Source organism: Salmo trutta, chromosome 33 (assembly GCF_901001165.1).
Source record: "Salmo trutta chromosome 33, fSalTru1.1, whole genome shotgun sequence".
NCBI classification, from domain to species: Eukaryota; Metazoa; Chordata; class Actinopteri; order Salmoniformes; family Salmonidae; genus Salmo; species Salmo trutta.
The window spans coordinates 23,487,527-23,559,306 of record NC_042989.1 but is presented as its reverse complement, the minus strand read 5'-3'; the positions used below and the strand labels follow the sequence as shown (position 1 = coordinate 23,559,306).

At 45.0% G+C, this 71,780-nt stretch overlaps 1 protein-coding gene and 1 long non-coding RNA gene across 5 annotated transcripts; both read left to right on the top strand.

Moving 5' to 3' along the window:
- The first annotated feature begins 54,655 nt into the window (after positions 1-54,655).
- On the top strand, positions 54,656-70,729 carry LOC115172701 (uncharacterized). 4 transcript variants are annotated; one of them, XR_003871471.1, is made up of 3 exons: positions 54,656-54,665; positions 64,022-64,025; positions 70,622-70,729. It is a non-coding gene; the product is annotated as an uncharacterized LOC115172701 (long non-coding RNA). The 4 variants fall into 4 exon arrangements; XR_003871474.1 differs by lacking the exons at positions 54,656-54,665; positions 64,022-64,025 and adding exons at positions 58,229-58,238; positions 59,410-59,411; XR_003871473.1 differs by lacking the exon at positions 54,656-54,665 and adding an exon at positions 65,526-65,528 and having other exon boundaries at positions 64,018-64,028.
- Positions 60,549-63,488, top strand: LOC115172699 (MARCKS-related protein 1-A). Its single transcript, XM_029730394.1, has 2 exons — positions 60,549-60,838; positions 62,169-63,488. The coding sequence occupies exons 1-2, from the start codon at positions 60,755-60,757 to the stop codon at positions 62,664-62,666; spliced, it is 582 nt and encodes a 193-aa protein (XP_029586254.1). The 5' UTR covers positions 60,549-60,754; the 3' UTR covers positions 62,667-63,488.
- Positions 70,730-71,780: the final 1,051 nt, after the last annotated feature.

Here is a 71,780-nt window from a genome sequence, read left to right as displayed (position 1 = left end):
AACATTAGCCGAGCTATTTAGCAGGGATATCACACCTGGCACAAATGATTGTCTAGTTCGTTTTTTTCTGCCGAGGGGTGCCCTATACCTGCGCCCAGAGGGGAGTAGTCCAAAGTGAAGATACTACCCTTCTGAACTGCCTATCATCTAAAGCTGTGGAAGACTGTTGCCCAAGAACTGTCCTATTCCAACATTTGTTTTATTAAATATTTTTTTGTCTATTTTGTTTTTATAGCGACTTTGAGATTCTACTTGTAATGAAAAGCGCTATATAAAATAAATGTATTATTATTATTATTACAGTAGAAAGAATAACTTTGGTCCAGCGACGACTGACTCTTTACAATCGTTCATACTGATACCAAACCTTTCTCATCGTGATGATCCAAGGCTTCAACAAACACTAAACGACACAGATCCATTACCCAGGAATTTCTCTCAGGTCCAGGAGCAAACATGCTGTTAATTAGATTCATGACAGATAAGGCAAATCTTATCAAAACAACTGTGTTTACAGGACACAGACAGTAATCCTCTGAAACGTTCATCCTTCACAAACACTCACACAATATGAGAAGGTGCCCTTAAAATACCATTACTGAGGGAGTATATACACACATACAAACACACAGACACACATTCTTTTGAGAGAGAGAGAGCAGAGGGAGCAAAGTGCAGAGAACAAAGATCAGAGAGACAGAGAGAGAGAGTACATCTCTATTTTTCCATCTGGAGAATGTGTGTCAGTGCTGCTGCCGCTGCTGTGTATCCTGGCCTACATAGTATCTGTACTGTCTCACTGGGGTTGGATCACAGCAGTACAGTAGTCCATGCCAACGGAGCAAATTCATATTCACTAAGCATACACAATCATTCACACACGCACAGCACACCAAATGCTCCCACTGACTGCAGAAAATCATCCAGACACATGAGGAACAATGTCATCTGAGTTTCCTATAAACTTACTGTAGGATTCAAATCAGTTAATTCAATCACATTTCATATTTACATTGGCATTTTTTCATATTTACAGAAGGTGTGTTCACAGTAACATGTTACATACAATAGAGGTATGTGATACAGAGGGAGAAAGACACTGGCCTAACTGTTATGTATGTTAGATATTTGATGTAAGGGTTAGCATTAGTAGATATTCTGCCTCTCCCCCTCTCAGACGGTGGCTTAGTAATGCAGAGGCATGCAGAGTATTCAGCACAGCAGAGGTGAAGCACATTTCCTTATTAAACTGAATTATCCTCCTATCGAACCAATCAATAAGACCTTAGAACGTGTTTCCTCGAGTAATAATATCATTTAAATATTAATGGTTCTCCAGTGTTGGGAATCTCCCCGGGAAAAAAAGCCTAGAATCAAACTAAAGAGTAAATGAATGAACTATTTACAGAGTCCTCTGTGTGTGAGGGGGTAGCCTGGCGGGTAGGAGCTTTGGGCCAGTAACCGAAAGGCTGCTGGATCTAATCCCTGAGCTGACAAGATAAAATTCTGTCATTCTGCCCCTGAGCAAGGCAGTTAAGCCACTGTGCCATGGATGTCGATTAAGGCAGCCCTGCTCACCTGTCTCATTCAGAAGGGTTGGGTTAAATGCGGAAGATACATTTCAGTTGAATGCATTCAGTTGTACAACTGGTAGAAATTGCTGGTAGAAATGAGGTAAACGGATTTAAGTTTCCCTGCATTAAAGTTCCCGGCCACTAGGAGCACTGCTTCTGGATGAGCATTTTCTTGTGTGCTTATGGCCTTATGCAGCTCGTTGAGTGCGGCCTTAGTGCCAGCGTCGGTTTGTGGTGGTAAATAGACAGCTATGAAAAATATAGACAAAAACTCTCTTCGCAGATAGTGTGGTCAATTCAAATCAAATGTTATTGGTCACATGTGCCGAATAAAACAGGTGTAGACCTTACCGTGAAGTCCTGAACCAACAATGCAGTTCAAGAAATAGAGTTAAGAAAATATTTACTAAATAAACTAAAGTAAAAAAAATATGAAATCAATCAAAAAGTAACACAAGAAATGTACACAACAATAACGAGGCTATATGCAGGGGGTACCGGTACAGAGTCAAAGTGTGGGGCTACAGTTTAATTGAGCTAAATGTAAAGTGACTATGCACAAATAATAAACAGCGAGTAGCAGCAGTGTATAAAGAAAGGGGGGGGATTCAATGTAAACACCAAGGAACTTGAAACTCTCGACTCGCTCCACTTTTTTCCCTTTTTTTTCACCTTTATTTAACCAGGTAGGTCAGTTGAGAACAAGTTCTCATTTACAACTGCGACCTGGACAAGATAAAGCAAAGCAGTGCAACAAAAACAACAACACAGAGTTACGCATGGGATAAACAAACATACAGTGAATAACACAATAGAAAGATCTGTATACAGTGTGAGCAAATTAAGTAAGGAGGTAAGGCGATAAATAGGCCAATAGTGGCGAATTTATCAATTTACACTGGAGTGATATATGTGCAGAGGAGGATGTGCAAGTAGAAACACTGGTGTGCAAACGAGCAGAAAAACAAAAACAAATATGGGGATGAGGTAGGTAGTTGGTTGGATGGGCTATTTATAGATGGGCTGTGTACAGCTGCAGCGATTGGTAAGCTGCTCTGACAGCTGACGCTTAAAGTTAGTGAGGGAGATATAAGTCTCCAACTTCAGTGATTTTTGCAATTCGTTCCAGTCATTGGCAGCAGAGAAGTGGAAGGAAAGGCGGCCAAATGTGGTGTTGGCTTTGGGGATGACCAGTGAAATATACCTGCTGGAGCGTGTGCTACGGGTGGGTGTTGGTATGGTGACCAGTTAGCTGAGATAAGGTGGAGCTTAACCTAGCAAAGACTTACAGATGACCTGGAGCCAGTGAGTTTGTCGACAAATGTGTAGCGAGGGCCAGCCAATGAGAGCATACAGGTCGCAGTGGTGGGTTGTATATGGGGCTTTGGTGACAAAACGGACAGCACTGTGATAGACTGCATCCAATTTTCTGAGTGTTGGAGGCTAATTTGTAAATGACATCGCCGAAGTCAAGGATCGTTAGCATAGTCAGTTTTACGAGGGTAAGTTTGGCAGCATGAGTGAAGGAGGCTTTTTTGCGAAATAGGAAGCCGATTCTATATTTAATTTTGGATTGGAGATGCTTAATGTGAGTCTGGAAGGAGAGTTTACAGTCGAACCAGACTCCTAGGTATTTACAGTTGTCCACATATTCTAAGTCAGAATCGTCCAGAGCAGTGATGCTAGTCGGGCGGGCGGGTGCGGGCACCGATCAGTTGAAGAGCATGCATTTCGTTTTACTAGCATTTAAGAGCAGTTGGAGGCCACGGAAGGTGTGTTGTATGGCACTGAAGCTCGTTTAGAGGTTTGTTAACACAGTGTCCAAAGAAGAGCCAGATGTATACAGAATGGTGTCATCTGCGTAGAGGTGGATCAAAGAATCACCCGCAGCAAGAGCGACATCATTGATATATACAGAGAAAAGAGTCGGCCCGAGAATTGAACCCTGTGGCACCCCCATAGAGACTGCTAGAGGTCCGAACAACAGGCCCTCCGATTTGACACACTGAACTACATCTGAGAAGTAGTTGGTGAACCAGACGAGGCAGTCATTTGAGAAGCCAAGGGTATTGAGTCTGCCGATAAGAATACGGTGATTGATGGAGTCGAAAGCCTTGGCCAGGTCGTTGAATACAGCTGCACAATACTGTCTTTTTTCAATGGCAGTTATGATATCGTTCAGGACCTTGAGCGTGGCTGAGGTACACCCATGACCAGCTCGGAAACCAGATTGCATAGCGGAGAAGGTACGGTGGGATTCGAAATGGTCGGTGATCTGTTTGTTCACTTGTCTTTCGAAGACTTTAGAAAGGCAGGGCAGGATGGATATAGGTCTGTAACAGTTTGGGTCTAGAGTGTCTCCCCCTTTGAAGAGGGGGATGACCGTGGCCGCATTCCAATCTTTAGGAATCTCAGACGATACGAAAGAGAGGTTGATCAGACTAGTAATAGGGGTTGCAACAATGGCGGGGGTTAATTTTAGGAAGAGAAGGTGCAGATTGTCTAGCCCAGCTGATTTGTAGGGATCCAGATTTTCCAGCTCTTTCAGGATCTGGGTGAAGGAGAAGCGGGGGGGGGGCTTGGGCCAGTTGCTGCGGGGGGTGCAGAGCTGTTGGCCGGGGTTGGGGTAGCCAGGTGGAAAGCATGGCCAGCCATAGAGAAATGCTTATTGAAATTCTCGATAATCGTGTATTTATCAGTGGTGACAGTGAGTGTTTCCTAGTCTCAGTGCAGTGGACAGCTGAACTTGAACTTTACAGTGTCCCAAAACTTTTTGGAATTAGTGCTGCAGGATGCAAATTTCTGTTTAAAAAAGCTAGCCTTTTCTTTCCTAACTGATTGTGTGTGTTGGTTCCTGACTTCCCTGAAAAGTTGCATATCTCGTGGACTATTCGATGCTAGTGCTATACGCCACAGGGTGTTTTTGTGCTGGTCAAAGGCAGTCAAATCTGGAGTGAACCAAGCGCTATATCTGTTCTTATTTCTACATTTTTTGAAAGGGGCATGCTTATTTAAGATGGTGAGGAAAGCACTTTTAAAGAACAACCAGGCATCCTCTACTGACGGGATGAGGTCAATATCCTTCCAGGATACCCGGGTCAGGTCGATGAGAAAGGCTTGCTCGCAGAAGTGTTTTAGGGAGCGTTTGACAGTGATGAGGGGTGGTTGTTTGACCGGGAAACGGACGCAGGCAATGAGGCAGTGATCGCTGAGATCCTGGTTGAAAACAGCAAAGGTGTATTTAGAGGGCAAGTTGGTCAGGATGATATCCTTAACTTCTATGGGCTAGGTGGGACGCTTGCTTGGAAAATGGCTGTGTGGTTATTTTTGTCTGTGTACTCTCCTAACATAATCTAATGTTTTGCTTTCGCTGTAAAGCCTTTTTGAAATTGGACAATGTGGTTACATTAACTTCTATGGGGTAGGTGGGACGCTACCTGCGGGACACAGCCAGTGAAATATCAGGGCGGCAAATTCAAAAACAACAAAATGTCATAATTCAACTTTCTCAAACATACAACTATTTTACACCATTTTAAAGATACACTTCTCCTTGATGTAACCACATTGTCCGATTTCAAAAAGGCTTTACAGCGAAAGCAAAACATTAGATTATGTTAGGAGAGTACATAGACACAAATAATCACACAGCCATTTTCCAAGCAAAGACATGTGTCAATAAAACCAAAACACAGCTAAATGAAGCACTAACCTTTGGCAATCTTCATCAGATGACACTCCTAGGACATTATGTTACACAATACATGTATGTTTTGTTCGATAAAGTTCATATTTATATCCAAAACAGCATTTTACATTGGCGCATGATGTTCAGAAATGTATTCCCACCAAAACGTCTGGTGAATCAATTTACAAAAATACTCATCATAAATGTTGACAAAATATATAACAATTATTTTAACTTCTTTGGGATAGGGGGCAGTATTTTCACGGCCGGATAAAAAAAACGTTCCCGATTTAATCTGGTTTCTACTCCTGCCCAGAAACTAGAATATGCATATAATTAGTAGATTTGGATAGAAAACACTCTAAAGTTTCTAAAACTGTTTGAATGGTGTCTGTGAGTATAACAGAACTCATATGGCAGGCCAAAACCTGAGAAGATTCCACACAGGAAGTGCCCTGTCTGACAATTTGTTGTCCTTCTGTTGCATCTCTATCGACATCACAGCATCTGTGCTGTAACGTGACACTTTCTAACTCTTCCATTGGCTCTCAGAAGGCGCCAGAAAGTGGAATGGGGTGTCTCTGGGCAAAGAACAGCAGCAGAATTTGTGAGTGGTCAGCCTGGGGACAGTGACACTGAGATGCGCGTCCACGAGACTACTCCATTTTTTCTTTCAGCCTTTGAATGAATACAACGTTGCCCGGTTGGAATATTATCGCTATTTTATGAGAAAAATAGCATAAAAATTGATTTTAAACAGCGTTTGACATGCTTCTAAGTACGGTAATGGAATATTTTGACATTTTTTGTCACGAAATGCGCTCGCGCGTCACCCTTCGGATAGTGACCTGAACGCACGAACAAAACGGAGCTATTTGAATATAACTATGGATTATTTGGAACCAAAACAACATTTGTTGTTGTAGTAGAAGTCCTGGGAGTGCATTCTGATGAAGAACAGCAAAGGTAATCCAATTTTTCTAATAGTAATTCTGAGTTTAGGTTGTCCCAAACTTGGTGGGTGTCAAATTAGCTAGCCTGTGATGGCCGAGCTATGTACTCAGAATATTGCAAAATGTGCTTTCGTCGAAAAGCTATTTTAAAATCTGACACCGCGATTGCATAAAGGAATTCTGTATCTATAACTCTTAAAATAATTGTTATGTATTTTGTGAACGTTTATCATGAGTAATTTAGTAAATTCACCGGAAGTTTTCGATGGGTATGCTAGTTCTGAACATCACATGCTAATGTAAAAAGCTGTTTTTTGATATAAACATGAACTTGATTGAACAAAACATGCATGTATTGTATAACATAATGTCCTAGGAGTATCATCTGATGAAGATCATCAAAGGTTAGTGCTGCATTTAGCTGTGGTTTGGGTTTATGTGACATATATGCTTGCTTGGAAAATGGCTGTGTGATTATTTGTGTCTATGTACTCTCCTAACATAATCTAATGTTTTGCTTTCGCTGTAAAGCCTTTTTGAAATCGGACAATGTGGTTAGATTAATTAACGAGAGTCTTATCTTTAAAATGGTGTAAAATAGTTGATTGCTTGAGAAAATTGAATTGTGGTATTTTAGTTGGTTTTGTATTTCGCGCCATGCGATGCCATTGGCTGTTGGCTAGGGGTTCCGCAGTCGGAACGGCGTTCCGCTAGCGGAACGTCTGTCCTTATTAAGAATTATAGATAGACTACCCCTGGATGCAACCGCTGTGTCAGATTTTAAAATAGCTTTACGGAGAAAGCACATTTTTCTATATTCTGAGTACATCCATCACGGTGAGCTATTCAGACACCCGCCAAGTTCGGGGCAACCTAAACTCAGAATTAGTATTAGAAATATTCACTTACCTTTGCTGATCTTCGTCAGAATGCACTCCCAGGACTGCTACTTCCACAAGAAATTTTGTTTTTGTTCGAAATAATCCATATTTATGTACAAATACCTCCGTTTTGTTCGTGCGTACAGATCACTTATCCAAAAGCATAACGCGCGAGCGCGGAACGAGAGACGAAAGTCAAAATGTTCCATTACCGCACATAGAAGCATGTCAAACGCTGTTTAACATCAATCTTTATGGTATTTGTAAAATTGCGATAATATTCCAACCGGACAATAGCATATTCATTCAAGAAGAAAAAGAAGGAACGGCGTGCTCGCGTGACCACGCATATCCAATCCCTTTGTTGCCAGGCAGACCACTCAGTAACTGAGCTCCTATTATCTGCCCAGTGACAGGAAAATGCTCAAACCACTTTCTGAAGGGTTTAGACAGCCAATGGAAGCCTTAGGAAGTGCAACGTCACCCCACAGACACTGTAGCTTCGAAAGAAAATCAAAAGAAGAACTACAATTCTCAGACTTTTCACTTCCTGCTTGGATTTTTCTCAGGTTTTTGCCTGCCATATGAGTTCTATTATACTCACAGACACCATTCAAACAGTTTTAGAAACTTCAGAGTGTTTTCTATACAAATCTACTAATACTATGCATATTCTCATTTCTGGGCCAGAGTAGTAACCTGTTTAAATTGGGTACGTTTTTCATCCGGCCGTGAAAATACTGCCCCCTAGCCCAGACAGGTTAAGGGTGCCCATGTTTACTGATTTGGGGTTGTACCTGGTAGGTTCTTTGATAATTTGTGTAAGATTGAGGGCATCTAGCTTAGATTGTAGGACAGCCGGGGTGTTAAGCGCATCCCAATTTAGGTCACCTAGCCGTACGAACTCTGACGATAGATGGGGGAAATCAAATCACATATGGTGTCCAGGGCACAGCTAGGAGCTGAGGGGGGTCTATAACAAGCGGCAACAGTGAGGGACTTATTTCTGGAGAGATGGATCTTTAAAAGTAGATGCTCGAACTGTTTGGGCATAGACCTGGATAGTATGACAGAACTCTGCAGGCTATCTCTACAGTAGATTGCAATTCCACCCCCTTTAGCAGTTTTGTCTTGACGGAAAATGTTGTAATTGGGGATGGAAATGTCAGAATTTTTGGTGGCCTTCCTAAGCCAGGATTCAGACACCGCTAGGACGTCTGGGTTTGGGGAAGTGTGCTAAAGCAGTGAATAAAGCAAACCTAGGGAGGAGGCTTCTGATGTTAACTTGCATGAACCCAAGGCTTGTACGGTTACAGAAGTCAGCAAATGAGAGCGCCTGGGAACACACAGGGCCTGGGTTAACCTCTACATCACTAGAGGAACAGAGGAGGAGTAGGATGAGGGTACGGCTAAAGGCTTTAAGAACTGGTCATCTAGTGCTTTGGGAACAGAGAATAAAAGGAGCAGATTTCTGGGGGTGGTAGGATAGATTCAGGGCATAGTGTACAGACAAGGATATGGTAGGGTGCGAGTACAGTGGGGGTAAACCTAGGCATTGAGTGACGATGAGAGAAGTTGCATCTCTGGAGGCGCCTGTTAAGCTATGTTCGGTCTCCGCATGTGTGGGGGGTGGGACAAGGGGGCTATCTGAGGCATGTTGAGCAGGACTAGGGGCTCCGCAGTAAAATAAAACAATGAGAGCTGCCCTAAACAACAGTATACAAGGCATATTGATATTAGAGAGAGGCATAAAGCAATCACAGGTGTTGATTGGGAGAGCTAAGACAACAACGTGTGAGACAACAACGGGTAAACAGCTAAGACAACAACAACGGGTAAATGGCAATAAATGGGCAGAGAGGGTCAGTTAGCTACACACAGTCCCGTCGATGTTAATGGGGGCCTGTTTAGCCCGACTTTTCCTCTCCAATAACACAGAATCAGAGGGTAGAGAGAGAGAGAGCACTCAAACCTGTATCACATATAAACCTGTATCACATATCCAGGTCTGCTTGGTATCAGACGCCAGTTCAAGGATGTTTTTGTATTGAAATAAGGTGGAAAAAGTGTTGATTTGTCAACCAGTTTGTCGCCGGTGGATATGGGCTTGTTACAACCTATTCAATCCCAGTACAGTATAGATGAAACAGTAGGCCGGATAAAGAGAGAATGAAGTGTGATATCTGTGAGGAGAGCTGGTGTGTAGGAGCTCGTCTCTCCAGTTTCCTGTGTTTTAGGCCCAGTGCCCACAGCTGGGGGGGAAGTCAGAGTAGACATGGGGGTTTCAGAGTGGTGGAGGGGGAGCAACAAGAGGGCTAGGGGGGTTTCAGGGCCCTGTTTCTGTCTGTCTCTACTGGCTCCAGCTTCCTGGTTGCAGGTGCAGTAAGATCACGTCCTGCTCCCTGGATGTATCCGTCCTTCCGTACGTGGTCTCCAGCTCCAGTGGTTTCCTGTCCATGGGGAGAGAGAGGAAACAGGATGAGCATCCCGGGCAGGCAAGGTCACAGGCAGGGTCAGGATGGGGTGGAACAGTAGAGGTAGGAGGGCGTGACCCTGGACATGGAGAGAGCGAGAGAGAGAGGGGCAAGCAGTATGATGAACTACCAGGAGTTGTATTATTGAGGGCCAAACTAGTGTCTACTATGGGGCAATGTTCAAGCTCTTTATCATGGTAACTTCAGAAGTGTTGTCATAGACTATAGATTCAATGATCCCCTCAACATTCCCTATTCATCCCTTCCTCTCGTCAATCATCAAAGTCAAACCATCCTCCCATCGTCTGCTCAGCTTCCTTGCCCACTCTCTCCCCAGGTGACAAGCCCTGCCCACCAGGCTCATAGGAGTGGAGGTGGATTGGTGTGGTGTGGTGTGTGTCACCCTTCCAGTCTGAGCACATGTCATAGGTCATGAACGATGATGTAGCAGCCATTTCCTGTCCCCTACTCTGTCATTTTTCCTCTTAACTGATGAGAAACTTCCCCTTCACATCAACACGTCATGTCAGGACAGCCTCCGTGCTGTTCATAGTGAAAAGACAACACACACCCTCACACAAACTCTCTAACACAGACTCATACATTGCCCAAGACCCTGGGCCAGGTGACGGGCGTGTACAGACAGGTACTTGTCCGGATACTTCCGCCTGGTCTGTCTCCTTCTGCTCCTGTAGAAAACATGTCATCTAAACAATGATGCCATTCACTAGTTTACTTCAGTGAGGTTCGATGTGAGCATGTTGCTTACAGTTTACTGAAAAAATGACATTCAACATACGGTATATGAGCCTTTCCTTTATATCTGTCTTAAGTGGTCTGCACAAAATACAATTGGAAATAGAAAGGACACACTTGTTCATTATATTCCTTCTCCTTCCTACAGGCCAAATTTAGACTTATACAAGAACAATGTCCATATCAGATTTTTCATATTGTTCAGGAGTTAGCCCCACATATCTATGAACGGCTGAGCCGTTTCCTATGTGGTCAGCTAGCTCATGAATTGATATATTGTATTCAAGTGAGCAGACACCTAAGGCAATTGATTCATGAAATGCCCTTCGTGTACGCTCCCATACCGTACAATTCTGGATTTCTTTGTGACTTAACTTCTATACAGGTAGACCAGAAAAGCCACATCCCTGATTGTGTAACAAGCGTCGTTGTAGGTAGACCAAAATGCAGCGGGTATATTTATCATCTTCTTTTATTGAAGGAAAAATAAAACACTTACACAAAAAAAAACGACGAAAACAGTCCCGTAAGGTGCACAGACTAAACAGGAAACAACCACCCACAAAAAACAAGAGAAAACTAACCCACTTAAATATGGCCTCCAATTAGAGAAAACGACAACCAGCTGCCTCTAATTGGAGGTCGTTCCAAAACCCCAACATAGAAATAGAAAAACTAGATAAACACATAGAAATAAAAAATATAGAACATAAACCAAAAACCCCGAAACACACAAAACAAACACCCCCTGCCACGCCCTGACCAAACTACAATAACAAACAACCCCTTTTACTGGTCAGGACGTGACAGTACCCCCCCCCCCCCCCAAAGGTGCTACACCCCACCCTCCCTAATCCTCCAACTACGGAGGTGGCTCAGGCTCCGGCCTTAGTCCCCATTTTAATCTGCCCACCCCCGCTGAAGGCTCAGGGCTGTAGACCATTGCTGAAGGCTCTGAGCTGAGGTGCGTCGCTGGAGACCTCGGGCTGAGCTGCGTTGCTGGAGACCTCGGGCTGAGCTGCGTCGCTGGAGACTCAGGGCTGAGGTGCGTCGCTGGAGACTCAGGGCTGAGGTGCGTCTCTGCAGGCGCCGGACTGTGGGCCGTCTCTGCAGGCGCCGGACTGTGGGTCGTCTCTGCAGGCGCCGGACTGTGGGTCGTCTCTGCAGGCGCCGGACTGTGGGTCGTCTCTGCAGGCGCCGGACTGTGGGCCGTCTCTGCAGGCGCCGGACTGTGGGCTGTCTCTGCAGGCGCCGGACTGTGGGCCGTCTCTGCAGGCGCCGGACTGTGGGCCGTCTCTGCAGGCGCCGGACTGTGGGCCGTCTCTGCAGGCACCGGACTGTGGGCTGTCTCTGCAGGAGCCGGACTGTGGGCCATCTCTGCAGGCGCCGGACTGTGGGCCGCCTCTGTCGGTTCCGGACTGTAGGCCGTCTCTGTCAGGTGCGGACTGTGTGCCGTCGCCGGAAGCACTGGACGGGGAACTGTCGCCGAAAGCTCTGGACGGGGCACTGTCGCCGGAAGCTCTGGACGGGGAACTGTCGCCGGAAGCTCTGGACAGGGACTACGCACTGTAGGCCTGATGCTTGGGGCTGGCTTTGCAAGCGCCAGACTAGTGACATGCACCACAGGGCTAGTGCGAGGAGCAGGAACAGGACGTACTGGACTGGGCAGGTGCACTATAGGCCTGATGCGTGGGGCTGGCTTTGGAGGCGCCAGACTATTGACACGCACCACAGGGCTAGTGCAAGGAGCAGGAAAAGGATACACTGGGCCATGAACCCTCACCGGCGGTCTGATGCTTGCAACTTGCATCACCGGTCCTGGCTCGATGCTGGCTCTAACATGACACCTGTGAGGAGCTTTCACCAAGCGCACCGGACTGTAGCTGCGCACTGGCGATACCGTGCGTATCTCTGCATAACATGGTGCTTGCTTGATCCGTCGCTCCCCATAATAAACACAGGTGCCCCTTCGTGCCCTTTCCGCCAGTACCTCTCTCCGGAATCTCGCGTCAAGCTCCTCGCTTGATTCCTGGACTGGTTCCCCATAATAAGCACTGGGAGTTGGCTTAGGGCTCACCCCTGGCCCAGCCAAACTACCCGTGTACCCCCCCCAAAAAACATTTTTGGGGCTGCCTCCTCTCCTCCTGAAATGGAGGATATAATGCCTCATACCTCCGTCGTTCTGCCTTAGCTGCCTCCAGCTCCTCCTTCGGGCACTTGTACTCCCCAGCCTGGTGCCATGGTCCTTTACCATCTAATATCTCCTCCCATGTCCACGACTCCAAATAACTTTCCTGCTGCTCCTTCCTCCGCTGCTTGGTCTTTCTTTGGTGGGTGGTTCTGTAACAAGCGTCGTTGTAGGTAGACCAAAATGCAGCGGGTATATTTATCATCTTCTTTTATTGAAGGAAAAACAAAACACTTACACAAAAAAACCGACGAAAACAGTCCCGTAAGGTGCACAGACTAAACAGGGAACAACCACCCACAAACACAAGGGAAAACTAACCCACTTAAATATGGCTTCCAATTAGAGGCAACGACAACCAACTGCCTCTAATTGGAGGTCGTTCCAATACACCAACATAGAAATAGAAAAACTAGATAAACACATCAAATAGAAAATATAGAACATAAACCAAAAACCCCGAAACACACAAAACAAACACCCCCTGCCACGCCCTGACCAAACTACAATAACAAACAACCCCTTTTACTGGTCAGGACGTGACAGATTGGCAGATAAGTGGCAAGCCTGATTAGAAGCACCTGCTGCTCATCGGCTGTTCCCTACAAATGCTGTTTGGAATTAAAATACAATTATACCTATACACTGAAAAAGACTGTAAAGCCGAAACGTCTCACTGAAGTAAAGTACATCATTGGTTAGGTGACATTCACCCTGATGCGGTGAAAATAATTTACAAAAATTGAATAATGAAGTAAGCTTTATGCGACATCTTTTTGAGTGCGTACCCATTACAGCTTTTTGTTTGTCATCATATTCCTAATTTGTTTTTTAGTTAAATGCCCCTCAGTAGGGTCACCTACCTCAGTTCAGCAGTGTAAAGCCTGCCCAGTCCCCAACCTGACTTTTACAACACTGTATGACAGGATTCTTTTTTCTCCTCAATAATTCTGTCTGATCTGTGTTGCTCACACCAACACCCATTCTGTCACACCACTCAGCAATATAATGGGGAAAGCATTCCTCAGTAAGAACTCTCTCCTTTCTGGTCTCTGGTTATCAGAACATGGACCAGTCCCAGTCAGAACATGGACCAGTCCCAGTCAGTCTGTCTCTGAGCAGCACAACCACCCACAGAGTCCCGATTTAAACTCAACACACAGCTGATCTCTGACCTCTCCGTATCCTGTCCACAGTTTATGTGCATAAGCGTGCGTGTAAGGGTTTTAAACATGGAAGTGTGGCGAACATACATTAATCTGCTTTACTGGCGGATTCCTTTGTGTGTGCATGTTTGTGTGTGTGTACAAGATTTATGAATGAACTTAATGGGTTGGCTGGCAGCACTTCCTGACTCTGCTGGCGTGTGCGTCGTTGGAGCTTCCTGTCAGAAGATGTTTGACTTCCCGTCTTCTCGCAGCTGGTGCAGCAGGGCATGGGAAATCACCCCTGGAAATTAGGAATGGTTGGCTGTCCAGCTGCTAACTACACACCCTACATACAGTACAGTCACATAGTGTACCACAGTACATCCTTCTACTCTTCTCTCTATCAGCGATCATACTTTTTGGTAACAGTCATTGGGAAATGAGGGGGAAAGATGGGACTGGAACATTTCACGTTCCATGTATCCAAAACACTGCCCTAGAGCTTCAGTATTTAAGACATGAAGTTTCCCAACTTCCAAAAATCCTGACACCCTCATGGCTGGAAAAAGGCCAGGAGGTGAAGAAGGTGAGAGACACACAGGAGTCCTTTAACTCACTTAGCACACATTCCTATCAGCGCGTGTCATCAACCTCTTTCTCTCTCAGGCTGGTACAGAGAAAATAATACATGCTTTTATTACAAGCAGGCTTGATTACTGCAATGCTCTCCTGTCTGGTCTGCCCAAGAAAGCCATTGGTTAACTGCAAAACATACAGAATGCTGCAGCACCGGTACTGACCAAGACCAGACGAAGAGCACACATTACACCAGTTTTAAGGCCCCTGCACTGGCTGCCTGTGAGTTTTAGAATGAATTTGAAGATTCTTCTATTGGTTTTTATATCAATCCACACTGGTCCTCTGGCACTGGCCTTTTCACTATCCCAAAGCCTAGAACCAAGAGGCATAGAGAGGCAGCATTTAGTTATTATGCCCCCAGCCTCTGGGGGCAAAATACAGCCTTCTCTGTGGCTCAGTTGGTAGAGCATGGTGTTTGCAATGCCAGCATGGTGTGTGCAACGCTGGGGTTGTGGGTTCGATTCCCACGGGGGGCCAGTACAAAAAAATACAAAATATGTATGTATTCACTGCTGTAAGTTGCTCTGGATAAGAGCGTCTGCTAAAATGTAAACACCCTGAGAGGGGCTGAAACTGTGGACAAATCTTAAAACACATGTTTTTAGCTTTGCTTTCCTTATGGTGCTTTTTAGTTGTTCAGTTTGCGTCAGTCTTTTGTTTTTTTTATCTTATGTGTGTTGTATAGTAAATATTTCAATATTTTTAATTAGTTTTTTCCTGTAAAGCACATTGCGTTGCATTCTATATCTGAAATGTGCTATATAAATAAATCTTGATTTGACTTGATTTGATCTACAGGCATGCCAACAGAATGCATGAAGAAAGAGAGGGAGAGAGAGAGAGACACAGAGAGAGAGAGAGAGAGAGAGAGAGAGAGAGAGAGAGAGAGAGAGAGAGAAGGGGGGGAGAGAGAGAGAGAGAGAGAAAGAGAGAGAGAGGGATGGTAACAACCCAAAAACTCAATCAGGGGAACAGTAATGAAATCATGTGTTTTAGTACTGTGTTCGCTCTCACAATACCTTAAGCTTAATTAGGTTGGCTGTTATTGTCTTGTGTTGCAGGTAGCTACATTAAGTGGATGGTGTTGTTTTGTACCAACCACACAACATCACTGTTGGCCCAGTCATGATGCTGACCCCTGACCCTTACCTTCAGAGTTCTGCCCTCAGAGAACCCCATGACTCCTGACTCCTGGAAAATGTTGTTAAGCATTAGATACAATACATCTTGACATTTCATCAAGTCAGTGTGTGTGTGTGTAGTTAGATGGCTTAAGTGATAGCCACATTTTTTTTTATTTGAACACTTGAAGTGTAACATGCGTTGTGCAATAATGTGGAGGGGCCTTTTGAATGGCTGTAAATTCAGGCTGTCTAGTCATTCACAGTATTCTGTAACTCACACACGCAGATATGTTTGTGTGAGGTGAATTTATCACATTACTCAAACAAAACCAAGCAACTGTTTTCTATGGGCAAGGCTTTAGGTAGATCTCAATCAGTGCTTCCCAGTCCAGAACTGTGGAATCCCACTCCACCAGTCTATACCCACCCCTCCCTGGAGCTCCCCCCCATTGTACTCCCTATCTAACATTCCCATCAGTCTAGTATCCAGGGTGCCAGCCCAACCCTGACCCCTCACCCCTTCAGCTTTACCCTCCTCCTCTATCTTACTTATGGGCTTCTAATTGTTGTGGGCCAGCCTCTGGGGTCAGCAGGGATGGGGCCGCATGGAACCGATGTGAGATGGCTACTCAGAACTCTGCTGGGGGTGGGTTAACAGGCCAGGGTCTGGCCACCAGACAGACCATGAGTAGAGCTAGTCAGAGCTGACAGGACTGCATGTCACAGCACTATTAAAACACTGCAGAAAGGGCGGCTTTGTAAGAGGTGTTGCGCCAAGTGGGGGCGATACAGAGACGGTGTCGCAAAAGAGACAACAACCTCAAAAATGGAAGAGCAGGACTGTCACGCCCTGATCTGTTTCACCTGTGATTGTCTCCACCCCCTCCAGATGTCACTTATTTTCCCCAGTGTATTTATCCCTGTGTTTCCTGTCTCTCTGTGCAAGTTCGTCTTGTATGTTCAGTCAAGTCAACCAGTGTGTTTTTCCCTGTACTCCTTTTCTATTCTCTTTTGCTAGTCTTCCCGGTTTTGACCACTGCCTGACTCTGGACTACTTTCCCGCCTGCCTGATCATTCTGCCTGCCCTGACCTTGATTCTGCCTGCCCTTCGGTAACTATTGGACTCTGGACTGGTTTTGACCTTTTGCCTGTACAGAACCATTCTCTTGCCTACCCCTTTTTGGATGAATAAACATTGTACGACTCCAACCATCTGCCTCCTGTGTCTGCATCTGGGTCTCACCTTGTGCCTTGATAAGGACAAAAATATTGAAAGGGAACGAAAGTGCTCTGTTTTTCCTGATCATGTGACCAGACCCAGGAAAACTCCCATAGTGTTCCTTGGTCAGGTAAAAAACTCAAAATTAACTAAAGGGAATAGAATTACATATTGAATCTCAATTCTAGGATCTCTGTGCTCAGGGCCCTATGGTTAGAACTAAGCTTGGCATCGTTACAGGGCGTTGTGATGGAATCCTAAGGGCTAGTTAGATCCTAAGGGTGGCAGGTAGTCTAGCGGTTAGAGCGTTGGGCCAGTAACTGAAAGGTCGCTGCTTCTAAAACCCGAACCAACAAGGTGAAAGATATGTCCTTGAGCAAGGCACTTCATCCTAATTTTCTCCAGGGGTGCTATACTACTATGGCTGTTCCGATAAAACAACATATTTCACTGTACCTATCTGGTGTAAGTGAAAATAAAAATAAAACAATTGTTGAGGGTAGGGAAGTGCTGAGCTGATGAATCTGTAGTCAAGGTGGACTGGTGGCTAACTCATTGAGCTTGGCTCATTATCCATGAAAGGATTTCCTTTTTCCTCTCAGGAGTCAGGATGGGAAGCTGTTTATCCACAAGTAAGAACTGCCCAGTTATTTCTGTCACTTCATGTTCTGGACTTATCTGGACAATTAATTTACTATGTCATTGGAAATGAAGTGAGTTGATTTGGTGTGGTTGGTCTAGAGGGTCTCATTAGTCAGGGACTAAACATCAGCCCTATTACCCAATATCCTCTTCCCAAGACTCCCAGAGCTGCTCTGGACATACTGTTGTAAATTCCTGGAAAGTTTATCAGCTGTCTCTCTCTCTTTTTCACATGCGTGTCAGCCGCACATATCTCCAGGGCATCGGAAGCTGAGGCATGGAGCAAACATGTGAAGGCACTTCCTGTTGGATGAGTTGCCAGCGTCCTGCACACACTCAGTTACCCTGCAGGACAATGTAACTTCCTGTAGCCGGGGGGGGGGGTGAGAGGGAGGGTGGGGATGGGAGACAGGGAAGAGGGACTGAGTCCTCAGGGGTGATGGAGTCGGGGTAAAGACATGAACAACATCTTAAGAATGAGTGGAATTAGATCCTGTGCATTCCTGAATGTGGGTTGTCGTAGTTGTGATAAGATAGAGATTGTGATAGTGTAAACAGTCAGAGTGACTCAAGAGCTCAAGAGTTTCAGAACTAACAAATGACATGACTGTTTACTGATTCCAATTATTCATTAGGTAAATAGTTATACTATGAAAATGTTCCGCTGGCAGTCAGACGTGTCAGTACTTCAGCTTTATTCTGGGGAAAAAACTTTTAGCAATGTGCTCTGTTTATACTAGTGATTGGACAATAAAAGCTTCCTAGCCCTTTTACAGCTCTAGTCAACATGTAAGTATTGGGTAAACAGAGCACTTTTAACACGTGACCAGTGTCTGGTCACAACGACCACAAAGACTGTAGAGCTCCTGTGTAATAACTACATAGAGAGGACAGGAGTTGTATGTTCTCATTGTGAAATAAAACCATTGTGAAGTGTGGTACGGTTACAGATTAGAATGCTCTGTGAGTGAGGACGTTACACAGATGACGCCTATTGGAATTGGGACACAAACATGAAGAAGAATGTGGTCAGGTACATACATGTTCACTCCCAAAATTGGCACTCCAGAGGTGTTAGCGAGAATGTAAGTCATGGATATTAGTGTGTGTGTGTGTGTGTGTGTGTGTGTGCCTGTGTGCGCGTGTGCGTGAATGTGTATGTGTGTGTCAACAGTACCTTAGCTTTGGGGGGGCCTCCCGGGTGGCGTAGTGGTCTAAGGCTGTGCCACTAGAGATTCTGGGTTCGAGCCCAGGCTCTGTCGCAGCCGGCCGCAACCTGGAGGCCTATGGGGCGGCGCACAATTGGCCCAGCGTCATCCGGGTTAGGGAGGGTTTGGCCGGCAGGGATATCCTTGTCTCATCGTGCACTAGCGACTCCTGTGGCGGGCCGGGCGCAGTGCACGCTGACCAGGTCGCCAGGTGAACGGTGTTTCCTCCGTCACATTGGTGCGGCTGGCTTCCGGGTTGGATGTGCATTGTGTCAAGAAGCAGTGCGACTTGGTTGGGTTGTGTTTCTGAGGACGCATGGCTCTCGACCTTCGCCTCTCCCGAGTCCGTGCGGGAGTTGCAGCGATGAGACTACTACCAATTGGATACCACGAAATTGGGGAGAAAAAAAAAGATTTAAAAAAAATAAATAAATAAATAAACAGCAGAGTTGCTAACCTGATGTTCCAGTTGTCAGGAATACAGCTATTTTCAACCTAGCTTCCTTTTCCGCTGAAACTCGGATGTTGGAACTCCGCTCAGGCATTTCTCTTTTGCCTGCTATGTTAGGTTAACAGTACCTAAACCATAGCTGTCATAGCTCAGATTCCTTTCACTGTCGATGTTTACAAACAGCAGACATAAGAGTTCCTCTCCCTCCGTCTCCTTGACAAGCCCGAAGGAATGTTGGTGTTTAGATAGTGTGGAACTCTGAGGGTCAACGCCGGTCAACACTGGTCAACACTGTGTCAACCCAATTCCACCCTCGGCTAAAATACTAACCTAGTTCTCCATTGTCATTGTTTAGTGTGTTATCAGTTGACTAATGCTCTTCAATGGTCCTGAATGTTACCATGCAGCCTAATACCCAGGAGACGGAATGTCTCTGAGGAAACTCACGTTTGGACAGGATGGCTCAGATTGGACCCAAACTGTCTCTCCCACCCTCTCTTTCCCCCTCTCTCTCTGGCCGTCTGCCCACTCACTCTCCCCACTCTCTCCTATCATACTCTCATTTTCTCTTTTTTTAAGAAAGGTAATAATATTTTAGTTTGAACTCCCATGACACAGTTAATGTATACATATAGGTGCAAGCAACCCCTGAATCAACACAAGCAAAGGCATACTACTATCTTCAAATATTCAGAGCCTACCTCTCAGACCAGAGAAAGTGCTGCAAACGTGTGTCCAACCCACACACACACACACACACACACACACACACACACACACACACACACATTTAAACACACGTGTTCTCCCTCATGTGCTGCAAACTCCCATGTCTAGAGTATCGCATGTGTGGTTAGCATAACAATCTCCTAATGGTTCCCAATGTTGGAAAGAAAACCTATTGAGATTATGTAACAGCCTCTGTTCATCACACTCTTTATTTTCAAGTCATGGCAGCTTATCTCACCCCATCTTCCGCAAACGTCTGAAACCCTACCTCTTCGAACCTGCCCCCCCCACCCCCTTACTATGCCGTGATATGTGGTTGTCACACCTAGCTATTGTATCTTAAGATGAATGTACTAACTGTAAGTCGCTCTGGATAAGACTGTCTGCTAAATTATCAAAATGTAAAATGTTACCACACAATATTTGTCTTCAGCGTTCATTGTTGATCATTCAAATCAGTGTAGACTATATAGGACCCGCTTCGGTAAGCTATCTATTAAATACAGATGACATCACAGTTTGACTACACAACCGCCAGTCATAACCTGCAATGACCACCATATTTATGAACCTAATAACTGCATGTTCTCCTAAATGTAGTGTCTGTTTACGAGGCTGAGGTCCATGTGTAGCGTGGTGCTACTGAGGTCCAGCTCCTGTTTACGAGGCTGAGGTCCATGTGTAGCATGGTACTACTGAGGTCCAGCTCCTGTTTACGAGTCTGAGGTCCGTGTGTAGCGTGGTGCTACTGAGGTCCAGCTCCTGTTTACGAGGCTGAGGTCCATGTGTAGCGTGGTGCTACTGAGGCCCAGCTCCTGTTTACGAGGCTGAGGTCCATATGTCGCGTGGTGCTACTGAGGTCCAGCTCCTGTTTACGAGGCTGAGGTCCATGTGTAGCGTGGTGCTACTGAGGTCCAGCTCCTGTTTACGAGGCTGAGGTCCGTGTGTAGCATGGTGCTACTGAGGCCCAGCGCCTGTTTACGAGTCTGAGGTCCGTGTGTAGCGTGGTGCTACTGAGGCCCAGCTCCTGTTTACGAGGCTGAGGTCCATGTGTAGCGTGGTGCTACTGAGGTCCAGCTCCTGTTTACGAGGCTGAGGTCCATGTGTAGCGTGGTGCTACTGAGGTCCAGCTCCTGTTTACGAGGATGAGGTCCGTGTGTAGCTTGGTGCTACTGAGGTCCAGTTCCTGTTTACGAGGCTGAGGTCCATGTGTAGCGTGGTGCTACTGAGGCCCAGCTCCTGTTTACGAGGCTGAGATCCGTGTGTAGCGTGGTGCTACTGAGGCCCAGCTCCTGTTTACGAGTCTGAGGTCCGTGTGTAGCATGGTGCTACTGAGGCCCAGCTCCTGGGGCTCTGTGTGTAGTCTCTCTAGCGTGACTGCAAAGAGGGATAGTGTGGTGTTGGGTATCAGCCCTCTCACCCCTGGCAGAGGGCCTAAGTGGGGCTGGGGTTCTGACAGGACTTATTAAAAGGATCACATTCCCGTCTGAAGACCCAGGGGGCTTTTCTGCTTCCTGTGGCCAGCTAGTGGCCAGGCCATAAAGACAAGGCCAAACAGATGGGTCCTCTGGAGCCCCACATGTGAAGCCCTTCCGCTGGTCATAGCTTACCCTGCATCCACCCAGGCACAGCCACTTCCACTGCTCCTATCACACACACACACACACACACACACACACACACACACACACACACACACACACACACACACACACACACACACACACACACACACACACACACACTCACACACTCCTCCTCTGTCTGTTTTCTCTGAGCCATCTTCCAAATCATATCAAATTCTATTTGTCACATGCATAGACTTCACAGTGAAATGCTTACTTACAAGCCCTTAACCAACAGTGCAGTTTTAAGAAGATACCTGAAAAAGTAAGAGATAAGAATAACAAATGATTAAAGAGCAGCAAATACAGGGGGTACCGGCACAGAGTCAATGTCAATGTGCGGGGGCATCAGTGTCGAGGTAATTGAGGTAATCAAATCAAATCAAATTGTATTTGTCAGATGTTAATGCGAGTGTAACAAAATCCTTGTGCCTTTGTTTCCGACAGTGCAGTAATATCTAACAAGTAATCTAACAATGCAAATAGTCTGGGTAGCCATTTGACTAGCTGTTCGGGAGTCTTGTGGCTTTTTAGGAGCCTCTTGGACCTAGACTTGGCTCTCCGGTACCGCTTGCCGTGCGGTAGCAGTGAGAACAGTCTATTACTAGGGTGGCTGGAGTCTTTGACAATTTTTAGGGCCTTCCTCTGACACCGCCTAGTATAGAGGTCCTGGATAGCAGGAAGCTTGGCCCCGGTCATGTACTGGGCCGTTTACACAACCCTCTATAGTGCCTTGCGGTCGGAGGCAGAGCAGTTGCCATACCAGACAGTGATGCAACCCGTCAGGATGCTCTCGATGGTGCAGCTGTAAAGCCTTTTGAGGATCTGAGGACCCATGACAAATCTTTGCAGTCTCCTGAGGGGGAATAGGTTTTGTCGTGTCCTATTCACGACTGTCTTGGTGTGCTTGGACCATGTTAGTTTGTTGGTGATGTGGACGCCATGGAACTTAAAGCTCTGAACCTGCTCCACTACAGCCCCGTCGATGAGAATGTAGTCCACAATCATCTCCTTTGTCTTGATCACGTTGAGGGAGAGGTTGTTGTCCTTGCACAACAGAGTTAGGTCTCTGACCCCCTCCCTATAGGGTGTCTCATCATTGTTGGTGATCAGGCCTACCACTGTTGTGTCATCAGCAAACTTAATGATGGTGTTGGAGTTGTGCCTGGCCGTACAGTCATGAGTGAACAGGCAGTACAGGAGGGGACTGAGCACGCATCCCTGAGGGGCCCCCGTGTTGAGGAACAGCGTGGCGGATGTGTTGTTACCTACCCTTGTCACCTGGGGGTGGCCCATCAGGAAGTCAAGGATCCAGTTGCAGAGATGTTTAGTCCCAGTGTCCTTAGCTTAGTGATGAGATTTGAGGAAACTATGGTGTTGAACGCTGAACTGTAGTCAATCAATAGCATTCTCACTTAGGTGTTCCTTTTGTCCATGTGTGAAAGGGCAGTGTGGAGTGCAATAGAGATTGTATCATCTGTGGATCTGTTGGGGCGGTATGCAAATTGAAGTGGGTCTAGGGTTTCTGGGATAATAGTGTTGATGTGAGCCATGACCAGCCTTTCAAAGCATTTCATGGCTACAGACGTGAGTGCTACGGGTCGGTAGTCATTTAGGCAGGTTACCTTAGTGTTCTTGGGCACAGGGACTATGGTGGTCTGCTTGAAACATGCTGGTATTTCAGACTCAGACAGGGAGAGGTTGAAAATGTCAGTGAAGACACTTGCCAGTTGGTCAGCGCATGTTCGGAGTACACGTCCTGGTAATCTGTCTAAAGGTCTTACTCACATCGGCTGTGGAGAGCGTGATCACACAGTCGTCCGGAACAGCTGATGCTCTCGTGCATGTTTCAGTGTTACTTGCCTCGAAGCAAGCATATAAGTTATTTAGCTTGTCTGGTAGGCTCGTGTCACTGGGCAGCTCTCGGCTACGCTTCCCTTTGTAGTCTGTAATAGTTTGCAGGCCCTGCCACATCTGACGAGCATCGGAGCCAGTGTAGTACGATTCGATCTTGGTCCTGTATTGATGCTTTGCCTGTTTGATGATTCGTCGGAGGGCATAGCGATATTTCTTATAAGCGTCCAGGTTAGAGTCCCGCTCCTTGAAAGCGGCAGCTCTACCCTTTAGCTCAGTGCAGGTTGGGATATGTAAGTACAGTCACAGTGGGGACGACGTCCTCGATGCACTTATTGACAAAGCCAATGACTGATATGGTGTACTCCTCAATGCCATCGGAAGAATCCTGGAATATATTCCAGTCTGTGCTAGCAAAACAGTCCTGTGGTTTAGCATCTGCTTCATCTGACCACTTTTTTATAAACCAAGTCACTGGTGCTTCCTGCTTTAATTTTTGCTTTCATGTTTCTCTCTCTGTTAACCAAGATTATCTCTCTGTCCTCTCCCTCCAGTCTGATTCTTCTTTACTGTACTGTATGTCCTTTAAGGCTCACCTCTTTTTTTCCAGAGGTCATATGTTCATTCCTCTCTCCATTTCCCCAGAACATACTGTACACCCCTTCACATTTTCACTCTTTCTCTACAAGCTAATGTTCCCTTCTCCAATGTGTGTCTCTGTGGTCTCCTGGGCAGTTCTAGTACCAGAGGTGTCAAATATCTCCCACAGAACATCTGGAGAATGTTAATGTAATAATAGAGATCAGATTCCTCCAACAGCCAGTGACAGGGGTTCAGGTGTTCAGGGGGCCATTGGCAGGGGGGATTAGTAGAGAGAGAGGGGTGGGGGGTTAATGATTCACACTAGGCATCTAAAAGGACGTGCTGTTAATGGGTTAGGGCTTCCGTCTGCAGTTTATTTGGTAGCATACTACCCAGCATTGCTAGAGAGAGCCTCTGAATCTCTGAATCTCTGTGGAGTGAGTAATTGGGAAAATAATGATAATGTGAGGGCAATGAGGTCACAGGGCCCAGCTTCGCCACTCATCCACTGACCCAGATAGCAGTAATGGCCAGAGCAGACCCCATCCCCCACTGAACTGACAGAGTGGCCCAGAGGCCTGTGTGGGGCCTGTGGCACTGACACACTGAGCCCCAGCTGCACACACACACACCTGCTCACGCACACATGCTCACACACACACACACACACACACACACACACACACACACACATACACACACACACACACACACACACACACACACAGTGCACACATTCATTCATGCCTACTGTGGTTTTCATTGTGAAACTGTCACACTCTGCTTTTCTACTGACCACCAGTTACTATAACACAGGATGATGTTTGTACATGTTCTCACGTATGTTTGCTTCCTTTGTGTCTATGCATCTACAGCCAGTATGTCTGTTTGGTGTATTGTCTGTGCTCATATAGTGTATATGTATTTGGTGTATTGCCTGTACTCATACACTGTATATATGTTTGGTGTATTGTCTGTACTCATATACTGTATATGTATTTATGTTGTTTGTTTATAATCAGACCATCTCACTTCTCTTGGCTCTGACTTTTAATGGTCTTTTGTGTTAGCTCCTAGGCTCCTTCCTTAGCTTAAAAACAACTTAAAAGGAAGGAAGAGAGACGAAAGAAGAATCAAGCCGAGGGAAGGATATGAAGAACAGGAAGAAGTACAGAGGGATATATTTTAGAAGGTATTTATAGGTGGTTCTCGGCAGGGTGTCGTGAATGAAGTATAGAAACGGCAATATACAGATATGCACACCTTACGTCTAACTTCCATGTTCATATTGAATCAGCATGTGAAGGTGAAGAACACTACTCTAAAATGGTGTACTTTAATCCTAGTCCACGGGGACCCCCGACCCCAAGGTATGTTAACACTGGGTTTAGACAATCCAGGACCAGGATTGAAAATGACTAAAATTACTATTCTAAAATGTCAAGATGTAAATGGATAAATCTCCCTAACAACTGACTCCATGTCAGACGTTTGCTGGAGAGACCAGGTTGGGAAGATTAGATCTTGAAAGGAGGGGTTGAAAGAGTAGAGGTGGGGTTGAGGGAGTGGTAAATGGAGGTCCTAACCCCACAGGCTCACAGTGAAGAGAACAGCGGGTGGGGGGGGTTAGGCTATAACCTTTCTGCCCCTGAGTTCTCACACAGCTGCCACCTCTATCCCTACCAATTACTGTCAAAATGGCTCTGCGCCAGCCACACACACACACTGTCAGAGCTGCCGTACACCAACAGGGGGCTGAAAGATGTTGGTTCAGGCCTCGACAGGTCATAAAAATAAAAACAAATCCACAAAAATAACCACACATGTCCTATTACAAACATACCCATTTAGATCAACTCTCTGACTCCTTATTTGAGAGGGAGGTCTTGTGTGGTCTGAGGATTTACTGAGAAACACTTGTCCAGCAGCACTTTGAGATGGGTACACTGTGGTATTCATTCTCTGATTGGCACTTAACCTGCTTCCCTAGAACATTACATCCGTTTATGTTAAAAGAGGCAAGGCACCTGTATTCTGTACTTCACAGGCCAGGAATAGAAGTCCCAGAGAAATCTATTGAAGGTCAAGTTGAGAATAGTTTCATGATGAGCACTTAGAGAAATGAATGAAGACAATCACAACATATCAACATACTGTAGGTTTAGAAAGAGGTAGATTGAGAGGATAGGTCCAGGCCTATTGTAATGGCCCAAAACTTAGCCTAAGGGAAATAATCAGCATAGAAATGTGTGGCCGCGCCTGGGACTTAGATAGCAGGCCACGGTAAAACCACGGTGCATTATAAAATAAACAGCTCAGGCCGACCTAACACAGTAATGTTATTGAGTTACCCCATAACTGGCTCAGCCAAATCTGCCTGCACTTTGCTTAATGTCCAACAGCTGGTGCAGACTTGGGCCATGGCCGCCATGATGGATGTGACGTCGCAATGTAGCCCTGCCCACTCTGACCTCCCGTGACTCCTCAGCTGCTCTACTAGGCCCATGTGTGTTGCCAGTTTGTGGTGTGTGTGGTGAGTAGTTTGTAGTAAGTGTTTGGTTGCGCTTTGTGGAGATGTTGAGCTGTTGGGATGCAGTTTTCCTTTTCAGGTGACACTTTTTCTGGCATACAAATCATGCCACTCACGATATTTTTGCTTGAACTCTCTCTCTCTCCCTTCTCGCTCTCGTCCTCTATCTTATTTCTCTCTCTCTCTGTCACTGTGTCTCTTTCTTTCTCATTCAGTCTTGCCTTAGGGGAGGGCACGCCACTGGCCTTTCCCCGGCTGCTTCTCTCTCAGACTTTAATGCAGAGTGTTGGCAAGTCAGAGAGAGGTGGAGATGAGGAAGGAGGGGTGGGGGTATTCTTGTTTTTCCACCTCCTCAGTCCAACATTCCATTGCTCAGGTGTTTTCATAGAGGGGGGTAGTGATCTAGGTGAGGGAGTGAGAGAGGTAGAGGGGGGTAGTGATCTATGTGAGGGAGGGAGTGAGAGAGATAGCGTGGGGTGGGGTTGCAAACACAGAGATAGAAGGAAGAGACGGTGGGATGTGATTTGACCAAACATTTTGTAGAATAAACAGGACACGCTACAAACATGCTGAAATATAGACTGTCTTCTAGTGACCCAGGGCCTTACATGATCCTAGTTTATATGAAATGAAAACCTCTCTCAGGCAGTGAATACACCATCATGGCTGCTCTCCCTCCCTCCCTCTCTCTCGCTCTCTCTCTCTCTCCTGCAGGGATGTTGGAAAGGGAGGTTGTACAGCAGGTCTATGTTTTATTAATGGACATCTCTCTATTTTGAGACTCCATATGAAGCGCTTACGTTTTCGCCTGAGCAGGCAAAAATCTACAGAGCACACAAACATTCCTCTCACAATTTTTACTTTCTCTCTCTCTCTTACACATACTAAGCCATTGCACATATTGAATACATGCACATTTCAGCATAACTTAAATACACTTCCACCTCTTTTTTTTATTTTAACCTTTATTTAACTAGGCAAGTCAGTTAAGAACAAATTCTTATTTACAATGACAGCCTAGGAACAGTGGGTTATTGTCAGCTCGGGGATTCAATCTAGCAATCTCTCTCTCTCTCTCTCTCTCTCTCTCTCTCTCAATGGGCTTTATTGGCATGGGAAACATATGGTAACATTGCCAAAGCAAGTGAAGTAGATAATATACAAAAGTGAAATAAACCTTTTCTTGTGGCATCAGGTCACAAATCTTGCTGTGATGGCACACTGTGGTATTTCACCCAGTAGATATGGGAGTCTATCAAAATCGAGTTTGTTTTCGAATTCTTTGTGGATCTGTGTAATCAGAGGGAAATATGTGTCTCTAATATGGTCATACATTTGGCAGGAGGTTAGGAAGCGCAGTTCAGTTTCCACCTCATCTTGTGGGCAGTGTGCACATAGCTTGTCTTCTCTTGAGAGCCAGGTCTGCCTACGGCGGCCTTTCTCTATGTTCACTGAGTCTGTACATAGTCAAAGCTTTCCATAAGTTTGGGTCAGTCAGAGTGGTCAGGTATTCTGCCACTGTACTGTCTGTTTAGGGCCAAATAGCATTTCTAGTTTCTTTCCAATGTGTCAAGTAATTATCTTTATGTTTTCTATTGATTTGGTTGGGTCTAATTGTGTAGAATTTGACGACTCTTTTCTGGATTTTGATCATTAGTGGGTATCGGCCTAATTCTGCTCTGCATGCATTATTTGGTGTTCTATGTTGTACACTGAGGATATCTTTGCAGAATTCTGCATGCAGAGTCTCAATTTGGTGTTTGTCCCATTTTGTGAATTCTTGGTTGGTGAGCGGACCCCAGACCTCACAACCATAAAGGGCAATGGGTTCTATAACTGAGTGAAGTATTTTTAGCCAGATCCTAATTGGTATGTCAAATTTTATGTTCCTTTTGATGCCATAGAATGCCCTTTTTGCCTTGTCTCTCAGATCATTCACAGCTTTGTGTTAGTTACCTGTGGCGCTGATGTTTAGGCCAAGGTATGTATAGATTTTTGTGTGCTCTAGGGCAACGGTGTCTAGATGGAATTTGTATTTGTGGTCCTGGCGACTGGACCTTTTTTGGAACACCATTATTTTGGTCTTAGTGAGATTTACTGCCAGGGCTCAGGTCTGACAGAATCTGTGTAGAAGATCTAGGTGCTGCTGTAGGCCCTCCTTGGTTGGTGACAGAAGCACCAGATCATCAGCAAACAGTAGACATTTGACTTCAGATTCTAGTAGGGTGAGGCCAGGTGCTGCAGACCCTCGCCAATTCGTTGATATATATGTTGAAGAAGGTGGGGCTTAAGCTGCATCCCTGTCTCACCCCACGGCCCTGTGGGAAGAAATGTGTGTGTTTTTCGCCTATTTTAACTGCACACTTGTTGTTTGTGTACATGGATTTTATAATGTTGTAGGTTTTTCCTCCAACACCACTTTCCATCAATTTGTATAGCAGACGCTCATGCCAAATTGAGTCGAAGGCTTTTTTGAAATCAACAGAGCATGAGAAGACTTTGCCTTTGTTTTGGTTTGTTTGTTTGTCAATTAGAGTGTGCAGGGTGAATGCGTGGTATGTCGTATGATATTTTGGTAAAAAGCCAATTTGAAATTTGCTCAGTACATTGTTTTCACTGAGGAAATAGACATGTCTGCTGTGAATGATAATGCAGAGGATTTTCCCAAGGTTGCTGTTGACGCATATCCCACGGTAGTTATTGGGGTCAAAATTATCTCCACTTTTGTGGATTGGGGTGATCAGTCCTTGGTTCCAAATATTGGGGAAGATGCCAGAGCTAAGGATGATGTAAACAGTTTTAGTATAGCCAATTGGAATTTGTTGTCTGTATATTTGATCATTTCATTCAGGATACCATCAACACCACATGTCTTTTTGGGTTGGAGGGTTTTTATTTTGTTCTGTAGCGCATTCAAGGTAATTGGAGAATCCAGTGGGTTCTGGTAGTCTTTAATAGTTGATTCTAAGATTTGTATTTGATCATGTATATGTTTCTGCTGTGTGTTCTTTGTTATAGAGCCAAAAAGATTGGAGAAGTGGTTTACCCATACATCTCCATTTTGGATAGATAATTCTTCGTGTTGTTTGTTTAGTGTTCTCCAATTTTACCAGAAGTGGTTAGAGTCTATGGATTCTTCAATTACATTGAGCTGATTTCTGACGTGCTGTTCCTTCTTTATCCGTAGTGTATTTCTGTATTGTTTTAGTGATTCAACATAGTGAATGCATAGACTTAGGTTTTCCGGGTCTCTATGTTTTTGGTTAGACAGGTTTCTCAATTTCTTTCTTAGATTTTTGCATTCTTCATCAAATCATTTGTCATTGTTGTTCATTTTCTTCGGTTTTCTATTTGAGATTTTTAGATTTGACAGGGAAGCTGAGGTCAAATATACTGTTAAGATGTTCTACTGACAAGTTTACACCTTCATTATTACTTTGAAATGTTTTATCCAGGAAGTTATCTAAAAGGGATTAAATTTGTTGTTGCCTAATTGTTTTTTGGTAGGTTTCCAAACTACATTCCTTCTATCTATAGCATTTCTTAACCTATTACTCAGTTTCTTTGGCTTTGATGCCTCATGATTGAGTATTGCTCTGTTCAAGTAGACTGTAATTTTGCTGTGGTCTGATAGGGGTGTCAGTGGGCTGACTGTGAACGCTCTGAGAGACTCTGGGTTGAGGTCAGTGATAAAGTAGTCTACAGTACTACTGCCAAGAGATGGGCTATAAGTGTACATACCATAGGAGTCCCCTCGAAGAGTACCATTGACTATGTACATACCCAGCGTGCGACAGAGCTGCAGGAGTTGTGACCCGTTTTTGTTGGTTATGTTGTCATAGTTGTGCCTAGGGGGGCATATGGGGGAGGGAATGCTGTCACCTCCAGGCAGGTGTTTGTCCCCCTGTGTGCTGAGGGTGTCAGGTTCTTGTCCGGTTCTAGGATTTAGGTTGCCACAGACTAGTACATGTTCCTGTAGCCTGGAAAGTATTGATTTCGCCCTCCAGGATGGAGAAGCAGTCTTCATTAAAGTTGGGGGATTCTAGTGCGGGAATATAGGTAGCACACAGAAGGACGTTTTTCTCTGTTAAGATCATTTCCTTTTGAATTTCTAGCCAAATGTAAAATGTTCCTGTTTTGATTAATTATTTTATTTATTTTTTATTTGACCTTTATTTAACTAGGCAAGTCAGTTAAGAACAAATTCTTAATTGATTTTTAATGGAGTGAGTTTGGTCTGCTCTATACCAAATTAGCATACCCCCTGAGTCCCTTCCCTGTTTCACACCTGGCAGTTTGGTGGATGGGACTACCAGCTCTCTGGAACCAAGAGGGCAAGCAGTGGGTCTGTCTCCTCTATACCAGGTTTCTTGTAGGATGACAATGTCTGTATTTCCGATTTCTTTGATGAAGTCCAGGTTCCTGCTCTTTAGGCCAAAGGCAGATGACCTCAGGCCTGGGATATTCCAGGATGAGATAGTGAAGGCTTTGTGTTCCATAAAGTGTCCAATGTTGTTGGTCGTGTGGTTTGGCCTAAGGCCAGTAAGTGTGAGCAGCACCTGCTGAGCATCTGGTACATGCCATTGGCTTGGGCTAGGTCTGATCTGAGGGGGCCTAAATGGGGTGTGGCATGGTTGACTTGGGATTGTGTTGATTGGTTGGGGTGGGGGTGTGTATGTGGCTGGTGGTGTTGTGGTCTGGATGTAGGTCCTCTCGGCATGGGTCCTCTATGTGTAGGTCTGGGGGGGGGGGGGTCCCGCAGGTCTGGGAGAGTGTCTCGCTGGTCTGGGCGGGGTGTCTATTGATCTGTTGCGCCTGTGTGAAGTTTTGGGGCTGCGTTTGAGAGCGATGTCCTTTAGAGCCCGGGCGAAGGTGGGCACTGCTGCCTTGTATAGGTGGACCTGGTCATAGAGGCTGTCCAGGGTGGAGTGATGGGCCAGGAAAACATTTGGTTTTGTGCAGGGTGGTATAGTAGCAGGGTGGAAGTCCTGTATGGTAGCAGGGTGGAGATAACCACTTGTGCATTGGGGAAAGTAGAAGAAGCTTTTTCAATCATTCCCTTCAGTGCTGTGGCCACCCTTTCCTACTGTGTTCTCAGGTCATTTGTGCCTGTGTGTATTATTATGTGGCTGGGTGAACCTAGTTGGTCCTCAGACAGAAGGTCTAGGGCGCGCTGGGTGTTTGGATACCAGAGTTTAGACACACTGTGTTTGGGAAAACGTTTTTTTTCTTTGATTAGGTGAAAGTCCAGCTGAAACGGTTTGGGGTTGCCCTGTACCATTACTGTTCCAGACTTATAGAGATTCATATTAGCTGACTCAGAGTCCTTGTTGTCTAGTATCCTGAGTTTCCACCCCTCGTTAACAGAGGGGTAGAGTGCTAATATAGCACTGTGCCATGCCAGGGGATGGTTTGTGTGGAAGATGAGGATGCTGATGTTCCCATTTTTATAATAGTCAGCAAAAAGTGTCTCTTGATTTTCCATAAGGAGCTTCATTTTGTGATCTTTTCTTGCCTTAACATTCTTTACATACACAGGGTACTGTATTTTAATTACCTCTGAACAGCGGGAGGCAGCTTCTAAGGCCTCTCCATTTGGTTGGAGTAGACTGTGTGACTCTCCTGCCATTGTTGGGCTAAAGGGCTTTGACACCTTTCACTTGACACGTCTGTGCTAATTGAAGTTGTATCAAGCTTGGCAGCCTTAATTTAGCATTCAGTCCTTATAAAGTAATGTAATGTATTTTTCTTCTTGGCTTTTGGAAATAAAATACAGACTAAACATTACTCACTCAGTTCCAGGTTGGATGGTGTTTTCAGGTTTCTGTGGTTTTCCAGAGCATTTGCTGTATAGCTTTGGAATACTAATCTTTGGTAGTTGTAAGCCTTACAGGGGATTCCGTAATTCCGTCCAAAATCAGGTTGTAGGTTTTGAGTTTTGATTTGGAGTGAAGGTTATGTTGTAGAGGGTAGCCTCCTGTATATGTTCCTGACAAAAAAATCCAAGTTTATCTAACTCTAAATCTATATTTTTTAAGAACATGCTGAAAAATGCAGGAGCTCATCTGATCATGACCTCTCTCTCTCTTTCTCTCTCTCTCTCTCTCTCTCTCGTGAGACTGAGACACTCTAGGAATATGAACTGTGCGTTTATATGACCTGCAGGCCTAAAGTGAACCAACATCCTCAGACATGTTATTCATGGAGAATCTCTTGCCTTTATTCAACAGTGAAAATGATACAGTCTGGGTCAGCAATCTAGCTTTGGTTTACATGCTGTACCTAGCTAACATTCAACTAATGCAGAATATATGTTGCATGTATTCTCCATCTCAGCTGTAACATGACAGTAGTGCATGTCAGATCTATCTCTGGATGATGTGATGATGCAAGCTGATAAAAAAGTTATGAAGATTCAGCAAGGGATGTGGTTTGCTCTACTCTGCCAAGGGTGCATGCTTGGGGGGTTGGGCAGGTACGTTATATCTGGCTGGTGGGAGGGGAAAACATTTTGGCTCGATTTACATGGGTTGTTTTTGTTTGTTTATTCATTCTTAAAAGTCTAAGCCGCTAGGGAGGGATTTCAAAGCTGACATTCGGAATTGTTTTAAGATGGTCATACTATGGGCATTCAGCTATTTGATTTACAACTTTAGGACCCCTTTAGGTATAAAACATGTGTATATATATATATTTTTTTTTTAAACTTGGCCTTTACTACTATAGCCCAGAGAAATGCATTGAATAAAATTAATAAATGGCAAAAAAGACAATCAAAAAATAAATCATAAGAAACAAGGTTTTGAAGTGTTTGTCCTATATCTAGGAGATATAAAAAAGCTCAGGAAATATATATATATATTTGACACATATTTAACCCCTTTTTAGGGTATGCACAAAACTACCTTCATAATTCCATAATTTCAAAAAATGGTTACCTTCAGACAAGTCCCGTGGCACTTCTGGCGGTTGTAGAGCAAAACGTAGAACACCATTGTGTTTGTGAGAATTTCCCCTTTCCATAGAGTTTGTAGGTCAAACCATTTGGACGCTACAGACGTGAGAAGACCGATTTTCAGCATGTCTCGTGGTCTGACAAACACCGCTCTAGCTCTGCCAACTTTCACCGGAGATGCGGAAGTGCGACATCGGCGGATGCGGTGGATTGAGACGCATCCAATGCAAACAGAGTGTCAAGGTTGGCTCAAGGAAGCAGGAGAGGCAGAGTCAAGCGCAGGAGACAGAAAATCTGTGAACACACTTTAATGGGCATCCACAATCTCTGAACACAGTAGGGCAGGGCGCATACAAACAAATGCTCCAAAAAACACCCCGCTTAACCACTAAGCAGGGACGCAGCCCACAAAACACAGGCAGAGGGAAAATAACGTTCCTCAAAACGACATCAGTCCTGACATAGACAATCACGCACAAAACACAAACCTACCTAGCTCAACTAAATACCCCCCCCTCCCCACTAACAACTAAAACAAAACAGGTGTGTGCCTAACCTAGACCTAACCAACAGAAAGTGAAACAGAGGATCGATGGCAGCTAGTAGGCCGGCGACGACGCCCACCGAGCGCCGCCCGGGCGAGGAGGGGCGCCACCATCTGTCGGTGTCGTGACAGTACCCCCCCCCCCTGACGCAGGGGGCGAGGCGCAGGGCGATCCGGATGGAGGCTGTGGAACTCCCGGATTAGCGCTGGGTCCAATATGTCCTCCACCGGTACCCAGCACCTCTCCTCCGGGCCGTACCCCTCCCAGTCCACGAGGTACTGCAGGCCCCTCACCCAGCGTCTGGAGTCCAAGATGGACCGGACTGTGTACGCCGGGACCCCCCCGATGTTCAGGGGGGGAGGCCTCCTGCACCTCATTGTCCTGCAGCGGACCAGCTACCACCGGCCTGAGGAGAGACACATGAAACGAGGGGTTAATACGATAATAAGAAGGAAGTTGTAACCTGTAACACACCTCGTTTATTCTCCTCAGGACTTTAAATGGCCCCACAAACCGCGGACCCAGCTTCCGGTAGGGCAGGTGGAGGGGCAGGTTCCGGGTCGAGAGCCAGACTCTCTCCCCTGGGGTAAACACGACGGTCTGCGCTCTCCTTTTGTCATCCCCTGGCCCATTCCAGTGACTCCTGGACGGCGTTCCAGGTCTCCCTAGAGCGCTGGACCCAGTCCTCTACCGCAGGGGCCTCCATCTGGCTCTGATGCCATGGCCCCAGGACCGGCTGATAACCCAACACACATTGGAAAGGCGACATGTTGGTAGAGGAGTGGCGAAGAGAGTTCTGAGCCATCTCGGCCCATGGCACGATCCTCGCCCACTCCCCTGGCCGGTCCTGGCAGTAGGACCGCAGAAACCTGCCCACCTCCTGATTTATCCTCTCTACCTGCCCATTACTTTCGGGGTGAAAACATGAGGTCAAACTGACCGAAACCCCCAGTCGCTCCATAAATGCCCGCCACTCTTGGGACGTGAACTGGGGGCCTCGATCTGAGACGATGTCCTCAGGCACCCCGTAGTGCCGGAAGACGTGGGTGAATAGAGCTTCCGCGGTCTGCAGGGCCGTAGGAAGACCGGGTAAAGGGAGCAGACGGCAGGACTTAGAGAACCGGTCCACAATGACCAGGATCGCGGTGTTGCCCTGAGACGGCGGAAGATCGGTGAGGAAATTCACCGCCAGGTGGGACCATGGTCGCTGTGGAACCGGGAGGGGTTGTAATTTCCCTCTAGGCAGGTGCCTAGGAGCCTTACTCTGGGCGCACACCGAACAGGAGGAGACATAGCACCTCACGTCCTTCACCAAGGTGGGCCACCAGTATTTCCCACTAAGACCTCGCACTGTCCGCTCAATCCTTGGGTGACCCGAGGAGGGTAGCGTGTGCGCCCACTGAATCAACTGATCGCGGACACCGAGCGGGACGTACTTATGACCCACGGGACACTGAGGAGGAGTAGGTTCCGCCCGTAACGCCCGCTCGATATCCGCGTCCACCTCCCAGACCACCGGTGCCACCAGGCAGGAGGCTGGAAGTATGGGAGTGGGATCGGTGGACCATTCCTCGGTGTCACGGAGACGAGACAATGCGTAGGCCTTAGTGTTCCGGGAACCTGGGATGTACGAGATTGTAAACTGAAATCGCGTAAAGAACATCGCCCTCATCGCTTGATGGGAGTGGTCACCCTTTTCTCATCGGTTCAGTCTCCTCGCCGCCTGGATGTACTCCAGATTATGGTGGTCAGTCCAGATGAGAAAAGGGTGACGCGCCCCCTCAAGCCAATGTCTCCACATCTTCAGGGCTCTTACCACAGCCAGCAACTCCCTGTCCCCCATAGTTACGCGCCGGTGGACTCAACTTCTTAGAGAAGAAAGCACAGGGGCGAAGCTTTGGGGGCGTGCCCGAGCGCTGTGATAGCACGGCTCCTACCCCAGCCTCGGACGCATCCACCTCCACTATGAATGGCAAAGAGGGATCCGGATGTACCAGCACTGGAGCATCGGTGAACAGAGCCTTCAGACGACTAAAGGCCCTGTCTGCCTCCGCTGACCACCGCAACCGCACCGGGCCCCCCTTCATCAGTGAGGTAATGGGAGCCGCCACCTGCCCAAAGCCCCGGATAAACCTCCGGTAGTAATTGGCAAATCCCAAAAACCACTGCACCTCCTTCACCGTGGTGGGAGTTGTCCAATTACGCACGGCCGAAATGCGGTCACATTCCATCACCACCCCGGATGTGGAAATGCGATACCCCAGAAAAGAGACGGCTGGCTTGGAAAACTCACATTTCTCAGCCTTGACGTATAGGTCATGCTCCACCAGTCGCCCAACCACTTTACGCACCAGAGACACGTGCGCAGCACGTGTAGTGGAGTAGATCAGAACATCATCGATGTACACCACTACACCCTGACCGAGCATGTCCCGGAGAATCTCGTCCACAAAGGATTGGAAGACTGCGGGAGCATTCTTTAACCCATACGGCATGACGAGGTACTCATAATGGCCAGATGTGGTACTAAATGCAGTTTTCCACTCGTCCCTTCCTTGGATACGCACCAAATTATACGCACTCCTGAGATCCAATTTGGTGAAGAAGCGCGCCCGTGAAATGACTCCACCGCCGTGGCGATGAGAGGTAGTGGGTAACTGAAACCCACCGTGATAGAATTTAGACCTCTATAGTCAATGCACGGGCGCAGACCTCCCTTCTTCTTCACAAAAAAAGAAGCTCGAGGAGACGGGTGAGTTGGATGGCCGAATGTATCCCTGCCTCTAGGACTCAGTGACGTATGTTTCCATAGCCACTGTCTCCTCCTGAGACAGGGGATACACGTGACAACGGGGAAGTGCAGTGCCCACCTGGAGGTTTATCGCACAGTCTCCTCGTCGATGAGGTGGTAATTGGGTCGCCTTCGTTTTACTGAAGGTGACAGCCAAATCGGCATACTCTGAGGGAATGTGCACGGTAGAGACTTGGTCTGGACTCTCCACCGTAGTCTCACCGACGGAAACTCCTATGCATCTGCCCGAGCACTCCTTTGACCACCCCTTAAGAGCCCTCTGTCTCCACGAAATCTTAGGGTTGTGAGTGGCTAGCCAGGGGATCCCTAGAACCACTGGAAACGCCGGGGAATCAATGAGGAAGAGACTGATACTCTCCTCATGACCCCACCGCATTACCATGACCAGTGGCACAGTGACCTCCCTGACCAGCCCTGACCCTAGTGGTCGACTGTCTAAGGCGTGCACAGGGAAGGGTTGGTCCAACTGGACCAGGGGAATCCCTAACTTAGCAGCGACCCCACAGTCCATAAAACTCCCTGCCGCGCCTGAATCGACTAGCGCCTTAAGCCGGGAGTGTAGAGAAAAACAAGGAAAGGACACTAACGCATACATGTGACTGACAGGGGGCTCTGGGTGAGGATGGTGCTGACTCACCTGAGATGTCAAAGGAGTGCTCTGCCTGCCCTCTGGACTCCCTGGTGAGCTTCTCCAGCACCGGTCCACAGTGTGCCCTCTGCGACCACAGGAGGTGCAGGAGCGGACTCCCCCTCCAGTCTTCCTGGCTGCAGCCCCCCCATCTCCATAGGCGTGGGAGCAGGAGGGCTGGAAGGTGGAATGAGCAGGGCCCGGTTCGGACGCCCGCGGGCGGCCAGCAGATTGTCCAGTCGGATGGACAGGTCAATCAGCTGGTCCAGGGTGATGGTCGTGTCCCGACAGGCTAACTCCCGGTGGACGTCCTCCCTCAGACTACACCGGTAGTGATCTATAAGGGCCCTCTCATTCCACCCAGCTCCAGCGGCCAGGGTCCGGAACTCTAGAGCAAAGTTCTGCGCGGTCCTCGTCTCCTGTCTCAGGTGAAATAGCCGCTCACCCGCCACTCAACCCTCCGGGGGATGATCGAACACTGACCGGAAACGGCGGGTGAACTTCGGGTAGTTGTCCCTGGCTGAGTCCGAACTGTCCCACACAGCGTTGGCCCATACCAGGGCTCTACCCGTGAGACACGAGACGAGGACGCTGACACTCTCCTCCCCTGAGGGAGGGGACGAACGGTCACCAGGTATAATTCCAACTGGAGGAGGAAGCCCTTACACCCAGCGGCCGTCCCATCGTACTCCCTGGGGGGGGCCGAGTTTCACCCCACTGGTACTGGGTGCTGTGGGTGCTGGTTGGGGTGCCGGCTGTTGAACCGTTAGTGGGGCCGGGAGCGCTTCGGTCCCAACTCCCCAATGCGCGCCAACACCTGGTCCATGGCGGTGCCCAGACGGTGGAGCAGGGCGGAATGTTGGACAACCCTTTCCTCCATGGATGGGGCTGGCGCTGAAGCTCCTGCTGACTCCATTAATTTGGTGCGTGATTCTGTCAAGGTTGGCTCAAGGAAGCAGGAGAGGCAGAGTCAAGCGCAGGAGACAGAAAATCCGTGAACACACTTTAATGGGCATCCACATGTCTGAACACAGTAGGGCAGGGCGCATTCAAACAAATGCTCCAAAAAACACCCCGCTTAACCACTAAGCAGGGACGCAGCCCACAAAACCTCTGCGGCAAACAAAACACAGGCAGAGGGAAAATAACATTCCTCGAAACGACATCAGTCCTGACATAGACAATCACGCACAAAACACAAACCTACCTAGCCCCCCCCCCACTAACAACTAAAACAAAACAGGTGTGTGCCTAACCTAGACCTAACCAACAGAAAGTGAAACAGAGGATCGATGGCAGCTAGTAGGCCGGTGACGACGCCCGCCGAGCCCCGCCCGGGCGAGGAGGAGCGCCACCATCCGTCGGTGTCGTGACACAGAGGTCTCTAGCTTAAACTGACAGATTTTGATGGAGATTTTTTTAAATGATGTTACTTAGATTGACGTACCGGTGTGTCAATAAATTCTAGTGGGTTAACAAAGGGTGAGATAAAGGTATTTTATGGATAGCTGGAGTATCTAGTTAGATAGAATATGTTAATAAAGGTTGAATTCAAAATAAAATATGGGAGATTGGGCTCAATACTTTTTCAGTAACACATCAGCAGTAAGGAGAGGTAGGTAGTTGTCTTACTCACCACTGCCCTCCACACATCTGTTTCCCCCATCTGAAAGGTACATATTCATATTGATTTCCGCTGGCCACCCAAAGCATGGTTCCCATGCAGCTGCTGCCGGTTGGACTGCTGTATTACCCATCCCTGACACTCAGCACATATTAACAATGAGACATTTCCCTTTGCTCTGCTTGGAATAACAAGGCGATACGTCACAGAAACAGTCACAATCTCACTGTCTCACACACCGGCCGATTACTGTGAGGCTGGCACCAACCACTTTAAGCCTTTTTTATAGGTTTCCCTCTCTTCAGATTGACCATACCAGCAGTGAGAATGACTAAGCTCAAATGGGGAGTTTTTCCTGGTCAGGTCAGATGGCCCCGCTAACAGGGTTTGATACTGAGTTTCCAGCAGTAAGAATGCCCTCCTTTCTCTGTCCTGTTTTTGTTTGTTGACAGCTCTGAGTGCTAAGGCACATGGCCCATAAACTCTCTTTACTCAATGTAAAGCCAACTTGTTGTGCCCCAAGATACCCTGGGAGTGTGGTGTGACACCGCTCTGAGAGAATGTACACACACCATTGTGGGAGGTAAAGGGAAAGGGGATACCAGCACTGTTACCTTGACAAATCTTTACCTTGATGTGACATTTTCATTCCTCGGCTCAACTTATGTCCAGCTGATGCCCCGAGACAACCTTTCATGTGTATGTGAGTGTGTGTGTATGTGAGTGTGTATGTGAGTGTGTGTGTGTATGTGAGTGTGTGCATGCATGCATGAGAACAAACACAAACCGCTGTGACAGGTAGTTGTGTTACCTTGGAGCATGCCCCTCCCCTTCAGAGAGCAGTGTGTTTAATGACAGCCTCACAAGGTGAGATAAGGCTCCTCTAGCTGCACCTCTGGGCTGGTCATTAATTACTACAGGTCAGCCTGGCCTTAAGGAGCCAGGGGTCGCCCAGCCCATTAGGAGGGAAAACTCACCTACTCCTCCTAACCAACTTTCCCAGACAGCCCCATCAATCTGTGTAAACAAATCCCCTGAGCATTCTAAACACAACATAAAACCAGACAGGCTAGTTAAATAAGACACTACGCCCTTTCCTTCTCTTTATTACATGCCCCTCCACCAGTGATACATTTATTATCCCGTTAGTTAGTCTGAGCTTGTGTGCATGTGTGTGTGTTGCAGGTTGTGTTGAACAGAGCTGAGCTGAGTGAATACATATGATGCTGCTTCTCTTGGAGAATGAAATGTGGAATGAAGAAAAAAAGAATTCTCAGCCTGGTAATTTCTGCTATACCTCCTCCTCTCTCAGGGAAGTGGAAAGTAGCTCCATGTAAGAGAAAGGTGGATCTGGTTACATCCACATTTGTAAGTTAGGGAAACATTGGATACACTGGAATGTTTAGGAACGAGCTCCTGTTGGGTCAGTGGAGGAAAACGGAGCTCTCCCCAAAACCTGCCACATCAACATCAATCATACACAGAGATGACAGATCCCTTTCATCCAGAACACCTCCACATCACAGTGGACCTTATAGCGTCCACAGATCACCTAACTTGCATTCCAGATTTTATCAACCAAGATATTACACCACTCTTCATAAACCCCTTCATAACTCATGCATCGAGTCCCAGAAATCAGGCCACATGTTGTGGAGGGAAATCCAATTTCTCCAGTCATATACATGCACCAAGCTGATCATCTCCACTTTGTGCATGTCACATGGCCATGTTTGTTACACATACACATCTATAGACCTAAATCGTCGCATTGCATCAATATGGGGAAGGAGATCACATCATATTATGGCCGTCTATATTTATCACATTCAATGTCATTGGATTCAATCAGATTATCTGCCCCACCACAGATCCTTGGTCCTCAGGCTGATCGGCTTACTGCTGTCTGGCCCAGCCCAGCCCAGCCCAGCCCAGCCCAGCCCAGCCCAGCCCAGGGGTGCCGGGGTTACGCATGTCCTCAAGGACCACCAGATCACATGTTCCAGCTGTTACACAACCCCAAATCCCACCCCACCACCCTCAGAGAGTAGTTGACTCCTACACCCTGTCCCCCCCCCCCGCCCCCATACCTAATACAAGGCCTCAGGTGACAGGTCCCCCCTTGATCCTGATCCCCCTCCATTGGTCACGTGGGGAGTCCCCTAACTTCTCTCCCATTGATCTCCTGTCACAGTCACACAATCACATCATATCTAACCCATAATGACCTTGTTAAGTCAGCCCTGGAGGAAGGAATACATTGGCAAAGAAAGTGACACTGTGTTCCTTCGGAACCATAAGACGTATGTCTCTCTTCCTGTTATATTAGCAAGTGCCTCTCATATTGTACCTGTCAGCCGGAGATATACTCACCCAGCTGTGTTTTTATGTGTCTGTGTGTCAGGGCTGTTCCTCAAGCTCTGACAAGGAGTGAATGTATGGGCAGAAACAGTAAATCCTCTGGGGTCTGACTGCACCTATTCTCTGATGAGTCATGGCTGTAAATATACCCCCGTCCCCCCATCACCACCTCCAGCCTGCCCCTTTACTACTGATCAATGGATAATCAATCACCTCCAATCAGTCCACCAGTAGGCAGACAGACAGAGCTAGCTAGCAATGGCTAGCCATGCCAGGCTAGTGGAGGTCAATGCTAGCCGAACATGTGTGAGCGTTGAACAAGCCCCAGCTCGCAGGCTGCCACTCGTGGTGTTATTAATCTAACGAGGAGAGGAGAGGGAAGGAGAGGAGAGGAGAGAAGAGTTGAGGGCACCCAGCAGCCCTCCAGGCTGGAGACTCCTCCTAACCTCCTTTGCATGAGTGACATCTGAGTTATCCAAGCAACCGCCTAAACCTGTGAGTGGAGAGAAGATGCTCACAACAGGGAGGTGGGTTTGATACCTAATAAAAAATGAATATTCCATGCCTTTAGGTTGTCAGTATGTATCTGAGTGTTATGGAATTCATGGGTTGCACCTCCATCACTCGGTCGTGTCATTGCCATTGTTATCAATGTTCTAAAGACGCCACAGCGTTCTGAATTTCACTGTACCCTGCGATTATATCTGCGACCTTGTGACTAATGTGACTAATAAACAAATGTATCTATCCTCTATCTAAAAACTGTGCCTGGGGAAGGCACGCGGCATCATTCTACTGCTATTTACTGTTATTTACTTTATGTTCTTATTGTCGAGAAGGAAGCTGAAAGTAAGCCTATTATTGGACGACGTATACCATATGTATCCCGTACATACGACTAATAAAACTTGAAACTTATTATAATTTTTACTGTTATTGTTGATGCCATTATCTCAGTTCGCTTTAGCAACAGTGGCTTTTTCATCCATGCTAATGAAGTGTATCTAAATCTGAATCTGAGAGAGAGAGAAGAGAGAGAGAGAGACAGAGAGACAGTCAGAGAGAAGGAAAGAGGGGTAGAGAGAGAGGGAGAGAGAGAGGGGGGACTGGATTACTCTCCGACAGCTGGGAAGAGCTTGGGCAGAGTTTAAGCTGCAGACGTTATAAGAACCAGACAGCCCCCCCACCCCACAACACAACACACACAAACATGCATAGACAGACACATACATGTACCTACACAGACAGAAAACACACACACATGCACACACACACACACACACACACACAAACAACCAGAATTCTGTCTCAGTAGAGCAAAAAATTCTCAATAGTCTTTTCTAGCCTTTCAAAACTACACGGAAATCACATTGAGAGAACCCTCTCTCCTACGTATGGCTTTAATCCTGTTTCATTAGATATTACACTTTAAGTCAACAACAACAACACAACCTTTGAGCTGGAATTGAGATCATTATTTGAATTCTACTATTAAGAAGCAATTTTTTCTCCTTTTGAGAGCATTTCTACACCACTACATGTATGATGTTCTGAAAAACGAGTCTGTGTACACACCCACAAGACATTGTTCTTATTTCCAAGATGGGGAGGTGATGGTGAGGGTCTGAGAGAGAGAGATGCTTGATGTTTGAGTCATGCATACAGAGTGAAGGATTGCTGAGAGGAGGAGAATTGTAGATATCCCTCTCTGTCTCTGTCTCTCCCCTCCCCCAGACCACGCCAGACACCCAGCCAAGCAGAGTTGCCAGGTCACACTTAACAGTAACACCACCCGAAAACACTCACAGAGAGCGCCTCTACCCACCCCCTGTCCTACCATCCCCCATCTCTCTATCCCTCCATCCCAATCCCCCAAATCTGCATCACAATAGAGTCTCAGTGGCAGGGCTAGAGGGGAGGAGCTCAGCCAACCAGAAAGCAGGGAATGAAGAGGGGACAACTGAAGGGGGCTCAGAGTGATGATCTCACAGAGCACAGACACACAAAACTCTGGCATGCATGCTGCAGCAGAGGTCACAGCCAACTACCCAGCCAAAAACACACTCCCAGTACTGAACACACCCCACTCATACTGTGTGTGTGTGAGGGGGGTTGTACTTATATCCTTGGGGGGACCTATAATCCTGATGGTAAAACAAGGAAAATTCTCCTTCGTGGGGACATTTCCCACGTCCCCATGAGGACAAAGCTTAGGGGTTAGCTTTAGGGTTAGGGTAAGTGGTTAGGTTTAGGGTATGAGTTAGGGTTACTATACTTGTGAGTACCAAAAGTGCTCAAAAGAATAGTAAACCAACTAAAATTCATAGAAGTGGGGACATTTTTCCAGTCCTCACTTGTAAAAAGGCTATTTTAGGCTTAGGGGTTAGCTTTTAGTAAGGGTTAGGGTTAGGAGTTAGGGTTTACAGGTTAAAGTTAAGGGTTAAAGTTAGCATTTTGAATGGGAATCATTTGTTGGTCCCCAAAAAGTCCTCACAAGTATATGAAGACATAGCTGTGTGTGTGTGTGTTTTATATGTTTTAGAAGCAGCTGTGCAGCACTTGATCTGCAGGCTGTTTCTCTGTTACTAGCGGACACATGGGTGTGTGGTCTAATGTCTGTCTCTCTTTCATTCCACAAAATCTGTTATGCAATTTAACACAGTGGTTTATTGCCCTTCTCCAACAGTGAGATTATTTGTCAGGGTATCTTTGTACCAGGATCCATGAACCGGTGTCACTTCAACACAGAAATACAAAAAACACCCAGTTGGCCAAGAGAAAAAAAAGATAGCAAGGGATAACAAAAAGTATGTCTAATCAAATTTCCTCTCATCACCATAGGGCTCCATTTCTTCATCTCTCCTGATTATATGCCCAGAAAGAACCAACATTTATTGTATGTCTGCTGTTATAGCACTTATAAAGGCCAGGGTTCAATCCAATCACACTTTATCGTCTATACACCTTTTAAAGGCAATATTTCCACTCTTGTTTTTCTTGCAGAAAATACAGGCGAGCACATTCAACCCTCTTTTATCATTACTACATTAACAACCATCACCTCTGTTTACCATGTCACCATCCTCCTCTGCATCTCTCAGTGTCTCTCTGTGGATAACCAAATTAGAGTGCAGAGTCAGTATGTCAAATCAAATTTTATTAGTTACACGCTCCGAATACAACAGGTGTTGTATTCACCTTACAGTGAAACGCTTACTTACGAGCCCCTAACCAACAATGCAGTTTCAAAAAAATATGGATAAGAATAAGAGATTAAAGTAACAAGTAATTAAAGAGCCGCAGTAAAATAACAATAGCGAGACTATATACAGGGGGGTACCGATACAGAGTCAATGTGCAGGGGTACCGGTTAGTTGAGGTAGTATGTACATGTAGGTAGAGTTATTAAAGTGACTATGCATAGATGACAACAGAGAGTAGCAGTGGTGTAAAGAGGGGGTGGGGGGGGGCACTGCAAATAGTCTGGGTAGCCATTTGACTAGATGTTCAGGAGTCTTATGGCTTGGGGGTAGAAGCTGTTTAGAAGCCTCTTGGACCTAGACTTGGTGCTCCGATACCGCTTGCTGTGTGGTAGCAGAGAGAACAGTCTATTACTAGGGTGGCTGGAGTCTTTGACAATTTTTAGGGCCTTCCTCTGACACCGCCTGGTATAGAGGTCCTGGATGGCAGGAAGCTTGACCCCAGTGATGTACTGGGCCGTACTCACTACCCCAGCTGTAAAACCTTTTGAGGATCTAAGGACCCATGCCAAATCTTTTCAGTCTCCTGAGGGGGAATAGGTTTTGTCGTGCCCTCTTCACCACTGTCTTGGTGTGCTTGGACCATGTTAGTTTGTTGGTGATGTGGACACCAAGGAACTTGAAGCTCTCAACCTGCTCTACTGCAGCCCGTCTATGAGAATGTGGGTGTGCTCAGTCCTCGTTTTCCTGTAGTCCACAATCATCTCCTTTGTCTTGATCACGTTGAGGGAGAGGTTGTTGTCCTGGCACCCTATAGGCTGTCTCGTCATTGTCGGTGATCAGGCCTAGCACTGTTGGGTCATCGGCAAATTTAGGTCATCGGTAAATTTAATGATGGTGTTGGATTCGTGCCTGGCCGTGCAGTCATGAGTGAACAGGGAGTACAGGAAGAGACTGAGCACACACCCCTGAGGGGCCCCGGTGTTGAGGATCAGCGTAGCGGATGAGTTGTTACCTATCCTTACCACCTGGGGGCGGCCCGCCAGGAAGTCCAGGATCCAGTTGCAGAGGGAGGTGTTTAGTCCCAGGGTCCAAAGCTTATTGATGAGCTTTGAGGGCACTATGGTGTTGAACGCTGAGATGTAGTCAATCACATAGGTGTTCCTTTTGTCCAGGTGGGAAAGGGCAGTGTGGAGTGCAATAGAGATTGCATCATCTGTGGGTCTGTTGGGGCTGTATGCAAATTGAAGTGGGTCTAGGGTTTCTGGGATTATGGTGTTAATGTGAGCCATGACCGGCCTTTCAAAGCACTTCATGGCTACAGACGTGAGTGCTATGGGTTAGTAGTCATTTAGGCAGGTTACCTTAGTATTCTTGGGTACAAGCACTATGGTGGTCTGCTTAAAACATGTTAGTATTACAGACTCGGAGAGGTTGAAAATATCAGTGAAGACACTTGCCAATTGGTCAGCGAATGCTTCCAGTACACGTCCTGGTAATCCGTCTGGCCCTGAGGCCTTGTGAATGTGGACATGTTTAAAGGTCTTACTCACATTGGCTGCGGAGAGCGTGAGCACACAGTCATCCGGAACAGCTGGTGCTCTCATGTATGTTTCAGTGTTATTTGTCTTGAAGCGAGCATAGAAGTAGTTTAGCTCGTCTGGTAGGCTTGTGTCACTAGGCAGCTCTCAGCTGTGCTTCCCTCTGCCACATCCGACGAGCATCAGAGCCAGTGTAGTACGATTCGATCTTAGTCCTGTATTGAGGCTTTGCCTGTTTGATGGTTTGTCGGAGGGCATAGCGGGATTTCTTATAAGCTTCTGGGTTAGAGTCCCGCTCCTTGAAAGCGGCAGCTCTGGCCTTTATCTCAGTGCGATGCTACCTGTAAACCATGGCTTCTGGTTGGGGTATGTACGTACGGTCACTGTGGGGACGACGTCATCGATGCACTAATTGATGAAGCCAATGACAGATGTGGTGTAGTCCTCAATGCCATTGGATGAATCCCAGAACATGTTCCAGTCTGTGATAGCAAAACAGTCCTGTAGCTTAGCATCTGCTTCATCTGACCACTTTTTTATTGATCTAATCACTGATGCTTCCTGCTTTAATTTTTGCTTGTAAGGAGGAATCAGGAGGATAGAATTATGGTCAGATTTACCAAATGGAGGGCGAGGGAGAGCTTTGTATGCTTCTCTGTGTGTGGAGTATAGGTGGTCCAGAGTTCTTTTTCCTCTGGTTGCACATTTCACTTGCCGATAGAAATTTGGTAAAATGGATTTAAGTTTCCTTGCATTAAAGTCTACTAGGAGTGCTGCCTCTGGGTGAGCGTTTTCTTGTTTGCTTATTGCGGAATACAGCTCATTCAATGCTGTCTTAGTGCCAGCCTCTGACTGTGGTGGAATGTAAACAGCTACAAAGAATATAGATTAAAACTCTCTCGGTAGGTAATGTGGTCGGCAGTTTATCAGGAGATATTCTACCTCTGGCGAGCAATAGCTCGAGACTTTCTTAAATATCGTGCACCAGCTGTTATTTACAAAAATACATAGTCCGCCGCCCCTTGTCTTACCAGACGCCGCTGTTCTATCTTGCCGGTACATTGTATAACCAGCCAGCTGTATGTTGATATTGTCATCGTTCAGCCACAACTCCGTGAAGATGTTACAGTTTTTAATGTCCCATTTGTAGTTTAATCTTCCACCTAACTTGGCAATTTTATTCTCAAAGGATTGCACAATTGCTAATAGAATGGAGGGAAGTGGGGGTTTATTCGATCGCCTCCAAATTCTCAGAAGGCTGCCCGCTCTCCAGCCTCTCTTTCTCCACTTCCTCTTCACGCAGATCACGGGGATCAGGGCCTGTTCCCGAGGAATCAGTATATCCTTCTCGTCTGGCTCATCAGAGTCATGAAATGAAAAAAAGGATTCTGCTAGTCCATGGTGAGTAATCGCAGTCCTGATGTCTAGAAGTTATTTTCGGACATAAGAGACGGTAGCGGCAACATTATGTACAAAATAAGTTACAAACAAAGCAAATAAATGAACAAAAACACAATCGGCTGAGGGCACGTAAAACGTCTGCCGTCTTCTCCGGCGCCATCTTACATGCAATAGTGTGTGTGGGAGGGAGGGGTGGAAAGAGAGAGATGGAGCGAGAGAATAGCAAGGAGAGCTGGCTGTAGTGCTGATGAATGAGATGATGGCACACTGACCCACTAACGCTGCAGCTCCACTGCCAGTGGGGATGAGCTACCCTACCACTGTACCACTGTTTACACAGAAACACCAGCCCCTCTCCCTCCCTGACTCTATGGATTTCTACCTCTCTATCTATCTCTATTTCCTCTCTCCCTCTCTCTCCCTGTCTCTCTATGTACCTATCTCTACCTCTCTACCTCTGTCTTTCTCTACTCCAACTCTCTCCATTTCTCTCACCATCTGTATTATAATTTCGCTCCCTCACAGTGCAAATAAGAGGTGATATTTGTGTGTGTATGGAGATGGAGTGTTATATGTCCTTGGACATCAACTGATTGGCCTCAATGCAATGTTATGACAACAGATTCAAATGAGGGACAATTGGTTTAATTTGCATTCAATAAGCCACGCCACCATACCTGGGGCTGAGACAGAGGTAGACAGACGGAGAGGGAGATACAGAGGCAGCCAGAGAGAGAGAGATAAAGGATATTCGCCTATTGATTTCTCCCGCCAGAGCGGCATCTGTTGTCAAAATGGGAAAGCTGTTCTGACTTTGTGGCTGTGTTACATCTAGTAGAAATCACTCTGTCATCTCCTGGTTGCAAAGATTCTGCACTGTTGGCTCAATTTCAGTTTATGTAAGAAAACAAGCACTGAATAGTGTAAGGAATCACTGTACCATCTAAATCGCTGTGAAATATATTTTCAATAACAAACAAAAAATATTTTTACAGCTGTTTGAAGCTGGTGGACCAAATCCGAAAGTAAAAAGTTAATTTAATATTTAATTTTTTTGTTTAACCTTTATTTAACTAGGCAAGTCTGTTAAGAACAATGCGCGAGTTGAGCCTTTTACTTACCACATGGAGAGAGGGAGAGAGAGAGAGAGAGAGAGAGAGAGAGAGAGAGAGAGAGAGAGAGAGGAGAGAGAGAGAGAGAGAGAGAGAGAGAGAGAGAGAGAGAGAGAGAGAGAGAGAGAGAGAGAGAGAGAGAGAGAGAGAGAGAGAGAGAGAGAACGATTGCTGCTCAAGATCTCGTAAAGGTTCCTGTTGTGCTTGCAGCCCCCTTGCAAAAGCATTTTTATTAATGATGCAAGAAACATGTCAGCACAGGCCTCTCTGAGATGGAGCCCTGCCTGGTTGAACATCGGACATACAACTAGCATCCCATCATCATTCTCAGAAAGAGAGGCTGCATTTCTACCAACCCTGTCAGGACTGTTGAAATGTTTAGCTTGGTGTTTAGGACTTTTGTCAGTCAATAAGTCACTTGATAAATTCTATTAGCATTACAAAGGGCTTTCTTGTCTAAGTGTTGACTTGTCAACCACGTTAATATTCTTCTAACTGGATAGACACCAATAAAAATGGTGGATGTTTGAGAAACACTGTCTATCTTGAATCACAGCTCCACATTCATTTTATTGCACATCACATTCAGCACAGTAGTCTCAATGAATTTATATTGCTATATACCTTCTGTCTTCATTGACATAAAAATGTAGTGTGTGGGGTGCATTGTATCATACTAAATAACACTACGTTTGACAGGGACTACTGTATAGTGCTCTGTCAACTTCTGTTTGTCATAAACAGTCATTTGCTATAATAAAAAAAAATGTATATGCCTCATAGCACATATTTCTGTAAGTATTTGGTCATTAACTGTGCAGTTAAATCTTTAGTCATCTTCTCTCTATTAAACTATGGGAAAAACAGACACGAAGCAGTCTGGGCTGTGTTGTTTTTGTGATTCTGTATGCGTGAATAGTTGATACAGATATTCTCAACCGATCTATTCAAGGTGACTCTTTTCTCCTCCCTCTTGCAAGAAGAACCCCAGGAAAAGTATTTATGATTACTCTCTCACCCCCCCCCTCTCATCCCGCTCCCCCTCTACTTGTGATGCTCATCAGTTGGCTGGCTGAGAGAGGAACAATGGAGTCTTTTTGCAAGGAGAGCTCATCATGTGTCAGGGGATGAAATATGGGCATCCACACAAACAGATGCATTGACTGTGTAAAAAACAGAACTCCAGGAAGAGAAGGAAAAGAAGCACTGTGTGTGTGTGTGTGTGTGTGTGTGTGTGTGTGTGTGTGTGTGTGTGTGTGTGTCAGAAACCATAAAGGACATTGTAATTATATTTCTTCTGACACTATGCCATGTTGAATGAAAATAACTTTATAAACACTTATCAACAAAGTAATTCAAACATATTTTACATTGGGCCTCTGTTTCACATTGTGGTGGTGGTGACAGTGCAGAACCGCCAATCCAAATGTCTATCTACAGTTTACAGCCCAACCTACTGCATGAGTCTGTGTACTTTCATTTAAGGCATTCTGTTCAACCTTTCAACTAAAGACATGCTATCACCAGAATTAAACTCAATTCAAAGGGCTTTAATGGCATGATCTGTGCACATGCTTTGCAAAAGTAGCAATGTGTGGTCAGCATTTTTGACAGGTCCGCTATCCATCTCTCTCCAACCAGTCATCTCCTTCTCTCCGTAACTCTCAACCACACCATCTGACTTTATCTCCCTCCAACCTTCCACCTACTCTATCTCTCCTCACTACCCTATATCTCTATTGTGCCAAACAGACAGAGACATCTTCAAAAAGGATCCTTAAGGATGGGAATGTGAACTTCCTGCATGTTTTCTGGATCCAGTGTGTTGTCCACTTCCATGTGAGGACATGTACTGTACGGACATCTGTGCTAAGCGAGCAAATAAGGCACCTTCAATATCTGACATGGAGAAAATGTATTACTCTTCATAATAAAGCCTTGATTCACATCCCCCAACATCAGAAAGCAGTAAGGAATTCCAATGGGATGATTGTGTTATGCTGGGTGAGAGAGGAGGGGGTTAAATGAGGACAGGCCATTTTTTAACAACTTTCAAGCATTTGTTCTCTTTCTTTCTTTGGTGTGGGGAATTTTTTACCCCTAAGGGTCTACTCCGCTCTTGGAGGCTTAGCCCACTCAAAGGGGGCAGATGGTTCTCTGGGTGGCGTATGCATGCCAGTCATTCCACTGCAGCGAACTGGAGGAGGGTGGTCTATGTATCATCAGCTGGCCCAAGGCGGGTGGGGGGAAAGGGGAGGCATATGGAACCAGAAAAAACAAAATTAGAATTATTTTATTTTTTATTTAACTAGGCAAGTCAGTTAATAAGAACAAATTCTTGTTTACAATGACTGCCTAGGAACAATGGGTTAACTGCATTGTTCAGGGGCAGAACAACAGAGTTTTACCTTGTCAGCTTAGGGTGTTGATCTACCAAACTTTTGATTAGTGGCCCAACACTCTAACCACTAGGCTACCTGGCAGTCCAAATAGGGAGCTTCAGAAAAGCTTACCCTTTTAATGGAAGGAAATCATACATTCCACTTAATAAAGTCCTATAAACATGGCAGCAGTACACAGCTCCCTTTGTTTTGCACACACAAGGCTTCATCTCTTAGACATGCTTGTAGATAACAGAGAGGAAAGAAAGGGCACAGGCAGTATTTGGGGGGTCAAGAATTGTCTCATTTTTACATTTACAATTTTAGTCATTTAGCAGACACTCTTATCCAGAGCGACTTACAGTAGAGTGCATACATTTTTACATACTGGCCCCCCATGGGAACCGAACCCACAACCCTGGCGTTGACAGCGCAATGCTCTACCAACTGAGCTACAGTGGGGCTCTCGATTAGGATAAGAGACAATTTGTTTGTGTGTAAACCCACACACAGGCATCTACACACATACACCTATCCCATGACAAGTAGAATAACTTCCCATACGTCTTGACCTGATACATGACCTTTGACCCCCCAGCAGTCACAAGATGACCACGTCATGCTCTCATCTCATTTGAAGTCCCAACAAAATAAGAATTCATGAATTCATGGTTGTTGGATCCAAATGGGTCTGGCCTAGCCTAGTATTGACAATGGTGACTGACCATACTCACCTTGTAGCTTTGCTACTAGATAACGGCAGTGATTCATCAGTGAATGTAACAGAAAGTGAGGTGACATGGAGGTAAAACTGGTCTCCTAGCGTGCAGGCTGAACAGCAGGACTAGTAGGTAGGTAAAGGCCTAGCTGAGACTTGTGGTGTCGTCATACGATTGGATTAGTTTTTTCGCGTATCTGTCTGTCAGGGGCTATGTTCAGATGCTCCACCATTCTCTCAAAGTTTGCACTTGCCTTTAAAGAGCAGATCCACAGCTGAAAATTAGAACTAGACATTTTACATGTAGATTTTAGTTATTTAGCAGACACTCTAATCCAGAGAGACTTACATTAGTGCATTCATCTTAAAACAGCTAGATGAGACAACAACATATCACAATCGTAGAAAGTACTCCACTGTCCTGACATTAGGGGGAAGCTTGTTCCACCATTGGTGTGCCAGGAGAGAGAAGAGCTTTGACTGGGCTGAGAGGGAGCTGCTCTCCCTTAGGGGTGGGAGGGCCACACACTATATTAATGTTTCTCCAGGCGTTATAAAGTAAAGAAGGATTGATGTGAAGATAATAGATTTAAATGCAATGGCCTAGAATACAAAACAGCATTAATGAATGTGCTTTTCAAGTAGTAGGCCTAAGCCCTGTAGTGAATGTACTGGGTGTGGGTCTCTTGTGTGGCGTATTTCCATGAAGGAGGTGACTATTAGGGGAGCTGAGAAAGCTGGACCTTACTAAGGGGATATATTCATGATGGCTTCTGAAATCTACACTCTAACAAGAAAAGGTCTGTGGAGGATCCTTCAGGATAATACAAGGTTTAAAAAAATAACCTTAAGGTTAATTTAAGAACCTATATTCTGCCATCAGTTCGTTTTGAACTTTTGTGGACTTAAGGGGTGCTTTGAAGAATCATACATATGGAGAACGTTGGTCAAAAGACAACTGGAAACGGGAAGCGCGGGGATGGTTGGAGAGACGCGACAGATAAGAGATGACTTGCAACGGATCAACGTAAAAGGTGAGTGAACCTTCGCTAGCTAAGATAATAACTAATCAAACTACTATCAAATAACAAAAAAAACAATACATGTTGTACTGTACTTTTCGTTTTTCATCAGCTAGCCAAGCTGCATAGCCTGTAATGTTAGCTGGTAACTGTTGTATAAGTGTTTTAGCTAACTAGCTAGCTAGTTACAGTTACTGTAACGTCAGCTAACTTTAGCTAGCTAGATTCAATATTGAGACATTTTTCTCCTCATTTAAACCCATGATACAATCTCTCACCATCTCCTTCCATCCTCCTCCCTTTAGTCCCTCCCTTTAGTACCTGGCTTATCCTGCCCCTGTCCAGTTAAGTGGTTTAGTGTTTGGGAGCTGTGAGCTCTGATAGAGAAATGTATAAACCAGGTAAGAGACACAAACACACACAAACACACGACCCAATGTAGGTTTTTAAACTTGACAAAAAGAAGAATACATAAGATTGATCAGATTAGTTAGATGCATTTGATATCGAATACTCATGTTGGTTATGTTGTGTTTGTGTCTAATTAATGTCTTTCAGGTTGGTGTATTGGGGTGGCCTGTTCTGTCCTCTGTATTTCAGACCAAAGCAAGACAAAGTTTAAAGCTCACTATGAGGGCCTCCAGTGTGGCGCAGCAGTCTAAGGCACTGCATCACAGCGCTAGAGGCATTGCTACAGACCCAGGTTCATTACTGGGCTGTGCCCCATCTGGCCGTGTCAGGGAGTGCAATAGAACGGTGCACAATTGGCCCAGTGTCGTCTGGGTTAGGGGAGGGTTTGGCTGAGGGGGCCTTTACTTAGCTCATCGTGCTCTTGTGGCGGGCCGGGTACTGTAATTTCCGGACTATTAAGCGCACCTGAATATAAACCACACCCACTGAATTTAAAAAATATATATTATTTTGAACATAAATAAGCCGCACATGTCTATAAGCCGCAGGTGCCTACCGGTACATTGAAACAAATGAACTTTACACAGGCTTTAACGAAACACGGCTTGTGTTACAGTGTAGGTTCCGTCCCTCTCCTAACTAACTAGCCATTTCACATCGGTTACACTTATAACAAAAATAAATAGGCTTTAACGAAACACGGCTTGTAACAAAAATAAATGGGCTTTAACGAAACACAGCTTGTAACAAAAAATAAAAAATGAGCAGTAAGCTTTAGTTGTCTTTTTGCACTGAGTCAATTCCTCACGCTGCTGTTTCCAACGTCTTATCATCGACTCAATAAGACCAAGCTCCCGTGCAGCAGCTCTATTTCCTTTTCCAAAAGCCAGATCAATCGCCTTCGACTTGAAAGCTGCATCATATGCATTTCTCCGTGTATTTGCCATGATGAGGGTGACAAAATGACTACCGTAATCAGAATAATGGGAAGTTTGAGAGCGCTTGATTTAATCTAAACAGTAAACAAAAAAGTTGTTTGACCTTAACCCGTTCGGCAATTTCATTGGTCTAATGAAACTGAGCACGTCACAGAATGTGTTTTTTTGGAGAAAAAAAAATTGAAAGTGGGAAAAATTCATATATTAGCCGCGTCATTGTTTAAGCCGCGGAGTTCAAAGCGTGGGAAAAAAGTTGCGGCTTATAGTCCGGAATTTACGGTACCTGCAGGCTGACACCGGTCACCAGTTGAATGGTGTTTCTTCCGACACATTGGTGAGGATGGCTGGCAGGTGTTAAGGAGCACAGTTAAGCGGGTCGCCCTTCCCGAGCGTGTTGGGGAGTTGCAGCAATGAGACAAGATTGAAAAAGGGGAGAAAAATATGTATATATATATTTTAATAGCTCACTATGGATCTACAAACAGGTTAGCCTCTATAAAGTCTTTGGATGTATTTTCAGTGTGTTTATAGTGTGTTCTGTGTTATTTCTTTTGTCTTTTCCAATACTAACTAAATGGTGAATGAATGTATGATTGTTTGTTCTGGTAGTCTGATGTCTTTGTCTTTTTAAATACCAACTGAATGGTGAATGAATGTATTTACAGTCAATCAATCAATACAGTGTGATTATTGTGTGTTCTGTGTAATTCCTTTGTCTTTTCCAAAGCTAACTGAATGGTGAATGTCTGGTGTCATGTTGTCTTCTTTCTGTATGTGAGAAGAGAAGTTGTATCTTAGGGGAAGGGAAATGTTTATTTTCCATTCTGTAAATTCGAACAAAATTCAACTCCAGTTTAAGAACTGGGATAAGCTACAAATCTCATTGTGGGGTAGGCCTCATGTTATAAAGATTACGTAATCAGCATGTTTCCACTGTCCATACCTGCCTACACCTTTAACACCGTAGACAAAATGATTACTCAGTTTATTTGGACTATTAAAATGGCAAGGATTCACCTAGCTAGATTACAGGCAAAATCTTGGAAAGGAGGATTAAAGCTCCCTAACATATAATTATATCAAGAAGCCTTTATAACTGCCCAAATAGGCTCTCTTTATTGATAACTCTAATAGGCCAATTTTGGTTGACATGGAAGGAATACTTATTGCGCCATTTGGAGCATCATATGATCTGAGTCAACACTTAAATGTGGGACTGCAGAATCCCATAATGTTCCATACTAAGAAATATGGCGTCAGATAAATAAGAGAGAGATATCTTCACCTTTCCTGACAAGCTCTGCTTCGTTATGGAACAACCATAAATACAAATTAGGAGGACAGGTGGTTGTCTGGAAAGAGTGGCATATGTTTTGTTTTAGCCTCAACAATAACCTTCGCTATTAGTGTCAACTTCAATTTCAGTGTGGATATGAAACATCCCTTGATGATGTCTGCAAGTGGCTGAGTACTAATGATCTCCATGATTCTGAATGATCGGCTATGAAAAGCCAACTGACATTTACTCCTGAGGTGCTGACCTGTTGCACCCTCGACAACCCCTGTGATTATTATTATTTGACCCTGCTGGTCATCTATGAACATTTGAACATCTTGGCCATGTTCTGTTATAATCTCCACCCGGCACAGCCAGAAGAGGACTGGCCACCCCTCATAGCCTGGTTCCTCTCTAGGTTTCTTCCTAGGTTCTGGCCTTTCTAGGGAGTTTTTCCTAGCCACCGTGCTTCTACACCTGCATTGCTTTCTGTTTGGGGTTTTAGGCTGGGTTTCTGTATAGCACTTTGAGATATCAGCTGATGTAAGAAGGGCTATATAAATACATTTGATTTGATTCCATTCCATTCCATCATTCCAAGGTTCACAATCTGTCTGAAGAATGCCAACTCTATTCAATTGTCCACTTTGCAACAAACATACTTGATCTGTGTCCAGACTACTCACACATATTGGCCTCTATCACCAGCATGAACAATGTTTTCTAATTATCTGTGGACTTAATGGGTGTTGGAAAACAAATAGATGTTTCAGCACCTATCGGTGAAACATCTACCGAAACCACAGAGAGCTTTTAAACGCCAACTTAGATGAGAATTGCCCTCATGATGAATTTGAGACTGGGACTGATCCCATTGAAGAGGACGTGAGCGATGTAGAGAGTCTGTCAGAGGCTGAATATGTTCAAGCCACAGAGATCAACACTGAGCAGCTAATTGAAGTTCTCAAAAAGAACATCTGTCTTTTTACTTTGAAAATCAGGGAAGAACACTGCATCCCAGCTACGGTACAGAGTAGCATTGTTAAGGACCTCAGAACCATTTTTGATGCATTTATGACACACTACAGTGATGCCCTCAGGTTTCACCTTACAAATAAGCAAATAAATGTGGATGAAGATGACGATCTCAGGGACTTGCTTAACAACGCTGCAGTATTTGAGGAATGCATTCGATGCATAAGCTCTGAGTGGATCCTGGAGCATTACTGTGTGAAATAATTGGGTATGGTCAGGCCAATTGAAGTATGGCCATCTATCCGGAAGTGCATCAGAAAAATGTACATTTTTCCGTTTACTCCCTTGTCAGCACACTGCAAAAATAGCAAGTAATAAAGAGGACTGTGCCATCTTGAATCAAGACCAAAAGCCACATAATGATGAAATTCCGGAAGACTTGACTGACGGTGAATTGTTCAAATCAAATCCCAAGCTGACAAAGCAGAGCCTCTGTCTGCAGATCTATGTTGATGAATTTGAAGTAGTCAATCCACTGGGTTCTAAAAAAGGCACGCACAAAATGACCACAGTGTATTTAAGATTAGGAAATCTTGACCACAAGGATACTTCCCGACTCCAAAATATATACCTCTCCACACTGGTTCATCACTGCCTCATTCAAAAACAAGTCACCACCTATGAAGAAGTATTCAAGCCTTTGATATGTGACATCCAGGAATTGGAAACATAGGCTATGAAGTTATCATGCAATGGTGAAAACAAAACCTTCTGAGGCACAATTGCAACAATCTCAGCAGATAATCTCTCTGCACATGCAGTTGCAGGGTTGAGGAAAAACTTTTCCTCTGGTCGCATTTGTCGCTTCTGCTTGGATACCAAGGGGGACATTTGCTCAGAAATCACTGAAGAGGAATTCACCATGCGTGACCCAGACAACTACAAGTACCATCTGCAGGCCGTGGAAGAAAATCTAGACAATGCATTGATGTATGGCATCAAAAAAAAGCCTGTTGCTTCTCTCAGCTGAATCATGTGCCATCTCCAATTACCTATCTGTTTCCACCAGATGTCATGCATGACCTTCATGAGGGCATCATACCCACAGTGCTCAGACTAGTGCTGCAAAAACTAGTTCAAGAGAGGCAAATTACTCTTGCCCAGATTAACTATGAAATTGAGAACTTGTTTTATGGCAAACGAGATGTGTTTTCTAAACCTGTGCCACTACCCGAGAGAATCCTAAGGAAGAATGGCCATCTATTCGGAAGTGCATCAGATATTTACACATTTCCATTTACTCCCCCAAATGATTGGTAGTCAAATACAAAATGGCAGTGCTCCTGATCTCTACCTCCTGCTTCGAGAGATATCCAACATCTTGGCCTCAGTTTTAAAAAGATCCTGGATCCCATATCTGGCAGAACAAATCACTGAATTTCAAGCTCTCTTCCAGGAGCTGTTTCTAGGGAAGACAGTTCCAAAGATATACTTCCTCATACACTACCCTAGCCTGCTACTTGCCTATAGACCTTTGATCCACCAGTCCATCATCCGATTTGAAGCGAAACACCAATATTTCTAGAGGCTCAATCAATGTAATTTGTATTACAAACAGAATTCTTTGTCAAAATGCAATGGATGTGTGCACAGCGCTCATTCAAAAGTACCCCTCGTTGAGAGAACAGACAGGGAAGGGATACAGTTGAAGTTACATACACCTTAGCCAAATACATTTAAACTCAGTTTTTCACAATTCCTGACATTTAAAAAAAAAAATCCCGTCATAGGTCGGTTAGGATCACCACTTTATTTTAAGAATGTGAAATGTCAGAATAATAGTATAGAGAATAATTTTTTTTCTGCCTTGATTTATTTCAGCTTTTATTTCTTTCATCACATTCCCAGTGGGTCAGAAGTTCACATACACTCAATTAGCATTTGGTAGCATTGCCTTTAAATTGTTTAACTTGGGTCAAACGTGTCGGTTAGCCTTCCACAAGCTTCCAACAATAAGTTGGGTGAATTTTGCCCCATTCCTCGTGACAGAGCTGGTGTAACTGAGTCAGGTGGGTAGGCCTCCTTGCACGCACACGCTTTTTCAGTTCTGCCCACAAATTTTCTGTAGGATTGAGGTCAGGGCTTTGTGATGGCCACCCCAATACCTTTACTTTTGTTGTCCATTTTGCCACAACTTCGGAAGTATGCTTGGGGTCATTGTCCATTTGGAAGACCCATTCGCGACCAAGATTTAACTTCTTGACTGATGTCTTGAGATGTTGCTTCAATATATCCACATAATTTTCCTCCCTCATGATGCCATCTGTTTTGTGAAGTGCACAAGTCCCTCCTGCAGCAAAGCACCCACACATCATGATGCTGCCACCCCCGTGCTTCACGGTTGGGATGGTGTTCCTTGGCTTGCAAGCCTCCCCCTTTTTCCTCCAAACATAACGATGGTCATTATGGCCAAACAGCTCTATTTTTGTTTCATCAGACCAGAAGACATTTCTTCAAAAAGTACGATCTTTGTCCCCATGTGCAGTTACAAACCGTAGTCTGGCTTTTTTATGATAGTTTTGGAGCAGGGACTTCTGCCTTGCTGAGCGGCCTTTCAGGTTATGTCGATATAGGACTTGTTTTACTGTGGATATAGATACTTTTGTACCTGTTTCCTCCAGCATCTTCACAAGGTCCTTTGCTGTTGTTCTGGGATTGATTTGCACTTTTTGCACCAAAGTATGTTAATCTCTAGGAGACAACGTGTCTCCTTCCTAAGCGATATGACGGCTGCGTGGTCCCATGGTGTTTATACTTGCGTACTATTGTTTGTACAGATGAACGTGGTACCTTCAGGCATTTGGAAATTGCTCTCAAGGATGAACCAGACTTGTGGAGGTCTACAATTTTTTTTCTGAGGTCTTGGCTGATTTCTTTTGATTTTCCCATGATGTCAAGCAAAGAGGCACTGAGTTTGAAGGTAGGCTTTGAAGTACATCCACAGGTACACCTCCAATTGACTCAAATTATATCAATTAGGCTATCAGAAGCTTCTAAAGCCATGACATAATTTTCTGGAATTTTCCAAGCTGTTTAAAGGCACAGTCAACTTAGTGTAAGTAAACTTCTGAACCACTGGAATTGTGAAACAGTGAATTATAAGTGAAATAATCTGTCTGTAAACAATTGTTGGAAAAATTACTTGTTGCCAAAACTATAGTTTGTTAACAAGACATTTGTGGAGTGGTTGGAAAATGTTGTTTTAATGACTCCAACCTACTAAGTGTATGTAAACATCCGACCTCAACTGTATGTAACAATTCTTTACTTTTCCTACTCACATTAATTCACACTAATAACCTTAATACACCATTGTGCTTACCCAGACCATAATGTGCTGGCTTGGATATGTTCTTCTCACATTGTTATACCATCACATTTACAGCAGCATAACAAGGCCATTTTAGTGTGCTCCTCTGACCTCAGTCCCAATAGTCCGTCATGACATTTCTCCATTCCACATTTAATTTTTTAAGTAGGCATGGCATGATAAAGAATAAATACAAAAAATAACGACAGCCACTTGCTCACATTGCACAAGTACTGGAAATGCGGAAGAGGTTTGGGAGGCAAGGGGAAAAAATGAGCCCAGATGAGACCCGACCAAAATAGTTAAAGTAACTGCATATAAATAATGGCCCATATTCAGTGTGTCAAAGTCGAACCGCTGATCCAGGATCAGTTTTTAAGATAAAAAAATAAGATTGTATGGACAGGTGGGGGACCTGATCCTAGATCAGCACTCTGAGATGCTTTGTGAATACTGGACATTTAGCATTTTTCTAAGTGAATAAAATGAATTTGTGACTTTACAAGTTTGCCACTCGATATTATTATTCATAATATAATACATGGGACATAAAAGATTCCTACAGGAACCTTAACACCCTAAACGGTTCTTTGAGGATCTTTTATAAAAGGTTCCTCAGGGAAAAGGTTCCTAGCTGGAAGCACCTTTAGGGGTTCTGTTGGTGTTGCAATCTGAGGAACCTTTCATTTTTAAAGTGTAGAATTGCAGTGCACTGTATGGAGGATTTTCTAATTAGATTCATTTGGAGTAAAGTACTTGGAAACCTTAAGATATGATACTAGTGTTATTTGCTATTTATGTTCAATAAAAAATATCTGATAATAAAGATACAATTCTTACTTGCTCAGTCGCCATATTCATAACATCTGTAATAAATACTCTCGTTGAAGCTGATAGGGGGCGAGGAGGGGATTCCAACCCCAATCCACGGTTGCAGATTGGATATGTCCGTGTAGCCACGCCCATAGGTGGAGTCTTCCACAATTGTGAGGCACGGTTGAAATACTCACACTTGTAGCCCTAGCCTTCTTTAATTTGTGCTCGGCAGCAGTAAGGTTAGTAGACCAGAGTAGGGAAACTTTCGTTGCTTCCCAAACGTAAAAGGGATCAACACGGATTTCAAAATCTGGCAAGATCTACCTATCTCTGGCTGGATTTAAAACCGTAAATCGTCTCGGTTTTTCTTTTAGATTTTATTTTTGTTTAGAAAGGCTAAAAGATGGGAGCTCAGTTTTCCAAGGGTGGAGTAGCTGTTGATGGAAAAGCCGTCGAAGACCCGGCTGACGCTAAAACAAATGGCCAGGTAAGAGAAACCGTTGTATGCGTCCACATTGGCACCCAATGCCCACCTCCAGCGTGAGTTGGATGGGCAATGTGATACCAGGCTAGCGATACCTCACGGCTAACAGTTACAGTACATTTGACTAATTAGCAAAAGCTTATTAGGATAAACACGACTATTCGCTGTTGAACCACCTGTTTTGATTGCAGTGATTACATTTTGTAATTAAATGGTTTAGCTAATACTGTGTTTGGTTGAGTGGCTGATTGATGGTGCCATGCGCCACAACCACCACCTTTTGTTAAATTCGTCTCGAGTTTTTAGTCTATCTAATCAAGTACAGTAACTAGTTGTCCGTATTTTAACACCAGGACTAAGTCACATAGTTATCACCTGAATGGAAAGCGGATTTATTTGAACTAGCTTTCTCTCATGAGTTGGTGCTAGAAGCCGTCAGCGGTCGCCCACTCGCGGAACAAAAGGTGCAAAGGATGCAAATGAGGACGGCTCGTTGCGAACAAAGCGCACGGGCAGGGCAGCAATGCGTTCTGTTGAAAAAAGCGAGTAATCAGACTTGTGCCATTTTCGATGTCATTTGTAGCGCTGGAAACATTAAATGATCTTGTCAAACTTTGTTTTATTGTACATGCCTGTATGCCCGTTACCTGGACAATGAGTCGCGATGTTAACGTTAGCTGACGGTTTTAGAATGGGTGCAATTGACAGTCAACCATCTCATTGAGGCGGCACGTCTACCAGTTGGTGCATTCTTTAGCTAACGTTAGCAGAGATTGTTAATTTCCTAATTTATCCTTGGCCAAAAGGCTAGAACATGTAATCATCATTTCAATTTAATGACAAATTGAGAGAAGTTAGTTTGGGTTATTCGAAAGGCTAGAAGAGTACGAGATTGCTACATTTGCGGTTCATTGCAAAATGTCAATCTGCTAGATTCCATGGGGATTCCTTTGTTCAAAAATTCATCTTGCTGTTCGACTGGTTGTGGTGGAGTACGACTGCCCCCACGTGGTCGATGCGAGTCATGCAAACCTGCTGTGCATATGAAGCGTTTTGCTATGCATTTGACCTAGTCAAGTAATCGTCCACAATGACAAACCTCTGATACGTCGGTTGGACGTATCACACTGCCTTATCTCACAGAATTAAAATAGTATTGATTTTTATCTCCTGAGCCACTTTCTTGGTCAACAGTGACTTGTAGATTGAGTCAATTTGGCATTGGTATGGGCTGCTTATACTGGTTACCTTAATTTTCTCCCCATACCAGTTTATTTAGAAAATTCTCATTGTTCTCCACATCTGTAAATTGTTCTCTCACTGTTGTCCACAGGAGAATGGCCATGTTAAAACCAATGGAGATGTCTCTGCAAAGCCCGATGGGGACGCTACTCCCGTAGACGGGAATGGCACAGCCGAGCCAGCCAAAGAGGGTGAGACGGACGCCATCGAGGCTGCCCCTGCTGCCGAAGGAGAGGTGGCCAAGGTCGAGGGAGAGGCCGCCAAGGATGCCAAGAAGAAGAAGAAGTTCTCCCTGAAGAACTCCTTCAAGTTCAAGGGCATCTCGCTGAGGAAGACCAAGAAGAGCAGTGAGGAGGGCAAGGAGGAGGCTGCCTCCCCCACGGCGGAGGACAAGCCAGAGGAGAATGGCCACGCAGCAAAGGAGACGTCAGCCGCCGAGCCTGTGGAGGAGGCCACCCCGGCCCCAGAGGGTGAGGCTGCTCCCGCAGAGGAAGCCCCTCCCGCAGAGGAAGCCCCTGCCGAGGAGGCCGCTGCCCCCGCAGAGGTCACGACACCCGCAGCATCTGAGACCGAGCCCAAGACAGAGTGACCGTGACTCGTCGCAGCTACTTGAACTGTTTTTCCAAGATTAAAGTATATAAATATATGAGACTCGTGCCACGTTCTTAAACTTATAAACAAAACTACAAACGAAGACAAATGAAGAAGGCTATATCATGTTTGCTGATTCAGCCACCAGTTCACTGCCTTTATCATTTCTCTACTGACAGAATCTCACTGGCCCTCTCACGAAAGTGTTGGCTTACGGTGCCCCCTCATGGTACACACTGGGACTGGCGTGTGGGGAAGGTATTGGATTGGATGTAGAACGAATCAGGAATACTGACTTATTTTCCCAATTCACGGAGAAGCATACATTTAAACGCGTGGCAGTCCTATAACATTTTCTTTTTCTTTCTCATCTCTTGGGATTTAAAAATCGACAACGGTTATGGAGCAGGGCATGTCACCTCCTTCACTCGAAATGACTGTTATATGGACACAAACCTTTCAAATCATCGTCTAAAAAAATGTATTCTACATTACTATGTTTTACCCCCAAATTAAGTATTTTGTGCTGTATAAAAAAAAATCAAGGAGGGGAAAAGAAAATGTCTTTGTTCGTGCATTCTGGTCATTTTCTGGCTAAACCACATTTGAGCTTCTGAGTCTTGCGGTGTTCACATTTCAGAGTTTATGATGCAGATGTTGGGGTCGTGTACAAAAATGTGAGCTTTTTTATCTGCAATTTGTCTCTGTAAATATGTTTTGGCCAATATTTTTGGTTCTCTTTATTTTGCTATCGTTCAAAGATGCTAATGGTTTTATTGTAACTTTTAATAAGGGTAAATAAATGTTTGATCCCCTCTGATTGTGTTTTGCCTCTGTCATCCTATGCCACGTGGATGTGGGAGACCGGTTAGTCTTGGGATAGGATTATCAGTGGACTGTTTTTTTACACGCACAGATCTTAATGACTGCATGCACCACATTCATTTCCTCCGTGACCTTTCGACCAGTACATCTTCACCTTTACATAACTCCAGGAGGATGCTTGAGGTAAACTGACAAATCAATGACTGACAAGGTACCGTGCTTATGAGCTGAGCCACAGCATGTCAGTATATCACATCACACTTGGCTGTGAACATTCTCATCTCACATTTAATTTTTTGACAAACACTCATAACTAGAGCAGACTACCCTTTCAATCATTACAGCGGTATGACTACAGCTTTATAACAAAAGCTGTATGTGAAGGAAAGATTGGCAAAAATGTTTTGATGTTTCACTAATTGGCACCAATCATTTTCATATTTGACTTTTTTTTTTTCAAGTACGTGTCACAGTACTTAACAAGGACTGAGCCTAAACCTCCAAAGAGCAACAGTAGCAACCGATGAGGTTGGTGGTTTTCCTATACGAAGTAGCCTTGGTTGGAAATTAGGAGATAAACTCAATTGGTTTTGCTCGCCTATTGTTTTTAAGGTCAAAGGTAATAGAGGCGGCGAGGAGAAGAAACACGCTTCTATGAAATGGCTCCTCCAGTCAGCGTCATCAGACAAATTGCGTTTGCAGGGGTGGAATCACGAAATGTGACAATCAAATGTAGCTAGTTGTGCAAGACCTTTTCTAGATAAAAGGTGAAGTAGCATATTTTTAAATGTGTGCATGCTTTTCCCCTTTGAAAAAACACCTGATTCAAGAAGTGTGGTGGATTTTAAAACATGAGGATACTCTTGTGCCTCCTGCCAAAATAGGTAAGTGAGGGGAGCAGACTCCTTTGTTCGCCTACTAACAAATTGACTCCTTGACCACTTATTGTTTTCTGGGTCACAGAGGAAAGGTGGACAGGCTTTTGTCCAATTCAATTGAATCTGCCTAGGTTGTGGGAATTGTGTGGAAGACTGGGTGATCTGGGGTGTATTCATTACTACACAACGAAAACAAGACTTTCTATGGTACAAATTCGGGTAGGTCCCTCGGTGAATGGATGGGTATAACAATATGATAGAGGCTCCAACTTGCCCTCTCATAGGTGTCATTTTACCATACTCCTTAGAAATGTCCATGTATAATCTTCAAAAAGAGGGAAAGCACACGCATGAATAAAGAAACAGTATTTATATTTTATGGAAGAATTCAGCACAAAAACCCAATGATTCCATGTCCTACCTATTTGTTACAGGTGGTGACCCCTATAAACTCCGAGTGGATTAAAGGAGGACTGAAGGTCTTTCAGAGACATAGTTCTACCACAAGGTGCAAGTTTTAAGGAAGATGACTATGTGTAAACCCAATATATCTCAGCGATGATATGGCAGAAAATTCGGGTGATAACCCAACTGGGACTGGAATCTGGGTCCCTGCATCTGACAGTCTAAGACCTTAGCAATTACACTCAAAAGAGGTCCAAACCTCGACGGGGTTGCACTACTAGATGCTACAGTGAGGGGAAAAAAGTATTTGATCCCCTGCTGATTTTGTACGTTTGCCCACTGACAAAGAAATGATCAGTCTATAATTTTAATGGTAGGTTTATTTGAACAGTGAGCGACAGAATAACAACAAAAAAATCCAGAAAACGCATGTCAAAAATGTTATAAATTGATTTGCATTTTAATGAGGGAAATAAGTATTTGACCCCCTCTCTATCAGAAAGATTTCTGGCTCCCAGGTGTCTTTTATACAGGTAACAAGCTGAGATTAAGAGCACTAATCTCAGCTTGTTACCTGTATAAAAGACACCTGTCCACAGAAGCAATCAATCAATCAGATTCCAAACTCTCCACCATGGCCAAGACCAAAGAGCTCTTCAAGGATGTCAGGGACAAGATTGTAGACCTACACAAGGCTGGAATGGGCTACAAGACCATCGCCAAGCAGCTTGGTGAGAAGGTGACAACAGTTGGTGCGATTATTCGCAAATGGAAGAACACAAAATAACTGTCAATCTCCCTCGGCCTGGGGCTCCATGCAAGATCTCACCTCGTGGAGTTGCAATGATCATGAGAAAGGTGAGGAATCAGCCCAGAACTACACGGGAGGATCTTGTCAATGATCTCAAGCCAGCTGGGACCATAGTCACCAAGAAAACAATTGGTAACACACTAAGCCGTGAAGGACTGAAATCCTGCAGCGCCCGCAAGGTCCCCCTGCTCAAGAAAGCACATATACATGCCCGTCTGAAGTTTGCCAATGAACATCTGAATGATTCAGAGGACAACTGGGTGAAAGTGTTGTGGTCATATGAGACCAAAATGGAGTTCTTCGGCATCAACTCAACTCGCCGTGTTTGGAGGAGGAGGAATGCTGCCTATGACCCCAAGAACACCATCCCCACCATCAAACATGGAATTGGAAACATTATGCTTTGGGGGTGTTTTTCTGCTAAGGGGACAGGACAACTTCACCGCATCAAAGGGACGATGGACAGGGCCATGTACCGTCAAATCTTTGGTGAGAACCTCCTTCCCTCAGCCAGGGCATTGAAAATGGGTCGTGGATGGGTATTCCAGCATGACAATGACCCAAAACACACGGCCAAGGCAACAAAGGAGTGGCTCAAGAAGAAGCACATTAAGGTCCTGGAGTGGCCTAGCCAGTCTCCAGACCTTAATCCCATAGAAAATCTGTGGAGGGAGCTGATGGTTCGAGTTGCCAAACATCAGCCTCAAAACCTTAATGACTTGGAGAAGATCTGCAAAGACGAGTGGGACAAAATCCCTCCTGAGATGTGTGCAAACCTGGTGGCCAACTACAAGAAACGTCTGACCTCTGTGATTGCCAACAAGGGTTTTGCCACCAAGTACTAAGTCATGTTTTGCAGAGGGGTCAAATACTTATTTCCCTCATTAAAATGCAAATCAATTGATAACATTTTTGACATGCGTTTTTCTGGATTTTGTTGTTGTTATTCTGTCTCTCACTGTTCAAATAAACCTACCATTGAAATTGTAGACTGATCATTTCTTTGTCAGTGGGCAAACAAACAGTCAGCAGGGGATCAAATACCTTTTTCCCTCACTGTACATATTAAAATATACTGCTAAAAAAAATACAGGGAACACTTAAACAACACATCCTAGATCTGAATGAAAGAAATAATCTTATTAAATACTTTTTTCTTTACATAGTTGAATGTGCTGACAACAAAATCACACAAAAATAATCAATGGAAATCCAATTTATCAACCCATGGAGGTCTGGATTTGGAGTCACACTCAAAATTAAAGTGGAAAACCACACTACAGGCTGATCCAACTTTGATGTAATGTCCTTAAAACAAGTCAAAATGAGGCTCAGTAGTGTGTGTGGCCTCCACGTGCCTGTATGACCTCCCTACAATGCCTGGGCATGCTCCTGATGAGGTGGCGGATGGTTTCCTGAGGGATCTCCTCCCAGACCTGGACTAAAGCATCCGCCAACTCCTGGACAGTCTGTGGTGCAACGTGGCGTTGGTGGATGGAGCGAGACATGATGTCCCAGATGTGCTCAATTGGATTCAGGTCTGGGGAACGGGCGGGCCAATCCATAGCATCAATGCCTTCCTCTTGCAAGAACTGCTGACACACTCCAGCCACATGAGGTCTAGCATTGTCTTGCATTAGGAAGAACCCAGGGCCAACCGCACCAGCATATGGTCTCACAAGGGGTCTGAGGATCTCATCTCGGTACCTAATGGCAGTCAGGCTACCTCTGGCGAGCACAAAGAAATGCCACCCCACACCATGACTGACCCACCGCCAAACCGGTCATGCTGGAGGATGTTGCAGGCAACAGAATGTTCTCCACGGCGTCTCCAGACTCTGTCACGTCTGTCACGTGCTCAGTGTGAACATGCTTTCATCTGTGAAGAGCACAGGGCGCCAGTGGCGAATTTGCCAATCTTGGTGTTCTCTGGCAAATGCCAAATGTCCTGCACGGTGTTGGCCTGTAAGCACAACCCCCACCTGTGGACGTCGGGCCCTCATACCACCCTCATGGAGTCTGTTTCTGACCGTTTGAGCAGACACATGCACATTTGTGGCCTGCTGGAGGTCATTTTGCAGGGCTCTGGCAGTGCTTCTCCTGCTCCTCCTTGCACAAACGCGGAGGTAGCGGTCCTGCTGCTGGGTTGTTGCCCTCCTACGGCCTCCTCCACGTCTCCTGATGTACTGGCCTGTCTCCTGGTAGCGCCTCCATGCTCTGGACACTACGCTGACAGACACAGCAAACCTTCTTGCCACAGCTCGCATTGATGTGCCATCCTGGATGAGCTGCACTACCTGAGCCACTTGTGTGGGTTGTAGACTCCGTCTCATGCTACCACTAGAGTGAAAGCACCGCCAGCATTCAAAAGTGACCAAAACATCAGCCAGGAAGCATAGGAACTGAGAGTGGTCTGTGGTCCCCACCTGCAGAACCACTCCTTTATTGGGGGTGTCTTGCTTATTGCCTATAATTTCCACCTGTTGGCACAACATTCCATTGGCACAACAGCATGGGGAAGTTTATTGTCAATCAGTGTTGCTTCCTAAGTGGACAGTTTGATTTCACAGAAGTGTGATTGACTTGGAGTTACATTGTGTTGTTTCAGTGTTCCCTTTATTTTTTTGAGCAGTGTATATGGTGCATTCGGAAAGTATTTTGTTACATTGCAGCCTTATTCTAAAATGGATTCAATTGTTTCCCCCCCTCATCAATCTACACATAATACCCCACAATGAAAAAGCAAAAACAGGTTTTTAGAAATGTTAGCAAATGTATTAAAAACAAAAAACTTAAATATCACATTTACATAAGTATTCAGAACCTTTACTCAGTACTTTGTTGAAGCACCTTTGGCAGTGATTACAGCCTCAAGTCTTCTTGGGTATGATGCTACAAGCTTGGCACACCTGTATTTGGGTAGTTTTTCCTTTTCTTCTCTGCAGATCCTCTCAAGCTCTGTCAGCTTGGATGGGAGCGTCGCTGCACAGCTATTTTTAGGTGTCTCCAGAAATGTTCGATCGGGTTCAAGTCCGGGCTCTGGCTGGGCCACTCAAGGACATTCAGAGACTTGTCCCGAAGTCACTCCTGCGTTGTCTTGGCTCTGTGCTTAGGGTCGTTATCCTGCTGGAAGATGAACCTTCACCCCACTTTGAAGTCCTGAGCGCTCTGGAGCAGGTTTTCATCAAGGATTTCTCTGTACTTTGCTCTGTTTTGCTTTCCCTCAAGCCTGACTAGTCTCCCAGTCCCTGAAAAACATCCCCACAGCATGATGCTGCCACGACCACGCTTCACTGTAGGAATGGTGCCAGGTTTCCTCCAGATGTGACGCTTGGCATTCAGGCCAAAGAGTTCCATCTTGGTTTCATCAGACCAGAAAATCTTGTTTCTCATGGTCTGAAAGTCCTTTAGGTGCCTTTTGGCAAACTCCAAGCGGGCTGTCGTGCTTTTTCCTGAAGAGTGGCTGCTGTCTCGCCACTCTGCCATAAAGGCCTGATTGGTGGAGTGCTGCAGAGATGGTTGTCCTTCTGGAAGGTTCTCCTATCTCTACAGAGGAACTCTGGAGCTCTGTCAGAGTGACCATCGGGTTCTTGGTCACATCCTTGACCAAGGCCCTTCTCCCCCGATTGCTCAGTTGGCCGGGTGGTTCCAAACTTCTTCCATTTAAGAATGCTGGAGGGCACTGTGTTCTTGGGGACCTTCAATGCTGCAGAAATGTTTTGGTACCTTTCCCCAGATCTGTGCCTCGACACAATCCTGTCTCAGCGCTCTACGTACAATTCTGTCGACCTCATGACTTGGTTTTTGCTCTGACATGCACTGTCAACTGTGGGACCTTATATAGACAGGTGTGTGCCTTTCAAAACCATTTCCAATCAATTGAATTTACTACAGGTGGACTCCATTCAAGTTGTATAAAATCTTAAGGATGATCAATGGAAACAGGATGCACCTGAGCTCAATTTTGAGTCTCAAAGCAAAGGATCTGAATACTTATGTAAATAAGGTATTTCTGTTTTTATTTTTAATACATTTTCAAACATTTCTAAAAACCTGTTTTCGCTATGTTATTATGGGGTATTGTGTGTAGATTGAAGGAAAAAAAGAATTGTATACATTTTAGAATAAGGCTGTAGTGTAACAAAATGTGGAAAAAGGGGTCTGAATACTTTTCGAATGCACTGTATACAGTGAGCTACAAAAGTATTGGGACAGTGACACATTTCTTTGATGTTTTGGCTCTGTACTCCAGCACTTCGGATTTGAAATTATACAATGACTGATGTTAAAGGTATTTTCCTCTATATCGGGTGAACCTCTTACCAATTAAAGCACTTTTTGTACATAGTGCTACCTTGATTACGGATAGTCCTGAATGAATCGTGAATAATGAGTAGTGAGAAAGTTAGACGCACAAATATCATAACCCCAAGACATACATACCTCTCACCATTACAATAACAGGGGAGGTTAGCATTTTGGGGGGAGGGGATGATATTTGTGCGTCTGTAACTTACCCACAAATCATTATTCACAATTCATTCAGGACTATCCGTAATCATGGTAGCATCCACATATATATGCAGAAGTATTCATATTCTACTCGTATTTACAATGAAAGTGACTCCAAAATGATACAATACATGATTTACCATTAATTTCTAAAGGTCCGAAAATGATCTGAAACATAAAATAATGTGAAGCACAACAAAACAAACAGCAAATGCATCCAACAAGTTTGTAGAGTCCCAAGATTGATGTAATTATTGCATGCTAGGAATATGGGACCAAATACTATCTCAAATGAGTGCAGGAAATGCAGAACTTAGGTTGAAGTTGAATTGAACAGTATAAAACAATCAGAATGGAGAAAGACCCATTCAAATAATTTAGAATATATATGTGTTGCCACCGTAGGGTCACGCACTACTCATAAAGCAAATGTAGAACTTTTATTAATCAAAAACAAAATACCGTCATACTGTCAAACATTTGAAAAATACCATGATATGATATTTTGGCCATATCGCCTAGCCAGATATAATGTAAACATTTGTCTGGTGTCTTTGTCTCTACATACAGTATGTGTCAGCTAGGGATGGAAATGAGTTTAGTCTTTGCAACATGATGTTTTCCAATTGAGTTGAGTAGGCGGCTTTCTTCAAATCTGTACCTCACTGGTCTGTTGTACAGTAATGTAAAGTACTTAAGTAAAGATACTTAAAAGTACTACTTAATACATTTTTGGGGGTATCTGTACTTTACTATTTATATTTTTGCCAACTTGAACTTTTACTTCACTACATTCCTAAAGAAAATAATGTACTTTTTACTCCTTACATTTTCCCTGACACCCAAAAGTACTCGTTACATTTTGACAGGAAAATGGTCTTGCTTAATATAAGGAATTTGAAGTGGTTTGTACTTATACCTTTGATACTTAAGTACATTTTAGCAATTCCATTTACTTTTGATACTTAATTATATTTAAAACCAAATACTTTTAGACTTTTAATCAAGTAGTATTTTACTTGTTAACTTTCACTTGAGTCATTTTCTATTAAGGTATCTTTACTTTTACTCAAGAATGACAATTGAGTACTTTTTCCACCACTGGTACAGTGTCTATGGTTGCATTGGTTTGTCCTCCTTTAAATTGTAATGGCAGACTACACCAATTGCTGTATTGCAGTCACCTACTGTACAATCCATTGTACTTTGTGATACAGTAACACAAAATTAGGGAAAAGGAAATTTACCCTGCCAACTATTAGCCCTCACTAAAAAACCACCACCCCTTTCCACCATTTAACCCTATCTAATCCTACTCCAGGCCAAATGCCTGGGGGGACAGAACACTACCACTCAACACCCCCTGGTATGTGTTTGTCTGTACCTTTCTCACTAATCATTATTCACAATTCATTCAGGACTATCCATAATCATGGTAGCATCCACATTAATGTAGAAGTGTTTAGAAACATATTTTATTCTTATTTACAATAAAAGTGACTCCAAAATGACACAATACATGATTTACCATTCATTTCTATAGGGCACAAAATAATGTGAAACACAACCAAATTCAAACAGCAAATACATCCAACAAGTTTGTAGAGTCATAAGATTGATGTAATCATTGCGATCTAGGAATATTAGACCAAATACTAAACTTTTGACTACTTTATTACAC

Coding starts and splice junctions, on each gene's coding strand:
- LOC115172699 (XM_029730394.1), top strand. CDS start 60,755: ATGGGAGCTCAGTTTTCCAAGGGTGGAGTAGCTGTTGATGGAAAAGCC. Junction 60,839..62,168: donor ACGCTAAAACAAATGGCCAG/GTAAGAGAAACC, acceptor TGTTGTCCACAG/GAGAATGGCCATGTTAAAAC.